Here is a 60,948-nt window from a genome sequence, read left to right as displayed (position 1 = left end):
GACTATGCACACATTTTCTATTACTAATATTCTCTATTAGAAAAATCTAGGCATAGATTTCTATTAGTAAAGCTCTTGGCACAGAGAGAGAGACACCTGGTCCGGGTTGACATTTCCCCCCCAATCTCTTAGCGAGCCCCGCCTTCAACTGGGCGGGGCCTGACTCACTAGCTCCGCCTCCGCTCCATGGTGATTGGCTGGGGGTAGGAAATCAGCTTTCTGATTGGTCTCTTCTTTAAGCCGGGGTGGGGCCGGCTTGCTCCGGGCTCGAGAGCTGCAGCAGGCCGAGCCTGGGGAGAAGGGCCGAGCCCGCGGCGGGCGGCGTCGTGCCCGGAGCCGAAGCGGCTGTGGGTCCCTCCCAGCGGCCAGATCGAGCCAAAGATGAGCCTCTCCGCCGAGCGGCCGCGCCCGGGCCCGGGGCCTCCTCCGCTCTCGCCCTTCCCGCTGCTCTTGCTGGCGATGCTCAGCGGCCCCGCATCCTCCGGCCGCGTCCCCCACTCGGTGCCCAGGATCTCGCTTTCGAGCTCCGGTAAGGCGCGGGCATCCTCGGATGGGGATGCACCTCCCTGCTCCCCGCGCTCAGGCCCACCCACCCACCCACCCACACCCGTGGGCCTTCCCACCCTCCCAGCGATTGCACCCCAGCATCTCTGCTGCTCCCCGCAGGTGCATCCCGAGCCTCTCCTAGCCTCCCACCCCGGCCCCCATTCCAAGCTGCTGCCGGGAGGGGGGCTGCTCCTTTGCACCCCCAGATCCGGCCTCGCTTCCCAGGTGATTCGAAGGCCTCTGATGCTCAGAACCCTGGCAGAGGGGAGCCCCGCCGAAATGCAAGCGAGGCCCAGGGAAGACACGGGGATGATTGACCCAAGTCATTCGTTGCCAAGTTCCCTCTCAGTCCTCTGCTCCCCACGGACACTTGCCAGCTAGCCAAGCTTCAAACCCACAGCACCAAACACCCACCCGCCCACTCTTCTGGTGCCCACTCAGCAATTCCCTCGGACCTCCTCCTCCGACATCTCTGAATGTGCTCTGAAAGGCTTTTGTCCTATTCATATCCATCCTGGGGCAGGGAGGTTTGCTCAGGGATTCCCCCTCATTTTCTTTAATCGCTTTCCAGTCCTCTTACATCTCTGATAAAAATGCACAACCTTCACCCATTTATCATCTGCCATGATCCTCCCAACTTCCTTAGCGTCGTTTCCCTCACTCATTCCCTACAATGAAGGGTAAGAACGTATTCAATGCGATGCTTTAAAATGATGTTGAGATACTCTTTTAAATCTTCAGAAGGAAAAGAGGAAGAGGGCAATATGGTCTTTTCAAAAAAATAGAGAAGAAGCCAGGAAGTTAACAGTGGAGGGGTGGGAGGTGAAGGTTGGAGAGATAGTACTGCCATGAGTAATCCCTAGCAAGGAGTAAAGGCTTGAGCCCAGAGCCAGGAGTAAGCCTTGAGCACTGTTGGTGTGCCCCCTAACCCCCCTAGAAACAAACAACAAAAGTGATCATTGCAATGATTCACACTTTAAAAATTCTCTGTTAAGATGAGGAGGAGCATAGTCATGAACCTGGTTTTCTGCTCACTGGGCACTTTACACAGATAGCATTGCCATTGGGTATGCCCAGAGCTGTAGGGCAAAACCCTGCGACTGGGTGATTGTCATTTTGATTCATCTCAAACCAGTGACAGGAAGGGATGCTCTAACCCAGAAGTCCAAGTTGTGGTCCAGGTCCGAGATTTCATGTTAATCCTTACTTGGAGTTGAGAACGCAGATGGTAAAGATGCCCTGGACTCCAGAGCAGCTGAGCCAGCAGGTGAAATGGAACTGGAGATAGGAGCAGAGGCTGGGTGGTCGGTGCTAAATTTAAGTGTGAGGGGGGCGTGTGCAGATCATCCTGAGTCTGGGTGGAGGCGGCTTCGGTGGGCAGCTCTCCAGATAAACACATTTAGGAACAAGTTTGGAAGAGAGCTGAACAGAACAAAATACTGCCATTCTAAAGAAAATTTCTATTATGTAGTGATTAAAAAGAAATAGAGAGGAAAAATACTTGTCCCTTCTATAGTCATTTTCAAATTAAGTATTATGTGGCTATGAATAGAAATTACACACTTAATATTTATGCTGTTACTTTAATGTAGTGTTCTATTTTTATAGAAAAAGCAGACTTCACTGAATTGTGGGCTGTGTTCTGACCTCATCATTTATCTCTTGGTGAGGGACTTAGAGGTTTGGTCTTTCAAGGTCTGCTTTTGCCCCTGAAGTGTACTAAATGAGCCTTTGGAAAGGGGCTGGAGAGATTGTTCAAAGAGCCAAGCTCATGCTTTGCATGTGGGTTGCCCAGTTTTGATCCCCAGTACTACATAGTTCACTGAGCACAGCCAGAAGTGACCCATGGCACTGATCTGAGAGTAGTTTCTGAGAAATATAGACTGTGTCTCCACCCTTCAAATAGCTGGAAGAAAACAAAAGTGATTCCTTTCTCTAGGACTTTGTGGATCCAACCCTATGAAGCAATTAATGGCTGACATCACTCTCCCTTTCAATTTCTTTTTCTGCCAGAGGCTGATGCCTATCTTACCCGGTTCTCCGTTCCCCAAAGATATAATTACTCTGTTCTCCTTGTGGATCCCGAGTCCAGCACACTTTATGTTGGCGCCCAGGACACCATCTTCGCCTTATCTTTGCCCTTCTCAGGGGAGAGACCCCGCAAGGTGAGAGAGGAGAAGGGTAAGACCCTGGACCCTAGAGCATACATCTGGGTCCATGGTTTTGTGAAATGTGGCTGGGGTGGGTGGCACTGATGTTAATAGAAATGAAGATGCAATGGTGGCAGAACAAGGCAAAATGTTGATGAGGGCAAGAGCACTTTGTTGTCATAGTTGAGGGTGATGGGATGATCAGGGTGACTGCAAAGGCAATAAGAGAGGTTCATAATGATGGAGAGTAGGCCTCAATGAATAAGATTTAATTGGTATGGACATAGGAATCATTAGAATTCCTTATGCTTTGATTGTGCCTAAGAAAAAATTAATGTACATCAGTATGTAAGCATATGTTACTTATACAGCGTATGTACTGATAGGGGTAGAAGGGCTTGCCTTCTCCCTTACCCCTCTGGAATCACATGTAATTCCCCCTGACCATTGTCAGGGATCATTCCAGAGCACCACTGGGTGTGACCCTCAAATTAAAAACCAAACAAGAACAAAAATTCCCCAAAGAAAACAAAATAAAAAACAAGTAGTTGGCTGAGGCCTGGAGAGTTAGTACAGGGGTTAAGGCATTTGCTTTGCATGCAGCTGACCCTGTCTCAATTGCTGGCACTATTTCAAGCACTATCAGGAGTGACCTCTGAATGAAGAGCCAGGAAGAAGCCATGAGTATCACTTGTTGTGGCCCTGAAACCAAAAATAAACAAATACATCACAAACCTCACCAAACCCAAACCTGATGCCCCAAAGAACAAAAACCCAAACATAAAAACAAAGTGTATAATGGAAGAACCCTTTCTCAAAATATTACTTTTATAGATAGTAGATGCTTTGACATTGTATTTCATGGAAATAATGTTGGTTTCTTTACTTATTAATGAACAGGGATTTTCAGTTAGGAAAACAGTACTATTGGGGTGGTGGGTGTCAAAGTTATGAAACTGCTTCAGTACCCTGACTTAGGAGGAGTTGTGGGAATCTGGAGAAAATGGTAACTCCTTCTTTTCTTAGATTGACTGGAAGGTTCCTGAAGCCCACAGACAGAACTGTAGGAAGAAAGGCAAGAAGGAGGTAGGTACTGATGTGAACCCTGGTTTGTGTCCTTGACCTAGACCTGGCTCTGTTCCCCCAGTGCTCTCATTCCAATGGTCCCAGACAAGGATTCCTGTCAACTGTGCTCCCATTACTGCATCTAATTGTCCTGACACTGCTCTCCTCCTTATACCTGCTGCTTCTGATTCTCTCTAACCTTTCTAACCTCCAGGAAGAATGTCACAATTTTATCCAGATTCTCGCCATTGCCAATGCCTCTCACCTCCTCACATGTGGCACCTTCGCCTTTGATCCGAAGTGCGGGGTTATTGTGAGTGATGGGGTGGGAGGAAGGGAGGGGTCTTCTGTGAGTGACCGTGATTGGGGGGGCATGCTTCATGCGGCCCTTGTGCATGGTAAGCTTTGGAGTAGAAGCCTGGCAGGCATAGCTTTCATCTTCTACCGTAGGAGGGTACAAAAGAGAAGGGGAGGGAAGCTGTAGAAGGTAAATCCAAAGGGTAAGCAGAGATGTGGATGGACAGTGAAAGAAGGGAGTGCTGGCTGGGCAGGGGGGAGGAGAAATGTAGGAGAGACCTGATCAATAACTCACAGGTGTCTTATATATGTGTTATATGTGGCCTGGCATTTATGTGTTGTTTAGACAGCTAGGGCCCCTTTTCTTATCAGCAGAGCTCATTCTTGTTTGGTCTTTATAGGATATGTGATATCTCTCACTGCCTTCTCTCAACCTTATTCTGCTCTGCTGCCAACCTTATTCTCCATGGAGTGTTGCCTTCTGCTTTCATGGCTTCTGATGTCACTTATGTAGCTCCATTGGTCCCATTTCTGGATCCTGTTTCGAAGGCAGGACATTCCAGCAACCAAACTTTATTTTACATTCTGTACTAGGCCTAGTTCCTTTCTGCTAGAGCCCTGGACATATCTACTTTCACAGGCTTGGGACATGTTATACCCCAATCACATCCAGCTTCAAAGTCATAGCATCAAAGTCCCTGGGTCAGGAAGCATCTCAGAAATAGTTTTAAGGTTTCTGAACCCTCAACTTTTCCTATCAATTCCTAGAGGTCAGTCAATGGTCTTCTGGGACTTGATATTTGTGATAAGGCCTTGAGAGGAGGTGAAACCTCAACATGTGCTTGGTATTCAGTGACTTCCTGTTCTACTTCATTGCAGTAGGAGGGAGTGCCATGATTCCTGTTTCCATGTTTATCCTTGACTGAGATCTTGACTTGACTTTCTCCATACTGCTAGGTTGTGTGTACCTCCAAATTACTTTTCCTTGAAGATCATCCTCATGTTTCTGGCCTAGAATATTTTCTTGTTTTTTTTTTTTGGGGGGGGCCATACCCGGTGGTGCTCAGGGGTTACTCCTGGCTCTGCATTCCAAATTGCTCCTGGTAGGCTCAGGGGACCATATGGGATGCTAGGGATCAAACCCAGGTCCATCTTGGTCAGCAGCATGCAAGGCAAATACCCTACCACTGTGCTATCTCTCTGGCCCCTCTGGGCTAGAATTTTATACTTATGCCTGATGGCCCCTTTTAGTTTCTCTTGACTAAATGCTCTTGAGGTTCCTTGGACTTATGTTCATAATGTGAACATAAGTTCTTTAAGTGGGTCTGGATCGTTTTCTCATCCTGGGGCAATTTTCTAGTTCAGGATACTGTCAGAAATCTCAGTGTCACGTCAGGTTAGATAGAGTTTAGTTTTCCTGTAGATCTTATAGAGATCAAAAAGTTGTCGAGCAACTGCTATTGCTATATTATTCTTTTCTCTCTTAAGGAGTCCACTGGTATGAGTCCTGGAACTGTAGCTTACAAGACAAGGCCATGACCCCAGGCTAATCTCTCATGTCTTCTGTTCTTTCTTGGCACTCGGAGATGGCACCTAAAGATTGTTAGATACATAGAAAATAAAGTTCTGAAAATACCTATTAGAGTAGGTGTGGCTTGGTCCTCTATCCATTTTTGAGGAGAATTAGCAATATGAGTGAGTGAAGCTGAGAGTCTGTGTACTGCTGTCCAATAACTATTTAGTTCTTCTTAACCCTCCTATAATAATACCTATATGGAGGTATTATTTAGTTCCACTTTATAGGCTCAGAAACAAGTATAGATGTGTTTAAAATTGTATAGCTAGTAGAGTCTAAGCCAAGACTCAAATGCAGTTTTATCTGGCTTGACTCCACTAATCTGTTCTCTATTCCAGACTGTAGCAAAGAAAACTATGTGTCTTCAATTTCTTGTCATTTTTGACCTGCTTCTTGTAATAAGGACTATGAATATATTTTTCCATCACTATCTAGAAAAGGATATTAATACCCTTCCTGGTCAAGACCAGTAGACATAGTCTAATTGTATAGCTCCATGATCCTCTTCCTACCTACATTTAGACACAAGTTATGGGAACTTGTTTCACATTATAACTGATGTTCAGTATCTTTGTTGACCAAATGATGAGACAGTGAAGATTCTCTGCATTTAAGATAAAGTAGTGGAGCAGTCTTGGGACATGTTATACCAATCACATCCAGCTTCAAAGTCACCCTTTGAAATCCTAATTAAATGCCTCTTTGACCGTATAGTGATCGTACCTATCTTGTTGAAAGAAGCTCATTTGCTTAAAGTCTACTATATGATTTGTGTAGATTGGCTGAGACTGTAAGAATGAATGAGATCAATGGAGCATCTATGAAAAAGATTAAGGGTAAATAATTAGCTATAAAAAAAAGAAGAGATACAATCAAAGTGATAGAGAAGAGACAGATCCTTGGATTGGAGAAAGGTAACATTTCATGAAGCAAGAAATAGAATATTTTAAGGAGAGGAGTGAGTCAGAATCAGATGATAAGAGACAGAGAGATAACATGGAGGTAGGGCGTTTGCCTTGAATACAGAAGAATGGTGGTTTGAATCCTGGTATCCTATATGGTTCCTCGAGCTTGCTAGGAGCGATTTCTGCCAGGAGTAACCCCTGAGTGCTGCCAGGTGTAACCCAAAAACCAAAAGAAAAAAAATTTAGATGATGAATAAAGATTAAAGAGGAAGAACAGAACTGGAGAGATAGCTCAAAAGGATCTAGGCTCATGCTTGGCATGCTTGAAGATTCAACTTTGGTGCTGGGTACCACATGACTTTATTACCTTTCGGTCCCTCAGCTCAAGTATTTGCTATGAATAGACTCCCATACCCTTGAAGAAGTCTTCGGGAGGATATGGCTTGGTGGATTTATCCACAGCACTTCTTTTCCTGCCCTCCTCCCAAAAAATTTAAAGAGAATTATAACTGGGAGAAAAGTTTGTTCTTTTAGTTCTTGATGAAATATAAGGGAATAGTTTCATCAGAGAGATGAAAAAGCAACTTTTTCTTGGTAGGATGAACCGGTGATCCAGGGATGGTTAGGAGCAAGAGTTCATTTAGAAATGTGTTAGAAGGGCCGGAGCGGTGGCACAACATCTGCCTTGCACACAATAACCTAGGAAGAAATTGCGGTTGGTTATTCCAGCGTCCCATATGGTCTCCCAAGCCAGGAGTGATTTCTGAGAGCATAGCCAGGAGTAACCCTTGAGCGTCACCGGTGTGGCCCAAAAACAAACAAACAAACAAACAAACAAACAAAAGGAAATGTGTTAGAAAATAATGAGCTATGAATGTAACTCAAGCCAATGATGGTCCATTTTGTGATTCTCACACCAAGATGCTTATACAGTTACTAATTGATAAGTTAGGGATATGAATCCGGGATGAATTTTCAGAGCAAATTGAGGACAAGGCAAGAAGTGTGAAGAAAAGGAAGTGTTACCATAGTTTAGGTGAGAGAGGAGATAAGCCACAGTTTCGAGCCTGAACTCCACCCCAAACTGCCAGAGCTCTTGGTAATTTCTCACTGACCTGTCACCTTTCTCCTCAAGCTACGAGATCCATGACTACACAACATTGGTCCTGGTGCCTGGCCGGGTCCTTTATTCCAAATAACTATTGATTTTGGGAGAAACTCACATCATATCTACTTCTAAATATTTTATGCTTTCTCAATAAAATAAAACCTTGTCAACTATCACAAATATACTAGCTGTTAGAATGTGACAGAGTATGTCTTTGGGGAATATATATCTGTGTGGCAATTCTGACTGTCATCAAAAATTAAGCAATCTTTTCTATTTTCATGCCCACCTGATTCTCAATTATCTACAGTCCATTCCCTGCCAGTTTTCAGTCATCTCTGATCTCCATGTAGAGGATACTCAACTAAGGTAACTTCTGGGTGACTCAGTAATTTTTGTGTTGTTGGCATCCACTGAATCCCCTAGGACAGTCTGTCTGGAGTTCTTGGACGAAGAAGACACTTGCTAACCAAGTCCTCATATTCTGGCCTGAATACTTGGCCATTCTTCACTGCCTTTGCAGTTTCTCTTCCTTTCTCTTCTGTGTTTGACTCTGGTACTGTCTTTTATCCTGGCACTTGGAGCAGGTCTTGAGAGATATGGCCACCTCTCCTCTGGAGACCACCAGATTCAGATGGTCTTACTTATATCAGTGCCTAATTCTCTCTTCCTCCCCAAGGACCCCAGAACTCAGGAGAGCTGTATTCCTTTCTGGTTCTCCTAGGCCTGTGGCAGATAAGCCAGCCAGTCACAAACTCAACACTTCAGCAGCACTTTAGAGGAAATATCTGCCTCTCAGCCTCTTCCTGTCTTCTAGACCTGTCTTTGATGTTCCTCCATCAGGGCATGTAGGTTTTAGCTACTAGGGAATTGTGGGAAGAGGAATAAATGGATAAATAGAAGAGAGGCAGAGATTGGAAATGCAGCATTGAGCAAGAGAACAGAGCTAGCAGATTGGGCATAGGGGAGTAGGGGATGGGAAGTAAATGGGAATTGGGCTTCTCCTTCATCTGACTATCTTTGTAATTCTCACCATAAACCTCTTCATGACCCCTAAACCAATTGCCCCCTTCTGGTCTGTAGGATGTGTCCAGTTTCCAGCAGGTTGAAAGACTTGAGAGTGGCCGGGGGAAATGTCCTTTTGAGCCAGCTCAGCGGTCAGCAGCTGTAATGGCTGGTGAGTGGGGGAGAGACAAGATTTTGTGACTTCTTGCTGTAACTGCTTCCTTCCTCTCCTGCTGTTGGAATTTCTGTGTCCTTTCTTTCCTTTCCTTGGAATGTCTATTATTCCCATGTTTCTTTCTAGCTGTTTCTGTTCTTCCCTGAGTGCCTGTGACCTGCTTTCCCCCTAGAGAATTTATTTACCCCCTGGTTCTCTTTAGAGAAATGTGTCCTCTGCACCTCTAGTGTGAGTGTTTCCTTTGTTAACCTCATTTTCTTTCCCTAGTGTTTACCCCCCTGTTTATAAGAGGAATAAACTAAAAATGCACATGTAAAAAAATTCAAAATAAGTATTAAGAAGAGCATAAAAAGTTTTGTAGAACAGCAGTGTTCCAAAGAACTTGGTGTGATCTTGGAAATGTTCGAGATTTGTCCTCTCAATATGGCAGTCATTAGCTTCATGAGGCTCTTGATCTCTTGAAAATGACTAGTGTGACTAATGGAAAGAATTTAAAATTGGGGCCCGGAGAGATAGCACAGCGGCGTTTGCCTTGCAAGCAGCCAATCCAGGACCAAAGGTGGTTGGTTTGAATCCCGGTGTCCCATATGGTCCCCCGTGCCTGCCAGGAGCTATTTCTGAGCAGACAACCAGGAGTAACTCCTGAGCACTGCCGGGTGTGACCCAAAAACCAAAAACCAAAAAAAAAAAAAAAAAAAAGAATTTAAAATTTTATTTTATTTAATTTCAATGAAAAAATTAAATTAAATGTAAATAGTCATGTGTATTTAGTAATTACCATAATAGCTTTTATGGCAGACCAAAGTTCAATCTCCAGCACTCCATATGGTAGTTTCCATAGCTTAATGTAGTTAGAATACCATTCCAAAACTCCGAAAACCATTCCTAATATTTTAGTACATTTCCTTTTGGCCTCTTAAAGTGTGTATGTACATTGATATACACACATTAAATATACTCATGTATTTTTCTGGCCAGTCCTTTGTTGCTCAGAGAAATCGGTTATAGCTACTAGTAAGTTTCTGCTGTACCTTCCTTCCTTCAAACTATGTGTAGATGCTGAAGTGTGGAATAGTTCTATCACAGGTTATGCCTAAATGTTTCCTAAGGAATGACTGTATTTCCTTTGGTGGTCACAAAGTGAATGGTTGGTATCTTACATCGACTGGAGTTTAGATCAGACTACCAAGCCCACAAATACTTTCCTAATTCAGTGAGAACCCAGTTCTTTCTTCATAAATATTATAAAAACAAACAAAACCAAAATAAAAATGGTGAAACAGGCAGGTTAATAGAAATGCTTTAGCATATGTAGATATTATAAGAAATCATGACGTTTGTATGTAATGTTGAATTTTCATAGAGGTATATCATAGGCATTTCTAGCTAATTATATAGCTATTAAACTGATATTTACATTTTTAAAGATCTTCAGCTATTTACTAATGAGGTAATAATAATTGAATCAAATTCAATAATTTCTATAAATAAATTTTATTTCCAAGTTTATTTAGATTACTTAGAGTTTTTGTTATTATATATAACATTGTAGTGAACACTCTTTAAAGCTTTAAAAAATTAGTTTTTGGGCCACACCTGACTATGCTTCATGCCTTCTCCTTGCTCTGCACTCAGGAATCACTCCTGGTGGGACTTGGAGGACTATATGGAGCTCTGGAGATTAAACTTGGGTCTGCTGTTTGCAAGGCAAGTGCCTTACCCACTGCACTATCTCTCTGGCCTCATAATGAACATTTTTTTGTGTGTGTATATCATTTTTGTCTTTACTTTAGATTTTTTCCTTAAGATTCCTGGACATGGATTAATTACTATATAAAGGGACTTGAACATCTTAGGGCTTATTATTTGTTGCTAGTATACTTTTTAGAAAAGGTGCACTGATTAAATTAGTGATGAATGATGAATGAGTGATGAATGAGAATTTTTTTTTTTTTTGGTTTTTGGGCCACACCCGGTAACGCTCAGGGGTTACTCCTGGCTATGTGCTCAGAAGTTGCTCCTGGCTTGGGGGACCATATGGGACACCGGGGGATCGAACCGTGGTCCGTCCAAGCTAGCAAGGCAGGCAGGCACCTTACCTTTAGCGCCACCGCCCGGCCCCTGAATGAGAATAGTTTTACACTAGAGTATATTATTTAAAAAAAGCTTTTCTAAGGCCAGGGAGGTAGCTCGATGAGCAGAGTGTTTGCTCTACATCCGAGTGGCCTGGGACTGACCTTGGTCCCTTCTTGGTTTCCTAGGCATCATCAGGTATGGTCCCCAACCACACGAACAAACAAACAAAATCTTTACTAATGAAGGTAAAAAATGACACCTTGTTTCTTTAAATTTCTTTTAACATAAATAAAGGAGAATGCTTTTATTAATGCTTTAGTAGTTATTTGGGGGTAGGGAGTTGGGTCACTCCAGCAATATTCAGAGGTTTTTATCTATGGAATTGCTCAGGGGACCAGATGTGGTGCTGGGGATCCAGACTGGGTTGGATATACAACAGGCGAGCATCTTATCTACAGTTTTATTTTGCTGTTCTCATAAAATAATTAAAAAAATTTAGGGATGGCCTGTACTCAGGGCTTACTACTGGTTCTGTGCTCAAAGATTACTCTTGGAATGGTTAGTGGGACTACCTTATGTGGTATTGGGGACTGAAGCCCCCAAGTAAGCCATATGCAAGGTAAGTAAGTGCTTCACTCACTATACTATCTCTCTGGCTCCCATAAAATTAACATTTGCCCTGTAATTAGGGTTAGGCAGGGGTCTCAAACTCAATTTACCTGGGGGCCGCAGGAGGCAAAGGCAGAGTGATCCTTGAGTGCAAAGTCAGTAGTAAGCCTTGAACATTGGGGGTGTGACCCAAACAACTAAAACAAAACAAAACAAAAAAAAGATTCCTCTAGAGCAGTGCTACAAAATGTATGGAGGGCTGCAAACGGCCCTCGGGCTGCGAGTTTGAGACCCCTGCTTTAGGGTAATGTTTTATGAAAACAAAATTTGGATATAAGTTCTAATGATATTATTTTTCTCCTGAGTGACAAGAGGAAAAATATCAGTTTATTTAAAACAAATCACTCTTGGTTTGCTCTTCAAACCTATATTTTTCCTTGAACATGCATTTCACTTGCTCTTCTTTGTCTTTTTGCTTGCTTAATTTCTGCTCTGCAGAGGCTTATATTCTCTCTTGAACACAAGCTTCTCTTTCTCTCCTCTCACATCCTTCTAAATGAATTTCAATAAATACTATGCTACTTCACACACACCATAAAAAAGTCCCACTTTTTGTCATATAATGTCATAAAATTTCTGAAAATAAGAAAATAACAAACTATTTAGGTTGATATATTTTTAAATAATATCTTTATGTAAGCACCATGATTACAAACATGTTTGTAGTTGGGTTTCAGTTATAAAAAAAGAACACCCCCCAGGTCCGGGAGAGATAGCACAGCGGTGTTTGACTTGCAAGCAGCCGATCCAGGACCAAAGGTGGTTGGTTCGAATCCCGGTGTCCTATATGGTCCCTCGTGCCTGCCAGGAGCTATTTCTGAGCAGACAGCCAGGAGTAATCCCTGAGCACCGCCGGGTGTGGCCCAAAAACCAAAACAAACAAACAAACAAACAAACACCACCCGGGGCCGGCGAGGTGGCGCTAGAGGTAAGGTGTCTTGCCTTGCAAGCGCTAGCCAAGGAAAGATCGCAACCGCCGGTTCGATCATCCCCCCGGGGTCCCATATGGTTCCCCCCAAGGCAGGAGCAATTTCTGAGCGCTTAGCCAGGAGTAACCCCTGAGCATCAAAGGGGTGTGGCCCGAAAAACCAAAAAAAAAAAAAAAAAAAAGAAAACCCCTTCACCCTTCCCACCACTAATGCCCCTCATATCCCTCCTCCTCAAGGTTGATTTTTTTTTTGGGGGGGGACACACCTGGTGACGCTCAGGGGTTACTCCTGCTAGGTGCTCAGAGAAATCACTCCTGGCTTGGGGGACCATATGGAATGCCAGGGATAGAACTGAGATCCCTTCTGGGTCATCTGCGTGCAAGGCAAGCGCCCTACTGCTGCGCTACTGCTCTGGTCCCCAGGTTGATTTTTTTTTTATAATTTTTAGATGAAATTGATGCAGTCTTGACTATAGTCAGTTGTACATGTTGAAATAAAACAGTTTAGGCTATGGTTTATTCTTTTGTTTTTGTTTTTGGGACACACCTGGTAGTATTCAGGTGTTACTCTTGGCTCTATACTCAGATATCACTCCTGGCAGGCTTGCAGGACCATGTGGGATGCTGGGAATTGAACCCTGGTCAGCCAGTGCAAATGCCCTGCCCATGGTGCTATCACTCTGGCACCACATGATTTATTCTTTTTAAATTTGATATGGGACTATATCAGTGTTCAGGGCTTACTCCTGGCTCTGTGCTCAAGGATCACTCACTCTTGGTGGGGCTTAGTGGACCCTATGCAGTGAGTGCTCGGGATTGAACCTGGTTGGGTTGACTGTATGCAAGGCCTATACCATATCTGCTGTACTATCTCTTTGGCCCAACTTCTGACTTTTATCAAGCATCTTTGGCAAGACTCAGTGCCAGCCACTGGGATCATTGAGGAAGAGTACTTCGTTCTGGAAGTCATGCATATCTCTTGATTCTCCAACAATGCCTCAGTCACAGTTATATAAGGTCATGAAATAAATAACACAGTTGCTTTGCTTCTTGCAGGTCACTTTATGTGCGTTCAACCTCTGTTCTTCAGTGTGTAATTTGTATTTGAATTGGAAAGTGTATTCACTTTCTTTTTTCTCTTTATTTAAGCACTGTGGTTACAGAAGTGTTTGCAGTTGTGTTTCAGTCCTGCTAAGTTCTGTCAGTACCTTGACTATTTTAGATATTAGGTCCTTTATCCAATGGGCATTTGTTGAATAGTTTCTCCCATCCTGAGTGTAAGCCTTTGTATCCTAGCCAATTGCTTTCTTTGAAGTGAAGAAACTTCTCAGTTTAATGTAGTCCCATTTGTTTACATCTGTTTCCACTTGTTTGGACAGTGGATGTTTCCTCTTCCTGAAGATGCCTTTAGTCTCAATGACATGCCTATGTTTTCTCTCATATACCTTATATTCCCTATAGTTTCAGACCTGATAGCAAGGTCTTTAATCCATCTTGATTTGACCTTTGTGCATGGTGTTAAAGAGAGGTCATGTGGCTAACCAATTTTGCATGTGGCTAACCAATTATCCCAACACCACTTATTGCAGAGGCTTTCCTTGCTCCATTTTGTGTGTGTCTTTCCCTTTTATCAAAGATTAATTGGTTGTATGTCTAGGGGTCATTCTGGTGAATACTGAAGTTTACTTCCTTTGATCTGAGGATCTGTTTTTATTCCAATATCATGTTCTTTTTTATGACTACTGTTTTGTAATACATTTTTAAGTTGGATAAAGTGATGCCTCCCATCTTTTCCCCAAGAATTGCTTTAGCTATGCAGGGGGCATTTATTATTTTAAATAAGTTTCAGGAGTGTTTGATCCACTTTTTTGAAGAATATGCATGGTATTCTTAGAACTGTACAATACTGGTGGGAGGAGGGAAAAAAAAAAGGAGACTGTACAATACTTTGGGGAGTATTGCAAATTGTAATAATGTTAATCCTCCCAGAATCCATGAAACATAGTATATGTCTCAATTGTCCTTGTATCCTTTATTTCTTGAAGCCAGTGTTTTGTAGGTTTTCTTTATATAGGTCCATCACCTCTTGAGTTAAGTTGACTCCAAGGTATTTACATTTCTGTGGTACTATTTGTGAATGGGGCTTTTTTTTTTTTTTTTTTGGTTTTTGGGCCACGACCCGGCGTTGCTCCAGGGGTTACTCCTGGCTGTCTGCTCAGGGGAAATAGAGCTCCTGGCAGGCATGGTGGGACCATATGGGACACCGGGATTCGAACCAACCACCTTTGGTCCTGGATTGGCTGCTTGCAAGGCCAAACACTGTGCTATCTCTCCGGGCCCTGTGAAACGAGATTTTTTTTTTTTGTTTGTTTTTGGGCCACACCCGGTAACGCTCAGGGTTACTCCTGGCTATGTGCTCAGAAGTTGCTCCTGGCTTGGGGGACCATATGGACACCGGGGGATCGAACTGCGGTCCGTCCAAGGCTAGCGCAGGTGCAAGGCAGGCACCTTACCTTTAGCGCCACCAGCCCGGCCCCATGAACGAGATTTTTAAAATGCCTATTTCTTCTCTATCATTTGTATATAAGAAGCCCATCGATTTTGCATTTTAATTTTGTAGGGTGCTATTTTGCTTATACAATTTTTTTTTTTTATTTCTAGAAGCTTTTTCAGTAGGGTCGTTAGGATTTTCTAGATATAATATCATGTCATCTGCAAACAGTGAGAGCTTGACCTTTCTTATCTGGATGCCTTTGATAGCTTTTTATTGCCTAATTGCAATGGCAAATACTTCCAGTACTATGTTGAATAGGAGTGGCAAGAGGGGGGCAGCCTTGTTTTTTGGGTCACACCTGGCGACGCTAAGGGGTTACTTCTGGCTCTATGCTCAGAAGTCACTCCTGGCAGGCTCAGGGGACTATATGGGATGCCGGGATTTGAACCAGTGTTGGCTGCATGCAAGGCAAAAACCTTACTGCTGTGTTCTCGTTCCAGCCCTACACAGGAATATTTTTATCTAAACATGTAGCATAATATTGTGAATTGTCCTGTGTAATCTAGGACTGACCCACAGTGATTCTGTATCCTGAGCACTTTTGTGTTCACAACTGTGACAGCTCTTGGCTTTTTCCCTGCATCTCTCCATGTGCATGTGTGTATCTCCATTTGTGCATGTGTGTACACCCGTGGCAAGTCCCTCCATACTCTTGGAACACTTGGAACTCTCCTCCCTCCTGCTGTAACTAACTTAGTGTCATTGGTCCTCTGCCATTCTCCTTGAGTAAATTTCTCTTCAACTAATCTAGGCTTCAGAGTTGTGGATCGCTCCATGATTCCCTAGAAAGGTTGGTGATCCTTTGCCCTGCCCACTGCTGAGCCCATACATAGATCACTGGTGGATTCCCATCCTCCCAAGTCATGCTCCCCAATTATTTGTATTTATCTTATCCTAGTGTTTCTGTATTCTCAGGATGTTCATGACTTTTGCTTTGGTCATTTGTTTGGAATGCTTTCAGGGACAAATTTCATGCTGACTTAGTTCTGTGCCAACATGACCCATCTCTGGAAATAAAGAGAATTGACTCATTTGTGATGCTCTTTCCTGCCACTGCCCCAAATTGGTTTTCTTCCTTCTGAATTATTCTGGAAGAGAAGCAGATGCTATTTTATTCCCTGTTTTTGCAACACATTTGGCATGTGAGCCCTTGAGTCTTCACAAGGATCTATACTGAACATGTCTGGGTGTCAATCTTGTGTGGGGCTTTGCTCACCACTCTGTGAGGGTGCTTATCTGACCCTGTGCCTCTCTACTCTGTGTCGTTCCAATTTTAGTATATGTGCTGCCTAAATGAGCATGCTGTGCCTCTCTAAAGGGAAGGTGCCATTACCTGGTTTTTCATTTGAGGCTTAGGAAGCTTCAGCTGTCCAAGATAATACTCAGATTTAGGGCTTCCTGATGCCCTGCATGAGGCTGCTATAGAAGACCTCAGAGAACTTAATCCCATCAAGGTTCACCAGCCAGGAAATGGCTAAGCAAGGGAGGAACATGGCTGCTAGGCTTTGCTAGTGACTGTGTGCATCTCCTAACCCATGAACCCCACCACAACATGCAGCAAAAGCTACACTACAAGTGTGTCAGTGGGGAAACAATGCAGGACAACAGCATGCATAGAGAATGAAAATGGCCACTTTGATGACCCAGAAAATACCAACCACATAGTTAGCCTCTCAGACAAGGAGTTTAGAGTAGTAATATGGAAGATGCTCATAGAAGTCAAAGAAATAATAGATCAAGCTGAAGAGAACAGAAAGATAAAAATCAGAAAACTCCAAAGTAAAATAACAGGATTGAAAATCTCAGTAGATAAAATTAAAACTCAATGGAAAGCCTCTCCATCAGAGTAACAGCAGATGACAGAATCAGTGAGCTAGAAGATGAGATGCAGAGCTACTTCATACAGCAGAAGAGCCTGGAAAAGAACCTTAAAGCAAATGATCATACAATGGAAAAATACTCAAAGAATGTGAACAGATGAAAATAGAAGTCCTTGACAACTTCGACAGAAACAATATAAGAATCACTGGAGTCCCAGAGACCCAGGAAGAAAATTTCCAGGTAGAGTCAATAGTCAAGGACATCATTACATAGAAACTCCCAGAGCTAAAGATGGCATGCAACCAAATCCTGCATGCCTGAAGAGTACCAGCTAAAAGAGACCCAAAGAAAAGCACCCCAAGACACATCCTAGTCACAATGACAAATTCCACACATAGGGTTAGAATACCGAAAGCAGCAAGATCAAAAAGGAAAATTACATTCAAATAAGCATTCTTAAGAGTTACAGCAGACCTGTCACAATAAACCCTCAAGGCCAGAAGGCAGTGGTGGGATATAATGACAAAACTCAACAAAATGAATTCTTCATCTAGATAGAATATTGCACCCAGCCAGACTCACTTTCAGGTTTGAAGAAGTATACATAGCTTCATGAATAAACATCAGCTCAGAAATTTTATAGACTCAAAACCAGCCTTAAAAACTGAAAGGTCTTCTTTAAGACAAGATAGACCGAACAGACAAAACAAACTTCTACACAAAGATGACATCAAATCCCATGACAATAATCTCTCTCAATATCAATGGACTAAATGCACTAGTTAAGAGACACAGAGTAAATTGATCAAAATGCTGAAGCCAACATTCTGCTGCCTACAAGAGATACAACTAAATAATCAGAACAAACATAGACTCAAAATAAAAGGCTGGAGGAAAATCATCCAAGTAAGCAACTCCCTTAAAAAACTGGAGTGGCCATATTAATATCAGATGACATAAACTTTAGACTGAGAAAAGTTATAAGGGGGGCCGGAGAGGTAGCATGGAGGTAAGGCATTTGCCTTTCATGTAGAAGGATGGTGGTTCAAATCCCGGCATCCCATATGGTCCCCTGAACCTGCCAGGAGTGATTTCTGAGCATAGAGCCAAGGAGTAACCCCTGAGCACTGCCAGATGTGACCCCCCCCCAAAATAAAAGAAAAGTTATAAGGGACAAAGATGGTCATTTTGTACTAATCAAAGGATATGGATAGCAGGAAGAAATCACTCTTCTAAACATATACACACCCAATGAGGGACCAGCAAAATATTTAATACAATTGTTGACAAATCTGAAAAAAGATATAAGTAGCAATACAGTAATAGTAGGAGACCTCAACACTGTACTGTCACCCTTTATAAATCAACCAGGCTGAAACCCAACAAGAATATACTAGCTCTGAAAAGAGACATGGAAGAAAGTGGACTAGTAGATATACATAGGACACTCTATCCCCAGAAACATGGATACATATTCTTCCATGGGTCATTTTCCAGGATAGACCACATGCTGGCCCATAAAAGATATCTACATAAAATTAAGAGGATAGAAATTGTACAGATTACCTTCTCAGATCACAAGGCACTAAAATTAGAAGTGAATTACAAAGGGTCACAGAAGAAAAACTTTATCACCGGAAAATTAAGGAGCACGCTGCTGAACAACCAGTGGGTCAGGGATCAAAGAGGAAATAAAAACATTTCTGGAAACAAATGACAATGAAGATGCAAACTATCGGAATTTATGGGACACAGAAAAAGCAGTAGTAAAAGGAAAATTTATAGCTTTACAAGCACACTTCGGAAAGGAAGAAGGGGCCTACACAAATAGCTTAATGACACAACTTTTAAAATTAGAAAATGATCAACAAAAGGAGCCAAAAATAGGTAGTCAGAAGGAAATAATAAAGCTTAGAGCAGAAATCAATGAAATGGAAATAAAAAAAATTCGAAAGATGAACGAAAGCAAAAGATGGTTCTTTGAAAAAATAAACAAGATTGATAAGCCACTAGCAAAACTCACAAAGAAGTGGAGAGAGAAACTTAATAAATTTGATTAGAAATGAAAAGGGGGAGATCACTACAGATACTGCAGAGATTCAAAAGGTAATTAGAGACTACTTTGAGAAACATGAGAACTTGGAAGAAATAGATAAATTCTTAGATTCCTACAACCTTCCATGGTTAAACCAGGATGATCTAACATATCTAAATAGACCCATCACTACTGTGGAAATTAAAAGTAATAAAAAGTCATCCCAACAACAAAAGCCCAGGCCCAGATGGATGGATTCACTAACGAATTCTTTCAAACATTTCTAGACAAACTACTACCAACCCTTTTCAGGTTCTTTCTTTTTGAAAAATCAGGAACACTCCCAAATAGTTTTTATGAAGCTAACATCATCCTGATACCAAAACCAGACAGAGATGTTGCAAGAAAAAACTACAGACCAATATCCCTGGTGAACACAGATGTAAAGATCCTCAACAAATTTCTGGCAAATAGGATCCAATGTCCAATGCCTCATCAAGAAGGTCATACACCACGACCAAGTAGGATTCATTCCTGGAATGCAAGGGTGGTTTAACATATGCAAATCAACCAATATAATACACCATGTCAGCAAAAATAAAAATAAAAACTATATGATCATATCAGTAGATGCAGAGAAAGCATTCGATAAGGTTCAACACCCATTAGTGATAAAAACTCTCATCAAGATGGAAATGGAAGGAACTTTTCTCAATATAGTCAAAGCCAATTACCACAAGCCAATGGCAAATATTATTTAAAAAATACTCAGATTTAGCATCCAGAGCCCAATTCCAGGCTTTCCTGGGTCCAAAGAGCTTGTATTCTTTCACTGTCTCAAGTAAAAGATGTCCCCCTCTCTCTTTCTCTCTCATTTTTTACACAAAGTATTATTTGTTTTATACAAATTTGTTGTTTGTTTTACACAAAGTGTTATTAAAATAATGTTGGGGCTTTGGTGATAACTCAGTGAAGTGCATATGCCTCCCATGCATGAGGCCCTGGCTTGGGTCCCAATAGCTCAGACTGAATATTAATCAATTTAAGTCATGTTCATCTTCAGCAATGGAGACATGCAGCTTTTTTTTTTTTAATTTATTTTATTTATTTATTTTTTGGAGACATGCAGCTTTACTTGACCATTTGTGTCTTGGGATCGCTGTTGCTTTCCCAAGGAGGCCCCACGCCTTTGCTTCCTGTAGTGGGTCTAAGCCCCTCTGGTTCTTGTAGGGGTCTCCACACTAACCCTTCTTGTTTCTCCACCTTTTGGATCTGATCTCACTCCCTCTAGCCATATCTGACAGTCAGTGGTGGCTTCATGTGGACTTCCTTCTTACCTTCCAGTTTTCATTTCATGTCATGACTTCGAATTGCTAACTCTTGCATTGGGGCCAGACACTTCTGGATGCCTCCCAGGACCTCTGAGAGATGTTTGAAAGGTTTGAAAGGTGCATTCTCCATGATATATCCCATATCAGAACTCACTTCTTGTCCACGTACCTCCTTCTAGGCCTCTCTGTCACTTCTGAGCTGGGCTCCTAAGAGCAGTTGTCTCAGAAGCTGAAATCTGGCAGGCACTCTGTTACTATGCTCATTCACCTCTCACCTTCAGTTGATTCTCAGATCTTCTCTCCTAAACCATTACTCTTCTTGATTCCTTCTGCTGTCACCACCTGAGTACAGGCTCTCCACTATGGCTTAGACTGTGACACGGGTCTTTTAACTAGAAGTATCCTCTTAAAAAGCAAAACTGATTAAAGCCAGAGAGATAGTACAAGGGTTGAAGCATTGGCTTTACACATGGTCAACCTGATCTATTCCCAGATCATATAGGATCACTGAGGACCTCCAGGAGGAATACATGAGCACAGAGCCAAGAGTAAACCCTGAGCACTGATGGGTATGGCCTCAAACAAACCAAAATAAATAAATAAAGTCCTGATTTTATTGGATTCTTCGGGAGAAGGGAGAACTTTGCTGTCTTCCCTGTAGCATAAAATTCCCCAGTCCCAGGGACTCCACAATCCCCCCCCCCCCTTTCTACTCATGTGTCCAGCAGCCCTTTGCCCTGCGAAGTGCTAGCCCAGGGCAGTACCTCCAGCCCTGACTCCCAAGACCTGATAACTGGCTCATTCTTCTCCAGCTCACACCTCACCCGAAGGGCTTGGTCCCCCAGACAGATGTGGCGGCCTCTGTGCCCCCATGCAGCTCCATGAGCTGGGGCCTGGTCTCATCTGAATTCTTTTGTTTTTGTTTTTGTTTTTGGGCCACACCCGGCGGTGCTCAGGGGTTACTCCTGGCTGTCTGCTCAGAAATCGCTCCTGGCAGGTACAGGGGACCCTATGGGACACCGGGATTCGAACCAACCACCTTTGGTCCTGGATCGGCTGCTTGCAAGGCAAACAAACGCAGCTGTGCTATCTCTCCGGGCCCCTCATCTGAATTCTGATGGCCATCTGGGCAGGGAAGGAGATTCACTCTGCCCTGCTCTCTCCAGAGTCCCCGTGCTTCTCACCTGGGTGACACTGGTGTCCCTGCACGGTCCTCCTGAACTCTTTCCTCTAGTGAGCCTGTCGCCCTCACCTGCAGAGGCCAGACCGCTGCCCTTTAGCCAGCAGCGCCACAGTGGCCAGTGCGCTCTTGCTCGTCCACTCGGGTCCTGCTTCCCTCCACTGTGCTCACCCGCCCCTCTGAGGGAATCTCTGAGCCCTGTTGCTGCCTCTGTTGGGCTGGGAAAAGTCCAGGGAGCCCTTGGGGGAAATCCCTTGGCGGGTATTTTTCACTAGGAGCCCTAGAAGCAATCAGCTGGTGATGTCCGGAGCGTCCAAGGGTTCCTTTGCAAGGCGGTGGGAATTACTGCGCCTGTATTTTGACCAGTCCCCCTGTTCATGCCCCCTACAATTGGGGCTGTTTCGGAGGAGCCCGATGCCTCACAAGGATGCTGTTTGTACCCTCTGACTCTGAAGTAAGATTGAGTTAGAAGGTCGATAAGCAAATCCCTCATCTAGGGAGCCTCGAACTCAGGACCATCTGTAGCTGAGGTCTGGGGGGTTTCCTACAGCAGCAAAAGAAAGCCCCCCCTCTACACACACACACACACACACACACACACACACACACACACACACACACACACACACACACACCACCCCACGATTCGATTCGGAGTCAGGAGCTGCCTGGCACGTGCTTGCTAGTGCCTGGCACCGCGCGCTCTGCTTTGCCCGGTGCTGCTGCTACTGCCTGTGACCCCGCGGACGCCCCCCACCCCGCACGCCCCTGGCTCCTCGTCCCTGAACGCCGGCCCCTCTCTGTCGCCCTGCAGGGGGTGCCCTCTATGCGGCCACCGTGAAGAACTTCCTGGGGACGGACCCCATCATCGTGCGGGCGGCGGGGCGCACCGAGGACTGGATCCGGACCGAGCTCTCTTCCTCCTGGCTGAACGGTGCGCGCGCGGGGTTTGGGTTCAGGGTCCACATAGAACCCCTCAGGGGTGCTGTGGGGTGCGGCGGGAGGCCGCCGGGACGGGTCTGAGCCTTCTGTCTCCCCAGCTCCCGCTTTTGTGGCTGCCGAGGCCTTGAGCCCTTCCGAGTGGGGGGACGACGAGGGCGACGACGAGATCTATTTCTTCTTCACCGAGAGTTCCAGGGACTTTGACTCGGACCAAGCCATCAGGGTGCCCCGCGTGGCACGCGTTTGCGCGGTGAGTGCCAGGACACGCGGTCTGCCCTCTGTCTGTCTGTCAGTCAGTCAGTCAGTCAGTCAGTCAGTCAGTCAGTCAGTCTGTCTGTCTGTCTGTCTGTCTGTCTGTCTGTCTGTCTGTCTGTCTGTCTCCCACCCAGCCTGTCTCCTGCCTCTTCCTCTCTGGGTCTTTGTGGGCGTCTTTCTTCTCTCGCTCTTTTGAGGTTTTGGCCACCCCCATCAGCGCTCAGGTGTTCATTCTGACTTGGTGGGCCTCGGGGAACTCTAGGAGATGCCAGGAATGCCACCTGGGGCTGATGCAGCAAGGCTGGCTGTGCTCCCGTCCTGGACAAGTGCAGAATTAAAGGCCGGAGCTGTTGGTGTGCTTGAGGGTTCGAGTCTCTACTTCCCTGCTGCCCTTGTCAGACACTACACAGAACCTACAGCGCCTTTTGTTTGTTTTGGGGTCACACCTGGCAACGATCAGGGGTTACTCCTGGCTCTGCGCTCAGAAATCGCTCCTGGCAGGCTGGGGTACCTTATGGGATGCTGGGATTCGAACCACTGTTCCTCTGCGTGAAAAGCAAATGCCCTATCGCTATGCTATCTCTCTGGAACCTGCAGCGTCTTTTTCCATGGATGTTGGGTTTGGGGGCCACAGTTTAAGGCCTGACTGCTCTGGGATCACTTCTGGTGATACTCGGGTGGTATTCAGTGCTGGGGATCAACCCGAGGTCTGCTGTGGATGTGTAAGTACTGTAACCTCTGCACCATCTTTCTGATCTTATGTGTAAGTGTGGCTATTCATAATAGCCAGGAGGGTCATTTTCAGGACCTGGTGAACTTAGCCACTATTATTGTTTCTGTCACCCTATCATCCCTCTATCTCACTCTCTCCTCACTGTCTCTCTGTAAAGACATTTCCTTTCTCTGCCTCTGCCTCCCTCTCTGCTATCAGATCTGGAGACATGTGCATTGGTTTCCACATTCCTCCCTAGACATGTATGCCTTTTCATGAGGACTCTCATGCTCTTGTCACCCCAGGGAGACCTCGGGGGACGGAAGACCCTCCAGCAACGGTGGACAACATTCCTGAAGGCGGACCTGCTATGTCTGCAGCCCGAGAGTGGCCTGCTGTCCAGCGTCTTGCAGGACATGGCCATTCTCCGGCCAGTGCCTGGGTCGGGCTCGCCCATATTCTATGGCATCTTTTCCTCCCAGTGGTGAGGAGGTTTGGGCAGTGTTTCTGGGATTGATCATGGGAGGGTACCCTGCGGACAGCCCACCTGAGGTGGATGCCCCTGGGGTCCTGCTTTGCACCTGTTCCCAGGAGCGGGCAGCATGTTCAGAACAGGGTGGGGATGTGGATCGGTTTGGTGTCTTCTAAATATCTTCTATCTGTGTTTCTCCAGGGATGGGGTCACACTCTCTGCCGTCTGTGACTTCCGGCCACAAGACATCCGGATGTCACTCAGTGGGCCTTTCCGAGAGCTGGGACATAACTGTCACCGAAGACTACCTGTCACAGACAATGAAGTCCCCCAACCCCGGCCTGGAGAGGTGAGGGGACCCCAGCTGGTGGGGGGTAGCCCTGCATCTCAGGCCTGAATTCCCCAGTAGAGTTCCCAGAACATCTCCCTCCACCCCCACCTCACTCACCCAGTCACCCATGTGTCTCTTTCAGTGTCTCACTAATAACATGAAGTTGCGACAGTTCTCCTCATCACTGTCCCTGCCCGACCGTGTCCTCACCTTCATCCGGGACCACCCGCTTATGGACCAGCCTGTGTCTCCACCCAGTGGCCGTGCCCTGCTGGTCACCCCTGATACGGCCTATGTGAGAGTCGTGGCCCGCAGGGAGGCCGGGCTGTCGGGGAAAGAGTATGATGTGCTCTACCTGGGCACAGGTATGTCCCAGGAATAGTCAGCTCACCTCCGAAGGGCACACGGCTCCCCCTGACACACAGGGGTCCCCTGACAGGCAGCCGTGTCCTCAGCTGAGGAGGCCCCACACTCCTCTGTCTTGCTCCTTCCCTGCTCCCCAGCGGACGGGCACCTTCACCGGGCAGTGCGGATCCACAGCCAGCTCAGTGTCCTGGAAGACCTGTCCTTATTTCCCGAGCCAAAGCCGGTTGAGAGCATGAAATTCTACCAGGTGAGTTGCAGATTTGGGCAAGTGCAAGTGCATTGGGGTATATGTCGGAGCCCGGAGCCGGTGTGTGGACAGGAAGGTCTGGGCCACATGGCCTGTTCTTCTTTCTTGTGTGTGTTCTTCTTTTTTTTTTTTTTTTTTTTTTTTTTTAGTTTTTATTGTGACCAAAGTGCATTACAAATCTTTCACTGCATCATTTATGGTACATAGTGACAATGAATGAGGGGCATTCCCACCACCAGTGCTGTCCTCCCTCTGCCTGTGTTCCCAGTATGCATCCCATATCTCCCTCCTCTATCCCCCAGAATGCTAGTGCAACTGGTCTCCACTTTACAGCTTGTTGTAGATTGAGCATCCATTCCACCGTCATTGGAGATAAAAAGGATAAGAAAAAGGGGAGAAAAAAATTTGGTGACAACTACCAAAAAAAGAAAGAAGAGAGAGAAAAAAAAAGAAAAGAAAAATGGAAGAATAAAGAAAAAATTGGACCTGGCAAATAAAATAAAAATAAGTCTCTAAATAATAACCACAAGAGTGAAAAAGAAAGAGAAAAGTGGAAGAAAAAAAGAGAAGGAAAATAAAGTAAAAAACTAACAAATCAAAACAAAACAAGAAAAAGTATGGGTGCTGGAGTGGTAGGGTTTGGCGTTCCCCCCACCTTTTTTTTTTGCATAGGCATAGTAAGCATTGGGGAAGAAAGGGAATTTCCATGGCCTAAGAGATTCAGGGTTTCTCCATCCTTGAAGCATACCATCATGGGATCAACCCCTGGCTCCATATATACTCATTACCCCACCCCAAAGGCTTTTTTGTGATGCCAGGAAAGTTTCCTCTCAGTTGTGTGTGAGAAAATCAAGCCACTGTAGCTAGTGATCTTGGTATTTGCACAGGTTATAGGTCAGGGTCTAGGATAGAGTCTCTAGGTTCTAGAGGTTCCTATCCATTGTTGTTGTTGTGTTCAGTCTTCTGTAACACTTGCTCCCTGTTTTAGTTCAGTCCTTAAGCTGAAGCCTAGGATATTTGGATCCAAAGGTTCTGCTCAGTCTCTGTTGTCCAAGTTGGACCTCTGCAATAAGACATCTTGTTGTTGTTGTTGTTGTTGTTGTTGTTTTATGTGTCCTGGGCTACAGCCTAGGGTAGGGTTTTCTTTATTAGTCCCAAGGTAGGTTCTGTTCAGTCATGGTTGTCAAAGTCAGTTTTCTGTTGTTGGTGCTCTTATTTTTCACAGTTCAAAGGACGATACCTCTTTTGATTTTCACTGTAGGATTGGCTCCTTGTTGGTTCCTGGACTGAGGTGACACAGGTGAACACAGCCAACTGTGGCCGTCTGCAGAGCTGCTCAGACTGCATCCTAGCCCGTGACCCACTCTGTGCCTGGAGTTCCCAGCTGCATGCTTGTGTGCCTCATGCTGGGGAGCATGGAGGGTGAGTGTAGCTACACAGATCTCTCTCCTCTCTCTATCTCCTCTCCTCTCTCTCTTCTTTCTCTATCACCTCTCTTTTCTCTCTCCTTTCTATCTCATTTCTCTCTCCTCTTTCCCCACCCTCTCTTTCTCTCACTCTCTCCTCCCTCGGTTTTGGGTCATACCTGGTGGTGCTCAGTGCTTACTCCTGACTCTGCATTCAGCCCTGGTGGGCTTGGGGGACCATATGGATGCTGGAGATCAAAACTAGGTCATCTGTGTACAAGACAAATGCCCTCCCTGCTGTGCTATCTCTTGGTCCCTGCACTAGTCTCTCTCCCATACTGCCTTTTTCCTGTTTCTCATCTGTTTCTGCAACTTGGGGAACAGGAGTGTGGTTTTCTGTGTACTCCTGTGTATGTTGGGTCACCCTCACTTCTCTGTCTATTTGTCTGAAGCTGCCTCATTAAGCCTTGCCACTCTGCTGGACCTTCCTGATTATGGACTTTCTGGACTTTCATGGACTTTTTGCTGCTATTCAAACTTCAGCTCTTTCAAAATTGCTTCCTTTCTCCTTCCTTTCAATCGTTCTTCCACCCTTCTTTTCTTCTTCCTCCTTCCTTATAGCCAGCCTCCCTCCCTTCCTCCCTCCCCCTCTCTCTCCTTCCTTCCTTCCTTCCTTCCTTCCTTCCTTCCTTCCTTCCTTCCTTCCTTCCTTCCTTCCTTCCTTCCTTCCTTCCTTCCTTCCTTCCTTCCTTCCTTCCTTCCTTCCTTCCTTCCTTCCTTCCTTCCTTCCTTCCTTCCTTCCTGCCCTCCCATTGCAAGTCAGCCCCTGAAGAGGTTGACTGATGGAGGGATGGAGGATGAGGTCTTTCCCCTCCAGCTTGGAGCACGTGTCTGCCACCCTGTTCAGCTAGCGGTTCTGAGGAGAAGCGGAGGGTAAACAGCTTGCAGACAGTCAGGCTTGTGGAAATATTAGCTTTATTCGGTGGACAAGACTGAAGTCCAAAGCCTCAGCATCAGTTCCAGCCAAAAGCCCCTCGCCTTCCACAGACCCTTGTTTTTATCACCCAGAATCAGGTACCACCAATGGTGGGATCAGATACCACCCAATGGTGGAAGCAGAATCAGGTACCACCCTAGAGTGGGGGCAGAATGCCAGGTCACATCCTAGGGTAGGGCACAATCACCGATCAGGGTAGGGTCAGTAACATAATAACCCCATAAAATATTTACATACACAACCTTTCCTTCCTTCCTTCCTTCCTTCCTTCCTTCCTTCCTTCCTTCCTTCCTTCCTTCCTTCCTTCCTTCCTTCCTTCCTTCCTTCCTTCCTTCCTTCCTTCCTTCCTTCCTTCCTTCCTTCCTTCCTTCCTTCCTTCCTTCCTTCCTTCCTTCCTTCCTTCCTTCCTTCCTTCCATCATAGTGGTGCTGGTGCTTAGAAGTTCCTCTTGGCTGATGCTCACGGAACCAAGTATTGACCCCCAGGTGCTCATGCGCAAAGATCAAAGCTCACCCTCTACCATGTCACACCCTCTTCTCGGCCCCTGATTTCTTTTTCATCTAGCTACTGAATGTTGATATTTTCCAGCTCTGTGTTATTTTTACTCTTTTACACATTCTACAGCTGATTTCACTCCTATCCTTTTAACACCATCTGAGTGTTGACAATAATCACAAATGCTGCTTTGGTAGAACTTCAGAATTTGTTTACTTGTTATTCCCCTTGGGTTCTATACAACTAACTCAAACTTAGTATGCATTATCCTTTCTTCTTTCTGTCTATCTTTTGTTTTTGGGCTACCCCTGGCAGTGCTCAGTACTCACTCCTGGCTCTCTGCTCAGAGATCACTTTTGGCAGGCTCCAGGGAACATATAGGGTGCCAGGAACCAACTCTGGGTTAGTCTCATGCAAGGGAAGAACCCTGCTTGCTGTAATATCTCTCTGTTCATGTTTCTTTTCCTTTCATAAACTTTGCTTCTGTTTTCCTCCTATCAATAGAGGGACTTCTCAGACCAGAACTTGCCAACATTCTGTTGCACATTGTTTAGCATTAACTCCATCTTTTATGTCCCCAGTTTATTTCCATTTCTCTACTTTATTACTGACTCACTAGTCTTAGCTATGATTGATTTTGTTTGTGGGGTCCTTCCCAAGCAGTTCTCATGGGGCTTGGTGGACCTTCCCAGCAATAATTTGGCCAGCTCTGCCGGCCTCTTAATCCCTGCTCAGGTACAGTGCATTGGAGAGGCTCATTTTACTGTATTGAGCTTCACTGCTACCTCCTGTTGGTTCTCAGGGACTCTGATGCTCCGATTGGAACTCGGGATCTCCACATGCAGAATATGTGCTTCAGTGACCCCCTCGTTTGTCTTCTCGTTTCAAGTTCACTTATTTTATTGTTTTCTCAAGTTGATTTTTGAAATATTTTTGGGTCACACCCAGTGATGCTCAGGGGTTACTCCTGGCTCTGCACTCAATAATTACTCCCAGTGACCTCAGGGGACCATATGGGATGCTGGGGATCAAACCTGGGTCAGCCACATGCAAGGCAAATGCCCTGCCTTCTGTACTGTCACTCTGACTCCAAAACTTATAGTTTTAAGTATTCCCAGCCCCCTCTGGTGAAAACTTACGACTGTGAACTTAATTTCTTAATTTCTTTCTTTTATTTTGAAAAAATATTTTTTTTTGGCCAAACTGAAGGTGCTCAAGGCTGACTCCTGGCTCTGTGCTCAGGGCTCACTCCTGGTGGGCTTGCTGGACCATATGGGATACCAGGAATTGAACCTGAGTCAGCTAGAAGAAAGGCCAACACCCTCCCAGCTGTACTATCGCTTTGATCCCCCAACCATCTTTCTACTTTTATTCAATTTATTTGGGGGAGAGAGGTTTGGACAGTGGTGGGCTGTTCTTGGCTACTCTGGTTCTGTGCTTAGGGTTCAATTCTGGTCTGACTTGAGGACCATGTGTGGTGCTATGGATCAAACTGGGGTGGGATGCATGCAAGCTAAGTGCCTCATCCCCTGTGCTATCTCTCTGACTCTCCTCACCCCTGATGCATTTCTTAGAAGGAAGCATTCTTTTAAAAACACTCCAGCCACACCATCTTTCCCACAGGCTTAATACAAGTACAATTTTCTGAGATCTGAGAAATACCCATGCTGAAGTGGATGTGGCAGATGTGTAAGGGGTATGAGAGGTTTGAAGTTTGTGATAGGGGACTGTGGACAGATAATCCTGGGAGCAATACTCTGTGAGCCATGATGAGTGACGGAAGGTTTGGTGTCTCTGGGACATCCTGGACAGTGAGATTTACCAAGTTGCTCTTTCTTTGCAGACTGATCCAGGACATAGAATCAGCCAACGCTTCTTCTCTGTGTTCCAAAGAGCCTGGAGGTCAGTGAATCTAGGGGACTACGGGTGGAAAGGGGCCAGAAAACAAGGTTTATTTTGGACTCACTTTAAGATTTGTGTCCTGGGCCCGGAGAGATAGCACAGCGGCATTTGCCTTGCAAGCAGCCGATCCAGGACCAAAGGTGGTTGGTTTGAATCCCGGTGTCCCATATGGTCCCCTGTGCCTGCCAGGAGCTATTTCTGAGCAGACAGCCAGAAGAAACCCCTGAGCACCGCCGGGTGTGGCCCCCCCAAAAAAAATTGTGTCCTGAAAATGTTGGTAGCTGGTGACCCAGGGGCACACCCCCCCCCCCCTTTCGAGGAATCCTCTCGTAGTTAGTTTTTACTTGGCCACATCTGGTGGTGTTCAGGGCTTACTCCTGGGTCTGTGCTCAGGGCTCTTACCTGGCGGGACTTTCGGGACCATATGTGATGCTGGGGATTGAAACTTGGGTGCCTGCCCTCCTGGACTGTCTCCCTGACACCTACTAACCGTGCCCACCCTTCTCCCCATCATCCCCCAGCGGAATTCTCACTACCCTACCTGCCTCTTCTGTCTCCCTGCAGAGCCGCCCACAGTATTCGAAGTCCCAGTGGTGGCCCCCACACACGTAGTCTTGCCCTGCTCCCCCAGCTCGGCCTGGGCATCCTGCGTGTGGCACCAGCCCAGTGGTGTGACAGCGAGCAGCGTGGGGCAGGATGGGCTCGCGGTGCTAGTGAGTCCCGGGGCCGTGGGCGCCTACGTGTGCGAGTGTCAGGAGGGCGGGGAGACCCGCGTGGTGGCGGCTTACAGCCTGGTGGGGAGCAGCCGGCTTGGTCCCGCTGCAGGGGCCCACACCGTAGGTGCCGGTCTAGCAGGCTTCTTGCTGGGGGTGCTGGCTGCCTCCCTGGCCCTCCTCCTGATTGGTCGGAGGCAGCAGCGCCGGCGGCAGAGGGAACTTCTGGCCAGGGACAAGGTGGGCTTGGACCTGGGGGCGCCGCCCTCTGGGACCACAAGCTACAGCCAGGACCCTCCATCCCCGTCGCCGGAAGATGAGCGTCTGCCCCTGGCCCTCGCCAAAAGGGCCAACGGGTTCGGGGGCTTCCCTGCACCCTTCCTGTTGGATTCCTGCTCCAGCCCAGCCCATGTGCGGCTCGGGGCTCCCCTGGCCACGTGTGATGAGACGTCCATCTAGGGTTACCGAAACTACAGGGTAGGCTGCAGTGACTGCTGCCATGCTGGGAGGCCCGGCTTGTCAGATTCCCCGCCTCCGGGTCCTCTTGGGCCTGGATTTCTCTGCTGCCCTTTCCTGGCCTGGGTGGGCTCTGGCGGGGCTCCAGTTCCACAACACACACACACACACACACACACACACACACACACACACACACACACACACACACACACACACACACACACACACACATCCACTCACGGGTTTTCTCATCTCTACTCCCCACCCCTCACTGCGCTTTCTGAACTCCTGTGGCACCTTCATCCCTGGTGCCCCACTCCTAAACTGGAGTGGCACAGGACCTGGCTCTGATGTTTCCTGCTGGTTGGTCCCTGGCTGCAGCCAGCAGAAGATGGATGGGAAGCAAAGTGCTCTGGGGTCTCGTGCTGCTCCAGCCAGTTCCAGTTTGCCTCTATCCTCTGGGGAGTGCATGATCCCCAGTTGGCTCTGTGGCATCCCACATACCCCATTCCCCCTAGTGTTTTTTTCTTCTGGGAAAGAGCATGTGTAAGTACCTACATGTTTGGGGGCCTGGCATGGGCTCAGTATGCTGATAGGGCAGGAGTGGGAGAGGATGGAAGGGGACAGCTTTTTCAGCTCCTGTATTCTGGAAAGGGCTGACTCCTGTGAACAAACCCAGCCTGGTCCACACTTCCCTCACCCTCTCCCCATGAGTAGGGAGACTCTCCTCAAGTGGTCATCTGCACGATCCCCATCTTTCTCTTTGTTTTTGCCTCTGGCTGGCCAGTTGGCCATACACCGCCATGCTTTTTCTGGCTGAAGAGTAGGCGAAAGCCCCCTTCCTTGCTTCCTATTAAAAAAGGTTCGATCCCTGGCATCCCATACGGTCCCCCACCGCCACCCAGCATGCCAGGAGTGAGTTCTGAGCACAGAGCCAGAAGAAACTCCTGAGTGTTGCCAGGTGTGGCCCAAGACCAAAAACGAACAAACAAACAAACAAACAAAGGAACTTCATGGCATCATAAATGTTGGGGAATGATAAAGGGGAGCAGGCCCGGGAAATGCAGGCAGCAGGCAGAGAGATTTGTATTAGCGCAGTGATTCACTCAGGGTGCTAGCCCTACCTGAAGAGCTGGAGTTCTCTACCTGGGGCCCATGGAGTCCCTAAAACGTATGCAAAAATGTCTGTGTGTGTGTCTGTATTTTTTTATGGGGGAGGTTTTCCGGCCCTCATCATATTCCCAAGGCCTTAACTATGTTCAAGGACCACCGCCTCAAGGGCACTGCAGGCCAAGCAGAGACAGGGGAGAGGGCCTTCGTGATAGTGTCTCCCGGCCCTGCCACTGCCTCTTGTGGCCAACTCTGGAATTGCAGCCTCTGGACGCCCTCTCCAATCTGTCTGGGACTTCACCAGGCTCAGCAAACTCAAAGACCCATCACCTCCTGCTGCCCAGCTCCTAGATGCTCTAGGCTTCTCCTGCTCAATTCCAGTCCTGGCCTGTGAATGTGCCTCGTTCATCCCTGGTGAGGGCCTCTCTGGGCTGCAACAAATGATCTAACCATTCTCAAGTGAATGAAGTTTTTTCAGCTGTATTTCTATTTGGCAGCAGCCTGTGTAACCACTCAAAAAAGTCCCCCTGAGTTTGGAATGATCAGTGGCTATGCTGTATGCATGTCTGAGGTCTTCAGCAAGTCACCTCATCAGTCTACTCATCCGGAAAGTGGGGAGAGTAGTGCCTACCTCGGGGTTGCTGCGGAACTCAGTGAAAAACCATGTAACAATAAAGCACGGTCTATACCACAAGGTGTCATTATTGGGCTATTTGGGTCTTGGGCCATTATGTCATAGTCACGGTGAGTTGACCCTATGGCAATTGTGGCACTTGCAAACATGAAAAGACATTCAGTGGGAGGACCATAGCCTAAAGCAATAGAGAGGAGAAGAAAGAACCTAGCCTTTCTTTCTTTCTTTCTTTCTTTCTTTCTTTCTTTCTTTCTTTCTTTCTTTCTTTCTTTCTTTCTTTCTTTCTTTCTTTCTTTCTTTCTTTCTTTCTTTCTTTCTTTCTTTCTTTCTTTCTTTCTTTCTTTCTTTCTTTCTTTCTTTCTTTCTTTCTTTCTTTCTTTCTTCCTTCCTTCCTTCCTTCCTTCCTTCCTTCCTTCCTTCCTTCCTTCCTTCCTTCCTTCCTTCCTTCCTTCCTTCCTTCCTTCCTTCCTTCCTTCCTTCCTTCCTTCCTTCCTTCCTTCCTTCTTTCTTTCTTTCTTTCTTTTCTTTTCTTTTCTTTCATCACACCCGGCAGTGCTCAGGATTTACTCCTGGCTGTACACTCAGAAATCACTCCTGGCAGGCTCAGGGGATCATATGGGATGCCGGGATTCGAACCACTGACCTTCTGCATGAAAGGCAAATGCCTTACCTCCATGCTATCTCCCCGGCCCCAGAACATAGCCTTTTAATGCTTGTCCAATGTTTGGGGCAGGACAGTGCATGCAGGAGATAGAGAGATAGAGAGAGAGAGAGAGACAGAGAGAGAGAGACAGAGAGACAGAGAGAGAGACAGAGAGAGAGACAGAGACAGAGACAGAGAGACAGAAAGACAGAGAGACAGAGACAGAGAGACAGAGACAGAGACACGAGCAGCAACAGACCTGCTGGCTCTTGCCCATCTCCTGGACCCTCTCTTCCTTATGGGGGATTTCTCATAGCTATAGGGGGGCATTTTATAATAGCACCCCTTAAAGATATAGTAACATTTATACTTTTTTTTTTTAATTTTTGGGCCACACCCGGTGACGCTCAGGGGTTACTCCTAACTATGCGTTCAGAAATCACTCCTGACTTGGGGGACCATATGGGATGCTGGGGAATCGAATCACAGTCCTTTCTAGGTCAGCTGTAAGGTTTGCAAGGGAAACACCCTACTGCTGTGCCATCACTCTGGCCCCAATATCCCCTATTTTTGTATGATAAAAATAACTAAATAATATATAAAAATAACAGTATTGTCTAAATAGTGTTCTTCAAGGTTAACTCAGCGGTCAGTGGAGAGCAGTCAGGGATGTGATGTTCTTCTGCAAGTCCTTGAACCAGGGTGGTTGCAAAAGGCATTTACCTTCTCTTGCAGTGCAAATCTGAAAGCTCCAGATCTAGGGAAGTGTAGAGAAAAAAGAAACAAAGTTTATGTAGGGATAACATAAATGGTAATTTCTTACCCTAGTGCATTTTGTACAGTGCCAAATTCTTAACTAGTTTCTCTTTCATCATTTTCTTCTTTTAAGATGTATATATACCTGTTGTATCTTGTAAGCAAAAATTAATCTCTCATTTTTTTCTCTTTTTCAACATTATACCATTTAAAACTCTTTCTCATTTTCTCTTTTTTCTTTTTCTTTTTTTTTTTTTTGGGAGGGGGTTTGGGTCACACCCAGCAGTATTCAGGGGCCACTCCTGGCTCCATACTCAGAAATCGCTTCTGGCAGGCTCGGGGGACCATATGGGATGCCGGGATTTGAACAAATGACCTTCTGCATAAAAGGCAAACGCCTTGCCTCCATGCTATCTTTCTGGCCCCTCATTTTTCTCTTTTTTCAACATACCATTTAAAACTTTTTCTCTATTTCTCTTTTTTCAACATTAAATCATTTAAAAATTGATTTTGTTTTTTCTCCCTCATAGTCATGTTTCTTTCATTTTCTCCCTTTTCTTCTCTCATTTTTCTCCTTGATTTTTTTCTCATTTCTCTTTTACTTTTCTCTCTTTCATTTTTCTTTCCTTTCTTTTTTTTTTTTTTTTGGTTTTACGGGTCACACCCGTTTGATGTTCAGGGGTTACTCCTGGCTAAGCACTCAGAAATTGCCCCTGGCTTGGGGGGACCATATGGGACGTGGGGGGGGGGAATTGAACTGCAGTCCTTGGCTAGCACTTGCAAGGCAGACACCTTACCTCTAGCGCCACCTCGCTGGCCCCTTTTCTTTCCTTTCTATTTCTCTCTCAAAGTTGTCTATATGCCATCTCGACCAACAAATTCAAGAACATTTTTGCTTTTTGGTATTTATTACTGCACCAGACAGAATAAACTTTGTTATGACACAATAATAAACAACCTTTTTAAAGGGGTTATAGTATACTCGACTGACCTAGGTTCAAATCCAGCTCTGTCAGGAGTGACTCCTGACCACAGAGTCAGGAGTAAGCCTGGAATACTGATTTGTGTGGCTCCAAACCAAACCAACAAACAACAAACATACACACATATACACACATGCAAGCAAAATAAGTTAAAAACAAGAGAGGAGCACTGTGATGTGATGGCAAAACATGATCAAAACAGAAACACTATAGCAGCGTGTCTCTGCAGAGAGAGCAGGAGCAGTGTCCAAATGGCAAAACTGACCAACCAGCCATAGGTTTTGGCTCATCTAATAGCTGCGGCTTTTTTCATGAGAAATTCTCACTAATTTCAGTCATACAATTATTCCTTCTTTTAGGTAAGTTGACTGAGATGATCAATCAATCTTGACTTCCTTGGGACATCAATCCAGAGCAAAGACCTACTTCCTTTTTTCTTTCTTCAAACCATCCAGCACAAGCCATGTCCAAATTCCATCTAAGAATTTCTCTAATACCCTCTTACAGAAACATGCCCACAGCATCCCATGGTGTGCCTGCTTCTTCTCTGCAGTGAGACTCAACTCCTCCTGAGTGCCCAGTCGTCTTTGGAAAGCACTAACAACAGTACAGCGGTTATGTTTTGTTACAGAAAACTGCTTCCATTGCCACCAATGTGTGTGGAGTGAAGGTAACAAAGGCAGCGCAGGAAATAAGTTTCTTGTCTGGCAGCAGTCAACTCCAGTTTAATGCTCAGACCAACCCTCACAAGTGCAGAATTTTATCCATATAGATGTTAATGATGTTGGGTTGGTGCTGAACAGAGGCCTAGTGCCTGCTTTGCATATGTGAGATCCTGGGTTCCATTAATCAGAAGAACCATTAATGAGTGTGTTGGGACCTGAATTCTGAATATGGAGGGACACCATTTTGTAAAGGCCACACGACAGGCTTCTTCTTAGGTTCTGAGCAGGGAGAAACACCATTTTGTAAGGACCACATGGTGTGGTCTACATGCTGGGGCTTCAGAAGCCTATTTCCATAGACCCTGCCTCAGTATAGCCAGGTAGTCTATCAGGGAAGGACAAGGGAGCAGTAGGAAGATACCCCTAGACAAGAGCCAATCATTTTAAGGATCATCAGAAAACTGGAACCTCCCTATATCCCTTGCCTATATAATCTTCCTCATGACCTTGGGTGGAGCTCATCTCCTCAGGGGATGATGGCCTGGCTGGCCAGGCTGGGGAATCTTGTTGGCAGACATTGTGTGGTCTTGTCCTTCTACTTTAGAACCCTACAAGTGATTTGAGTTTGGTTTGGGGCCACACTTGGAAGTGCTCAGGGCTTATTCTACCTCTGCACTAAGGGATCACTCCTGATAGTGATTGGAGAGCCATATGTAATGCTAGGGATCAAACTTGGGTCTGCTATGTACAGAAACACTACCTTCCCAGCCTATCTCTCTAGTCCTCAATAGGTTACTGTAGAATAAAAAATATAAAGTCCACATGTTGGGTGAGGCTGCCCCAGGCACATTGTTTCTAACCCCTCAGGTGGACAGATCTGATGAAGCAGGGTAATGGTGGAGAAATAATTCACAATCAGTCAGTTAAAGTTTCATCAGAATCAGCTCACTTTATTCCATGGCCTTTATCTGTCATATGCTTTTCTTCACATGTGCTTCCTGCTAAGCTTTCTGCTGCCCACCCTCTTTCTCTGCTTTTTGTTGCTGATTCTTTCACCTCTCCATAGACAGACTCTTTTATTCTTTATTTAAAACAGCCTGCCCCATCCGAAGTGTGGGCAGGTTTGATCATCCAGGTTGAATTAACATCTCAAAAGAAGAGGTTAGGGAAACAGAAAGTTAGGGGAAGAGTTACCTTACAGGTTACTTAATTATTTTCCCAATAGGTCACATGTAAATGGAAGAATATTGTGATTTTTTTTTGTTTTGGAGTCACTTCCAGTGGTGTTCAGGGTTACTCCTGGCTCTGTGTTTAGAAATTATTCCTAGCAGGTTCAAGGGATCATAGGAGATGCATGCAAGGCAAATGACTGTGCTATCACTTTGGCCCCTAATATTGTAAGTTTTCTAAGAAAATATGCATTAGAACAACATTCAAAAAAATTTTTTTTGCAGTGTTATGTTGTGTTTGACTGCACACAGGTTGCTCTTAAAATTTCCAGTTTGCTGGGCTTCCAGGTTAGTTGTAGTAATGTTAGGGTACAATAGGTGGGGCTGTTTCACAAAAATGACATTTGCTCATGCAGGCAGGAAGTTGCTTCTCTGAGCAGTGCCTCATTCTAAATAAATTATTGGCCTATGCGATACATGTGATCTCTAATCTTGGAGTACTATGTGTTTGTAATTTTCCTTCCTCTTGTAATTTAAATCCGTGAGTCAGCTAGATAAAAGGAATTACCACAGTAGAACACACTGCTTCTTTCTTTTAAGATAGCACTTTCAAATAGCCCTCCTATCTTCCTCGGAATCTTTTGAAGCATTTTGGGCAGGTATTATATACTCCATTTTATAGGTAAGAAAAGTTATGAACAGTTAATTGGTCATTTTATTTCCCTTTCACTGATTTGTTCTAGAAATTAGCATATGAAGAACAAAACAATACTGTTGAACATATATACATGCATAAGTCCAGGTTTGTATTCAACTTAAATATACAGAATATACATATATTTTAAATTAATTCACAGTAGAATACTGCTTTGTAGTCTATTCTACTGTTTGATACTTTACAATACTGTTTGATACCTCAGACATTATCTCACAATAATAAATAAACTTTTGCTACCACAACATGTTTGATAGCTACATGGGACTGCATGAGTTGGTATGTTTGTATTTTAACTAGTCCTCTATTGATTGACATTATTATCATCTCAAAACAATAAGATATTTATTTCTTCCTCTTTTTCTCCTTATCTTGTTACACCTGGGAATTAAGAACTTCCACAACAAGCCAGATAGACTCATTTTTGACTTGTACCTGACTTAAACAGCAATGTCTTTAGGATTGTTTTGGTTTTTGGGCCACACCCGGTGATGCTCAGGGGTTACTCCTGGCTATGCGCTCAGAAGTCACTCCTGGCTTGGGGGGACCATATGGGACACCGGGGGATTGAACCGTGGTCTGTCCTAGGCTAACGCTGGCAAGGCAGATACCTTACCTCTAGCGCCACTGCCCGGCCCCGTCTTTAGGATTTTAACATTGTTTTTCATACTGTCTGTTGGTTTCTAACAAGTTTAGAATAGTAGAGGAGTTCCCTCCTATACCTTAAACAATAAAAGAGTTTATATTTTTATTTTATGAGAATCATGATGGATGTGAAATAGCCTTATAACACTCATTCTACTCCAGGGATCCCCAAACTCTGATGAAAAAACATTAGTATCTGTATGTTCATGGTACCACTATTCAAAATAGCCAAAATCTGGAAACAAATGACTGAATAAAAAAACAAAACAAAACAAAAAAAAAAAACAATGGTAGAGATTCACAAAATGGAATGCCACTTGGCCCTAACCATCCATCATTATGTGGATAGAAGTGGAGAGTAGCATGCTGAGTGCAGTGAACCAGAGGGAGAGAGGTAGAGACAGAATTATCTCTTACCTATAGGATATCAAGAAACATACTGAAAGAATAACAAATGGCCCTAAGCAACAGAACCTGAGAACTGATCTACAGACTTGAGCTTACCATGGCAGTGAGAGGTGTGGGTGGAGATTGCAGAAATATTATTTGAGGGGTGACCCTGAAACAGTGGTAGAAGGAAATGGACATTCTGGTAGGGGTGTGATGTTAAAATGTTGTGTAGCTGAAACCTTTACATTGACAGTATTTTAGATCATGTAGTCTAAAGTCTATACATATATAGGTTATATTTTTTTTCTTTAAGAAGAGAGTATAGGGGCCGGGCGGTGGCGCTAAAGGTAAGGTGTCTGCCTTGCCTGCGCTAGCCTTGGACGGACCGCGGTTCGATCCCCCGGTGTCCCATATGGTCCCCCAAGCCAGGAGCAACTTCTGAGCACATAGCCAGGAGTAACCCCTGAGCGTTACTGGGTGTGGCCCAAAAACCAAAAAAAAAAAAAAAAAAAAAAAAAAAAGAGAGTATAATATTTCTCCTTCAGTCCACTAATGGTCTCTTGCTAAGTCTGCCTGTGCTTCTGGGGGAGTGTTTGTGAATGATTCTTCAATCTGAGAAGCGAAAGTTGCTCCTTTTGGAAATCTTGGGGCTAAAGGCCTTTGAGTATGTTATTATTGTTATTTATTATTATTATTATTATTATTACTATTATTGGTTTTTAGGCCACACCCGGCAGTGGTGCTCAGATGTTACTCTTTTTTGTTTGTTTGTTTGGGCCACACCCAGCAGTGCTCAGAGATTTCTCCTGGCTCTACACTCAGAAATCACTCCTGGCAGGCTCAGGGGATTCGAACTACCCACCTTCTGCATTACAAGGCAAACGTGCTACCTCCATGCTATCTCTCTGGCCCCTCAGATGTTACTCTTGGCTCTGTGCTCAGACATTGCTTTTGGCAGGCTCTGAGGGCCATATAGAATGCTTGGGATCGAACCCAGGTCAGTCCTGTGTCAGCTGCATGCAAGGCCCTACTACTGTGATATATGTCTGACCCCTGAGCATATTATTTCTAAGCTTTGTTACAACACAAACAGCTTGCCTCATGTCCAGTGCTAATCTTCTCTAGAAAACAAAACCCCTAGCAAATTGTGCCTTTTAATCTTGCTGGACAATTTCTTTATTTCTCTTCCTAGCTACTGGCACTGCACTGTCTGTCTGTGCCACAGTTTATGCAACTAATTCTTTTGGAATATTTCCAGCTTTTACTGGAGTGAATAACCTCAAAAATAAATTATTTCATAGATGTTTGAGGTACTTTAAACAAAGCAAGGAGAAATGGGCTGGACATTGCTTTTCTGCCCTTTAGAGATTGGCAATAAATAGGCAAACCTTGAACCAGATGAACAGAAGGAAGATAAACTGACAGAGATTTATTTCTGCTTGAGAAAACATCTCCAGTGAATAGAGTTGGGTAGGATGCTTGTGAGTGTATACAAGGAGAGGGTGGGTTGTTGGCTACCTTTTGTGTTTCATTCTACATACTCATAGTTCCCCACACCTCGCATGGATTTTTGTCCATTTTAAATGGACATTTCTAGAATAGTGTAGAAGGGAGGAAAATTGTTATCAAAGACATTGTTATCACACAATGCTTCCCAGAGTCTAGCATGGAGCTGAATTCTTTTTTTTTTTTTTTTTTTTTTGGGGGGGGGCACACCCGACGGTGCTCAGGGGTTACTCCTAGCTGTCTGCTCAGAAATAGCTCCTGGCAGGCATAGGGGACCATATGGGACACCGGGATTTGAACCAACCACCTTAGGTCCTGGATCGGCTGCTTGCAAGGCAAACACCGCTGTGCTATATCTCCAGGCCCGGAGCTGAATTCTTTATTTTATTTTATTTTATTTTATTTTATTTTATTTAAACACCTTGATTACATACATGATTGTGTTTGGGTTTCACTCATGTAAAGAACACCACCAGTGCAACATTCCCATCACCAATGTCCCAAGTCTCCTTCCTCCCCACCCGACCTCCACCTGTACTCTAAACAGGCTCTCCATTTCCCTCATACGTTCTCATTATTAGGAGCTGAATTCTTAAGTGTATTATTTCTCTCTCTATTTCCCTCCCTCTCTTGTATGTATTTCCTTCCCCCCAAATATCTAGCAGTGCTCAGGGGTTACTCCTGACTCTATGCTTAGGGATTACTCCTGGCCATACTTGAGGTTGGCCACATCCAAGACATTTGCCTCAACCCCTGAACTATACCTCTCTGTTCCTCTGTATTGTTTTTAAATGTAGGTTCAACTGTACCAGGAACTCATGTTCTTTTACACAGATGAGGAAGTCTCAGCTCACTTTGCTCAAGGCTCCCAGCTAGAAAGGGGTAGAAAAGTCTGTAGCCAAGTGTGTCTGCTCTACTGCCCTATTTCTGGCCCAGCTTTGCCTTCTCTCCATTCTGCTACAAACAATGATGTGGAAAAGGACCCTGTGCGGAGAGGTCTTGAGGCCTAAAAACAATCCCTTCCACTTCTGAATTCTTCTCTTCCCTCAGAATGGCTTCTAGAGGTGTAGAATATTGAAGAAAGGTAAAGTTGGCTTTCATTTGTTTGCTTATGTTTGGGGGTAGGTTTTGGGTCCGCATGGGCTAAGTGCTCAAAGTCACTGGCTCTGCTAAGAGTCAAGTCTCTGACTGTGCACGGGGACCAGTGGTGGTGTTAGAGATCAAACTAGTGTTGACTACATTGCAAAGATGAAAGCCATAACTCCTTTGTACTATCTTTCTATAGTCTGGAGCATTTTTTAAGTAGGTTTTCTGCTGCTAGCTCCATTTTTATGTTAAATCAGGTCAAATGAACTAATTATTATGCAATGTCTGCCATATAGAGGGCACAGGATTTGCTACAGTAAAGAATGTAGACGTGTAGGTCAAATTCTTACCTAGAAGGATTAAAGTCTGTCTAACAAAGCCATGTGTAAACTCACTGGTCAACTTTTTATGTTGCTTTGTTTGTTTTTGGCCCATGCCTGGCTGTGCTCAGAACTTAATTCTGGCTTTTGGGGACAATATGTAATGCTGGGGATTAAATTGTTGTTGACTGAAAGCAAGGCAAAAGCCTGAACCTATTTCATTAGGTCCTGACTAGTCAACTCTAAAGTAACTGTTATCAGCAGGAGATGTTGCCAGCCAGCCTTCCTGTGGGCCTGGATGGAGTCTGTTGAAGAAGAAACACAATCAGAACTGGATTCTTCCTTTCCTATTTAGATGCTCTTGATATCATTTTCTTGCCTAATTATTATGACAAGTAATTCCAGCACTATGTTGAATAGGAGTAGTGAGAGAGGGCCTCACCACTGGTACAAGCCTTGCCTTGTACCAGATTTTAGAGGAAAGGCTTTTAGTTTATCTCCATTGAGAATAATATTTGCTACTGACTTGTGGTGGATAGCCTTGACTATATTGAGAAAAGTTCCTTCCATTCCCATCTTGATGAGAGTTTTTTTTTAAATCAAGAATAGGTGTTGGGGCTGGAGAGATAGCATGAAGGCAGGGCATTTGCCTTGCATGCATAGGGACAGTGATTTGAATCCTGGCATCCCATATGGTCCCCTGAGTCTGCCAGGAGTGATTTCTGAGCATAGAGCCAGGAGTAACCCTTGAGCGCTGCTGGGTGTGACCCAAAAACCAAAGAAAAAAATGGGTCTTGGACCAAATTGAATGCTTTCTCTGCATCTATTGATACTATCATATGGTTTTTATTTTTTTGTGGTTGTTGATATGGTGTATTATGTTGACTGACTTACATATGTTAAACCATCTTTGCATTCCAGGAATGAAAACTACTTGGTTGTGGTGTATGACCATCTTGATGAGGTGTTCGATCCTATTTGCCAGGATTTTGTTGAGGATCTTTGAATCTGTGTTCATCAGGGATATTGGTCTTTTTTTGCAGCATCTCTGTCTGGTTTTGATATCAGGGTGATGTTAGCTTCATAAAAACTATTTGTGAGTGTTCCTGATTCTTCAATTTCATGATAGAACCTGAAAAGGATTGGTAGTGGTTCCTCTAGAAAGGTTTGAAAGAATTTGTCAATGAATCCATTTGGGCCTGGGCTTTTGTTTTTGGGAAGACTTTTGAATACCATTTTAATTTCCTCAGCAGTGATGGGTCTGTTTAGATATGCTAGATTATCCTGGTTTAACTATGGAAGATTATAACAGTCCAAAAATTTATCCATTTTTTCCAGGTTCTCATGTTTCATGACAGATATACTCAAAGCAGTCTCTGATTAGCCTTTGAATCTCTGCAGTATCTGCAGTAATCTCCTCTTTTCATTTCTTTTTTTTTTTTTTTTTTTGTGGTTTTTTTGGGTCACACCCGGCAGTGCTCAGGGGTTTTTCCTGGCTCCGTGCTCAGAAATTGCTCCTGGCATGCACGGGGGACCATATGGGACGCCGGGATTCGAACTGATGACCTTCTGCATGAAAGGTAAATGCCTTACCTCCATGCTATCTCTTCGGCCCCTCCTCTTTTCATTTCTAATCAGGTTTATTAACTTTCTCTCCTTTGTAAGTTTTGCTAGTTGTTTATCAATCTTGTTTATTTTTTCAAAGAACCAACTTTTGCTTCCCTTGATCTTTCAGACTGTTAAGCTCCACTGTTTGCAGATGACATGATACTATATTTAGAAAACCCTAAAGACTTTACCAAAAAAGCTTCTAGAAACAATAGGTTCATATAGCAAAGTGGTAGGCTACAAAATTAACATGCAGAAATCAATGATCTTCTTATATACCAATAATGAATGAGAAGAAATGGACATTAAAAAAACAATCCCATTCACATTAGTGTCACACATACTCAAATATCTTGGAGTCAACTTAACTAAAGAGGTGAAGGACCTATACAAATAAAACTACAAAACCCTGCTTCAAGAAATAAAAGAGGACACAAGAAAATGGAGACACGTACCCTGCTCATGGATTGGGAGGATTAACATAATTAAAATGGCAATATTCCACAAAGCATTATACAGATTTAGTGCAACCCCTTTAAGGATACCCATGATATTCTTCAAAGAAGTGGATCAAACACTCCTGAAAAAAAAAAACACTCCTGAAATTTATTTGGAACAATAAAAACCTGCTAGTATCCAGAGCAACCCCTGGGAAAAGGAATATGAGGAGCATCACTTCCCCCAACTTTAAAGTGTATTACAAAGCTATAGTCATCAAAACAGCATGGTATTATAATAAAGACATTTCCTCAGACCAATGAAATAGACTTGAGTATTCAGAAAATGTTCCCCAGACATACAATCAATCAATCTTTGATAAAGGGGCAAGAAATGAAAAATGGAGCAAGGAAAGCCTCTTCAATAAGTGATGTTGGGACAATTGGTCAGCCACTTGCAAAAAGCAACTCAGGCCTCCATCTAACACCAGGCACAAAGGTCAAATACAAATGGATTAAAGACCTTGATATCAGACCCAAAACCATGAGGTACATAGAACAACAGGTAGGTAAAACACTCCATGACATTGAGACGAAAGGCATCTTCAAAGAAAAAACAGCACTCTCCAAACAAGTGGAACCAGAGATAAACAGATGGAACTATATTAAGCTGAGAATCTTCTGCACTTCAAAGAAAATAGTGATTAGGATAAAAAATCCACCCACAGAATGGGAGAAACTATTCACCCAATACCCATCAGATAAGGGGCTCCTATCGAAGATATACAAGGAACTGACAGAACTTAGCAAGAAAAAATCATCTAACTCCATCAAAAATGGGGAGAAGAAATGAACAGACACTTTATTAGAGAAGAAATACAAGTGGCCAAAAGACACATCACTAATATGCAAATAAAAACAATGAGGTACCATCTCATGCCACAGAGACTAGCACACATCACAAAGAACAAGAACAATCAGTGCTGGCAGGGATCTGAGAAGAAAAACTCTCATTCACTGCTGGTGGAAATGCTGTCAAGTCCAACCTTTATGAAGATTTCTCAAAAACTGGAAATTGAGCTCCCATATGATCCAGCTATACCATTCCTAGGGATATACTCTAGGAACACAAAAACACAATACAAAAACTGTGGTACATATACACAATGGAATACTATGCAGCTGTCAGGAGAGATGAAGTCATAAAATTTTCTTATATATGGATGGACATGGAAACTATTATGCTAAGTGAAATAAGTCAGAGGGAGAGATAGACACAGAATAGTCTAACTCATCTGTGGGTTTTAAGAAAAATAAAAGACATTATTATAATAATACACAGAGACAATAGAGATGAGGGCTGGAAGGACTGGCACATGATATGAAGCTTACCACAAAGAGTGGTGAATTCAATTAGAGAAATAACTACAATTATTATGACAATGGTAGTGAATGAGAGAAGTATTATTATAATAATGTCTTTTATTTTTCTTAAAACTCATAGTATTCCATTGTGTATATGTACCACAGTTTTTAGCCATTCATTTGTTGAAGGGCATCTTGGTTGTTTCCAGAGTCTGGCTATTATAAATAGCACTGCAATGAATATAGGTGTGAAGCAGGCATTTTTGTATTGTGTTTTTGTGTTCCCAGTGTATATGGTTTTTTTTGTATATGCTTTGTTTCTGGATCATATGGGAGCTTAATTTCCAGTTTTTTGAGGAATCTCCATATTGTTTTCCATAAAGGCTGGACTAGACAGCATTCCCATCAGCAATGAATGAGAGTTTCTTTCTCTCCACATCCCCACCAGCACTGATTGTTCTTGTTCTTTGTGATGTGTGTTAGTCTCTGTGGCATGAGATGGTACCTCATTGTTCTTTTGATTTGTATCTCCCTGGTGATTAGTGATGTGGAGCATTTTTTCACGTGCCTTTTGGCCGTTTGTATTTCTTCTTTGAGAAAGTGTCTGTTCTCTCCATTTTTTGATGGGGTTAGATTTTTTTTTTTGTTAAGTTCTGTCAGTACCTTGTATATCTTTGATATGAGCCCCTTATCTGATGGGTATTGGGTGAATAGTTTCTCCCATTCTGTGAGTGGTAAGGTACAATTTGTAATTCAGTGAATATCCAGCCATTAAAAAGATCATTATGAAGACTGAGGTCACAGGCTTACACTGTAATATTAAATGAGAAGGGTAGAAATCGACCTACACAGCATGCTGCTTTGGATGAGTATAATTTAGATAGTTTCCTATTTTTTCAATTAAAAAATTCAAGTTTAGGGGCTGGAGTACAGTGAGTAGGGCATTTGTCTTGCACATGACTGACATGAGTTAGAGTCCCAGCATCTTGGCCCCCCCCAAAAAACAGTTTCTTTTGGGGGCATCTGGTGATGCTCAGGAATTACTCTTGACTATGCACTCAGAAATCACTCCTGGCTTGGGGCACCACTTGGGATGCCAGGGGATCGAACTGCGGTCCGTCCTAGGCTAGCGCATGCAAGGCAGACGCCTTACCACTTGCACTGCGCCACCACTCCACTCCTCCCCAGTTTTTAAAGGAAGAAAGAAACTCTTAGTGATGAGCTGTCTGTGCACTTCAGATAGCTAACATCATTGACCCTAGTTCCAGGCACTAGGGCTACAATGACAGCTTTGATACCTGCTCTGTAGCTGGGCCCATATGGGTCTTTGTTTCTGGAACATTGCTCTCCTCCTGCTTCTGAGCCCCTATGCTATGATGCATGTGGCACTGGGAAACCCAGGCCAGCCACTGACCTACCCAATGACTCTGAATCTCAACCTTGCCCTTCTCATCTTGGTCTCCACATCCCTTTGGATTTCTAAGAACCTATTCTCACTCCTGAGATCATTCACAGATATGCTTTCAACAAATGAGTAAATTAGAAGGAACTGCTCTTGTAATAAGAAGACAAATTATCCAAGGAACACAATGCTATTTTAAATAAAACCTTACATAGTAAACCTTTCAGATGTCCACACTGATTTCAAAAAGGGTTACTGTAAAATGCAAATTAAAAAAATATTTTTTAGGTTGAATCTAACAAGTGACTTAATGTAGACTTTCAGGTTTGGGGAATTCTCTGGACACTGCTACAGAAACACACAGTCACTTTGCAATGGTATAGCACGAGCAAAAGGGCACAGAAAGTTGCAGTAATATAAAACAGGGTCCCGCGCTGGAGAGAATCTTATTTATAGAAGAGTGAGCTGGGTAGAACTAAGACCAACAGCTTGTCTTTCAGTTGTGATAAATCCCAGAGACAAGTAACTCGGCCAGGACCAAAGCTGATCTTTCAACTCCCTGTTTAGCTGTTGCAGCCTTCTGGAATGCCTTCTTGAGGTGACTTTCTCTTTTTGAATTTATTTATTTCTTGGTGAAGTTAAAATAGTCACAATATAGTAATAAAAAAGATCAAAACCACATACATGGAAAAATTTTCTTCCCTCTTCTATGGTTATTTTCTTACTCATTCTTTTATTGGCTGAAAATATAGAATGTCTAAAAAGATTAAAACATGTGGGCCTGAGAGCACAGAGGGGAGGGCATTTACCTTGCAAGTGGCCAACCAGGATTCAGTCCCCAGCATCCCGTATGATTCCCTGAGCACTTGCCAGGAGTCATTTGTGAGTGCAGAACCAGGAGTAACCCCTAAGTTACATACCTTCTGGGTATGTCCCTCTGCCCCATAAAAGATTGAAATGTGTTCTGAGGTTCCACTTTAGCATAAAGGAAGCCTTTCTATTTCCACACAAATGCTTCCTTCTTCTGTTTCAAGATGTTGGGTGGTATAGTTGTATCATACTAACGTTCCAGTTTATGTATCCTGAGGTTCATTCCAATCTTCTGCTTGTAGAACTTGCATTGTTATCTTTGATTAATGTAGGTGTGTCTGTGGCATAAATTCCCAGAGGTGGGTTTTCCAAGTTAAAGGACATCAAGTGGGTAGTTTGAAGAAGTATTGCTGGTACAAGCCTCCATGGATCTATATAATCATGCATTCCTATCATCCAAGTAGAATTGTGGCCATGTTAAGACTTGGCCCTTGTTCAATATCTCCCATCCCAGAATATACCCTGAACTAAAGTGAAATTCATCTCTTGTTTTGAGTAAATACAAGTTGGTATCTAAAGAGGGGGCTGTAAAACGGAAACAGACAGGAGCAGGAGGAATCAATTTAGACTTAAAACTTTGGCTCAGCTAGTGCCAAATATGCAGTTGAGAGTATCAGTATCTCTCGCCCCAACGAGCTCTTCTTCCTCGTGTCTCCCTGAGAGGCCATAGCCTCTCAGAGCATCTAAGAATAGCTTTAGAAGTTGCGCAATCAGGGGGCTAATTCTAATTTTGACCTCAAAGTGAACATGTGACATGAGAGGTAGCTATTGTGCTTTTCACTTGACAGATGAAGAAATTGAGGGGTGACAGCACCCACTTCTCTGGGACTAGGTTCAGATTTAACATCGACATTTCAATGAGCCAGAGAATGTGATGAGATGGGAATGCAAATGGAAACAGCTTGTCTCCTGGGAGAAATTTCGAGTGGACAGAGAGGAGCACATTGAATATTGATTCTAGGTTTTAGCTGAGATAAAGAGGCAAAAGAAAAACAATCTTGAGTTCAAGTCTTATTGTGGCTTGACTCTCTTACTGATGTTTCTTGGGGCCAGGAATTGGACCACTTACACCTTTATCCTTGGCATAGGTCTTGGGGCCCAGATGAGAGTAAAAATGGAAGATGCCAGTTTCCAGCCCACCCTTTTCTCTTCCTTGCCATTCTGCATTTCAAGGGGTCCAGGGCACTAGAAATACATAGGCAGTGAATTCCATCTTAGGGACCAAGGAGAGGTCTCCCCAGACTCAGAAATAAACTTACTTGCTGTTTAGACAGAGAATTGCAGGGTCCCAAGGTACTAGGAGGATGGTCTAGATTCAAGGAAAGTTAGGGCTCAGCTTGGTACCACCTTTTAGGCTCAGGGAATTCCTTGCAGAAAAGAATGTCCTAAAACTCAGGAACAAGCCAGGGCAATGGCTCAAAGGAATGGAACAATACCTTAATGTTGGATTCCCTGTGCTTGGTCTTCAGTACTACATTGCTCCAACTCCAGCACTGCAGAGTATTCAGAGATTATGGTGAGGCCATTATTATGGAAAATAATTCAAATGATCAAAGGATCAGTTAGAGCTGAGAAAAGAGAGTGAAAGATTGAAAGAGACAGGTAAATGAAGGAAATTGCAGAATGATGAGAGGGTTTCAGTAAGCAAAAGGAAGGCGGAGGTATAAGAGTCCAGCAAGGGGTGGGGCAAAAAATAAATAAAGAGTCTAGCAAGACAGAACATCAAAGTATGAGATGCTCTAAGATGAGGTGACACAGGGAAGGATGTTTCTGTGGTGGGACTGGAATATTTTGTCACATGAAGATTCTTCTAGCTGGCTATGTGGAGAACTTACATTTTTCAGAAACTATTTAGAGATATTGTAGACTCAGGGATAAAAATCATTCTCGGTCTGGTCATCAGGTCATTCAGTTTTAGCTAAATTTAGGGGTCCTTGCCTCAAACAATGGCTAGTTAGGGCTGTTGAATCAAAATTTTTAACTCAAAATATGAATAAAACAAAATCCAACCAATGGAAGCTCTAACCAAATACCTCCAAGAAAGTCAGCAGACAGTTTTCTTTGGTGATCATCTCTGCCACATGGAGTAAGTTGAAACTTACTCCGTTTCATCTGTGACCTCAATATTCTAAAATAGCTCTTTCCTTATTTGCATTTCAGTCAAGTGAGACTCCAGCCAACACACCAAAGCCCTTGCCAGTACCAGCACCTGTTTTTACTTTATCGCATGTGGGCAAACCTTCAAATGGAAGCTATTTGGCTTGCTAAAAGAATCACAGGTTCTTGAAGTTAATAGGAACTCTGATTATAGTGCTTCACTGATCTCAGGAACTAAGAGTCTTCTTTTATTATTATTATTATTATTATTATTTTTATTATTATTATTATTATTATTATTATTATTATTTTCTTATGGTCCAGCAATGCTCAGGAGTGATTCCTGGCTCTGCACCCAGGACTTACTCCTGGTGGTTCTCAGGGGACATAGAGGATGCTGGGGATAGAACCCAGGTTGGCTGTGTGCAAGACAAGTGCTCTACCTATTATATTATCACTCCAGCTCCAAGAGGACAAGGACAAGTCCTTCTCAAAAGGACAAATACAACTTTGAGTCATTCTGATTTTCAAAGGGTTTCCTTATGCTCAGTTTATATCTATCTATATTTTCCAGGGACTGGAGAGATAGGACAATGGATAAAGGCACTTACAATAGCTGACCTGGGTTCCATGCCTGGCACCTTATATGGTTTCTTGAGCCTGCCAAGAGTGAACCCTAAGTGCAGAATCCTGCATACAGCCAGGCTTAGACCAAGACAAACAAAAAATCTTTCTCTTTCAGAGAGAAGGTATGTAGCTCAGTGGTTGAACACCCTCTTTGCACATGTGAAGACCTGGGTTAAATTTCTGTTACAAACTAACAAACAAAATTCTTCCAACTATCCAACCATTGATTTTCATTTGACCTCTTGACATCCATAGAGAAATTTTCAATTCCTTTATCAGTTTTCCAATATACAGTTACCTACATACAGTATTGGAGACATCTCTGGGGAGGAAACATTATAGTGCCTTAACCAGTTATCCAGACAAAAACCAGATAATGTGTCTTTAGGGATTTCCCTTAAGTTGCACTTGCTGAATTGGTACATCTCTGAGGGAACTTCTGAGGAAGTGTCCAGTAGCTGCATAGACTGCTTGCAAGATAATCAGACAGTGGGAGAATTTAGTTAATACTTGTAAATTTGAACTGGTGACTGTTTCAGCTGCATTCTCACCAGTGATCCTTCCCTAAGCAACTGCCAGTTTATTTGCAAGCCTGCAGCTGCCTTATAATTTCTTTCCTCTGTTCAAGTTCAGCTAGAGAAACTTCCTCATTTAAGTAAACAGGTGCTAAACTAATCTATGCTTTTCAACCTCTGCTGAGCTCTAAGTGTTGAAAATCTGTTCTATCAGTAAGTCCTTTTTAGATATTCTCTGTGTTGTTCACTCTGAATTCTGGCCACACCCCTTAGATAGCCTTTCAGGAACAGCCGTATCTCTGTGATTTTTCCTCTTTCAACCTTGGTTTGGCATATGCTGACTGAATAGAGACTGAAAGTGATATATGTTGAACTCTGATTACAAAAAGAAAGGAAACTGGAGACTCTCCTAATCACAGTCTGCAACCGGAGATAGACAAGGTCATTGGCAAGAGACTAACTGGATCCTAATCTTGGGTAACAGGGAATTTTTGTTGTTGTTATTGTTTTGGGACCGTACCTGACAGTACTCCCGGGTTACTTCTGGCTCTGCACTAAGCCATTATTCCTGGCAGGATAGGGACACCATCAGGAATACCAGGGATCAAACCTGGGTCAGATGCATACAAGGCAAGTGCCCTACATGCTGTAATATCACTCCAGCCCTTGAATAACAGGATAACAGTTTTTTTGTTTGTTTGTTTGTTTTTGGTTTTTGGGCCACACCCAGCAGCGCTCAGGGTTTACCCCTGGCTATCTGCTCAGAAATAGCTCCTGGCAGGCACAGGGGGACCATATGGGACACCGGGATTCGAACCAACCACCTTAGGTCCTGGATCTTCTGCTTGCAAGGCAAACACTGCTGTGCTATCTCTCCGGCCCCCACAGGATAACAGTTTTAACACATTTTATAAACATGTTTTTGTGCCTAGAGACAGAGTGCAATGGTCTGAGTATGTACTTTGCTTACAAGGTTGTGGGTTTGATCCCTGGCACCTCCCTTGGAACCTTGAGCACTGCCAGAATGACTCCTGAATCTGGAATAGTTCTTAAGCATCTCTGGGTTTGCTCTCCACCTGGCAAATCCAAATCAAACCAACAAAAAGCACAATCCCCAGCTATCAAAAGCTTGTCATCCATTTACAAATCCTGGATGCCCAGAAATAGGAATTCTGAGATGTATTGCCAGAGTTAGCCACTCCACTGGAGCAATTGTAGTTGGTCATTAACTCACTGAATCCCAGAGGACCCTAGTGAGTAGGGGAGTCTGGAAGACTTTGTAGTGCAGCAATGTGGGAGTAGTGAGACAACTGCAGGGACTTCATCACCTTTCAGAAGATTGGACATAACTCTTAGGGCTTCTACAGCCCGTGTGTATTAACGGTAGCAAGGTTTCATGATTTTTCCAAAATTTATATATTAAGTTTTAGATTTGCATATCTGTTTATGCAACATTTGCTCTTGATCACTAAACATATTTCAGGGGCTGGAGCAATAGCACAGTGGGTAGGATGTTTGCCTTGCACACGGCAGACCTGGGTTCAATTCCTGGCATTCCATCTGATCCTCCAAGCACTGCTAGGAGTAATTCCCGAGCACAGAGCCAGGAGTAATTCCTGAGCAGTTCTGGGTGTGGTCCAAATTCCTCTAAAAGAAACAAACCAGATGAAGTTTACCACAAAGAGTGGTGAGTTCAGTTAGAGATATAACTATATAGACAACTATCATGACAATAGTAGTGAGTGAGAGAAGTAGACAAGGGGTGGGGGAGGACAGAGATGGGGGCGTTGGTGGTGGAAGGTTGCACTGGTGAAGGGGGTGCTCTTTTTCGAATTTAAACCCAACTACAAACACGTTTGTAATCATGGTGCTTACATAAAGATATTAATTTAAAGAAAGATGACAGATGACAGAAATGTAATTGCTTTCTCTCACTTTCTCTCTCTCACAGTCTGCTTTACCTTCAGGATTCTCTTTTCAGTGATTCTAATTAGCATTAGTAAACAGAGACTGCTCCCTTCATTGCCTTTGCTACTACAAACTTATTCAATGCTAGTTCTTTTGATCAGAGTAAATAAAGTTTCCTGCACATTCTGAGGAACTGGTCTCTCATCCCTGGGAAAGTTGTGCTAGGATGGTCAGGCCCTGAGAAGGGGGCGGAAATAATGAAATCCTGGATTTCATGTAGGCAAAAAAGCTAGTGGTGATTGACCACAATGACCTGGGCTCAAGCCCTGGTTTCACCCATTTAGAGTTGTGTGATCAGGCAAGATTTAGATCCCCATTGGTAAAATAATAGATGTAGTAGGATGGACTTGAGAAAAGAAGTATTGATTAATGAGAATATATCGACAATCTACCCAAGATAATGTAAGCGTGTGGTGAGTGGCTTCCAAGATCTCCTCAAATATCAACATCCATGGGTCCCTTGGTACATTAGTGGAGGCATGGTGCTGGAATTGTGTGCATGAGAAATCAGTATTAACCATGTTGTTGATTACACCATTTCAAACAATAAAAAAATGTGGTAATGTGTTGCCCCATTTGTTGGGTCCCGTTTACTCCTTTGTTGATTGTTTGAGTATCCGCAAAGAGCTCCCCGAATGAGAAATTGCATTTAGCAATTTGTCACCTTTCGGGGGGAGATCTTGGTAATATTAATCCACAGCAAATAATCCACACAGACAGGAGGGTTAAAGGGTAAAAGGTTGGGCGAAGAGAGTCCTTTGTCAGCCTGCTGCACGCTCCAAAAAAAACCTGGAGCCAGCCCGCCAACTCTGGCAAAAGACCTCCAACACCTCATTCCCAAACTATTTATTCGACTCTCAACAGCGCCCCACTTGGAAGGTCAGGGTGGGGCAATAGGCAAAGAATAATCTTATGGAAATATTTTCATATACAACAGTAATGGTAGTGGGAAGGACAGTGTAAAGGTTAAGGTACTTGAAAGTAGCTGAGTCTGGTTTGATCCCTAGCAGCCACGGTCCTCTGAGTGTTACTGGGAGGGGATTTGGACCTACCAGTAAATAGTTCTAGTATATCTACAAGGAAAATGTTGTTGGTATAAAAGAAAATGCTATACTATTGGCATATAGCCTATATCCATGCATCCAGTTAAAAAATTTCTAGATTATTTATAACTTCTAATGTGATAAAAGTACTATATTAACAATTTTTAGTAAATAATGACAAAAATAGCTCTATTGTGTAGTATAAAAGCAGCCATTATAGACCTAATGGTGCCATCTAGATTTCCAGTCTAGAATTGGTTTAATCCATAGATAGAAGGGAACTACTATTTAGCTATTGGTGCATGGTCAAAGCTTAGGTGACGACTGGTGGTTTCTCTTTGTCTTAGATTTTCTGAATTAGAAATAATTTTTCTTTCCTCAGTAGAAAAATCATTGAAAAAAAGAGTTCCTCAACAAAACAGACAAAAATCCCATCTTTCACATGCTAATTTTCTAAAGAGGGCGTATATTATACAAAACAAACATGTTTTATTCCATTGAATAAAGATCCACTCAGTTTTTGAATAGGTGCACTATCACTTTCTTCCCATGACCTTCTACACTTGGTCTATCCCAGGTTTGAGGGGAAGAACTAATTCATCTTGGCAGGTTTGAATAGGGCCATCAGGAAGGCACATAATACTCTGTTCTGACCTGGGGGAAGATAAAAAAATATCTTGAAATCATCATTTCAGCCCTGCAGAAATGCAGTCTTGTGGAGACAAGGACCCATTCACAGGTCAATTGGTGATGGAACAAACAAAACATTATGTGAAGGACTGATGGAGAAAAACAAAGTTCTAGAAGGTCAGAGAAACTGGACAGCAGGATACAGCCCAAGGACGTATTACAAGTGGTTTGAAAATGTCTCTGGTGGGAGTGGAATTTAGTTGGAAAACAGTGAAGCAAGTCTAGACCCCCTGACCTCCCACTCACCCCCTGGACTTCTCTGTATTGCCACAGTTGAAGTGAGCTCATGGCTCAGCCCTTCCTATGAAGGAGTTGTGCTGAGAAGAACCAGGAACTGAAAGAAGCTTAAGACTCTTACAGTGCCTTTTGTGGGGCCCTCAAGGTCAGTTAAAATGGGCTGAGGCAGTGGTCGATGACCTTTTTTTTTTTTTTTTTTTGGTTTTTGGGCCACACCCTGTAACGCTCAGGGGTTACTCCTGGCTATGCGCTCAGAAGTTGCTCCTGGCTTCTTGGGGGACCATATGGGACGCCGGGGGATCGAACCGCGGTCCGTCCTAGGCTAGCGCAGGCAAGGCAGGCACCTTACCTCCAGCGCCACCGCCCGGCCCCCCCCCCTTTTTTTTTTTCAACTGAGCCAAATCTCGCCAAAACCATGATTGAAATTTATTTTGAGAGCCACATAGGGCGCACACTGACAGAGGCTAGGAGCAGAGTCCTGACTCCTGGAGCAGCTGCCCAGCACACAGAAGAGCCAAATTAGAGCCAAGTTAAAAGTGTAAAGAGCCACATATGGCTCGTGAGCCACAGGTTGCTGACCACTGGAGAGGGAATACAACCCTCAGGTCAAGGCTAGGTTTGGAAGGCATCAAACTCCTTCAGACTCAGAACTGCCTCTGTCTTCTCCAAGTGATTCCTAATCCTTGGGTCAGAAAAATGTAGCAGGAAGTCTGCTGCTGGGTCTCCTCTCTCTCTCTCTCTCTCTCTCTCTCTCTCTCTCTCTCTCTCTCTCTCTCTCTCTCCCCCCCCCCTCCCATTTTGTACCTGTTCTCTACATGTGACTGCATCCAACTATGTTTGGGTCAGTCTGAATGGAGACATCAGGCAGGTTCCAAATCTAACAAGTGTTTTATTTTTTTCTTAATTTTGGGTCACACCCGGTGATGCTCAGAGGTTACCCCTGGCTCTGCACTGAGAAATCGCTCCATGACTCACAGTCCTGTCATGCTTACAGTGTCCTAATACCACACCATCTGCCCATAGCTGTCTCAGGGCACCTCCCTCTCACCCTGTTTCCTGCCTATGATACGTTAATTCTATAGAACAGTTCTCAGGTTCTGGTATATATATATATATATATATATATATATATATATGTATATATATATATATATATGTATATATACATATACACATATATATGTATATATACATACATACACACACATATATATATCAGATATACCATATCTATATATACCATATATATCATCATATATATATATGGGGGGATCATACAGGCAATGCTAAGGGATTACTCCTGGCTCTGTGCTCAGAAATTGCTCATGGCAGGCTCAGGGGACCATATGGGATATCGGGATATGAACCACCATCCATCCTGTGTCATCTGCATGCAAGGCAAACACCCTACTGCTGTGCTAGCTCTCCGGCCTATGTTTTGTTATATTTGATCATTTTTTGGAGTCACGTACTTTCAGTTCACTCCTCTACTTGGTAAGGCAGAAATTGCTTTAACTAGGGGAAAAACAAAAATCAAACTCTTGGATAGAGAACCCACTGAGTGGACTGATTATGAATGGAAGGAGAGTTATTTGGGGAGGTGTTTTAAATTTTATGTATTCATCTTTTAAATAAACATCACACATCTACCATTGGTTTACACTATCATAATATTTGGGAAGACAATGTCACATCATACCACACCATATCACACTTCACCATACCTACCATAAAAGTTCTAGTATCATCATACTACCAAAATGACCCTCACTGCACCCCAAATTTTCCTGGAGAAGGAGCAAAGTTACAGTCTCACTGTCTATGTGGAATTGCTATTGGATCCTAAACTAGCATTGGGTCATCTCTGGGAGAGAGAGACAGACCTGTATCAGAAAAAGGACAATTAGGGAAATAACTAGATTGCAGATTCTGCAGGATGTATGTGAACTCACATGCATGTAAAATGCTTTGTATACTCCCTGATCATGGCTGGCATTTGAGAAATGTTAGCTGGCTGTTACCATCATTATAATAATTATTAATCTGAAAAAGAGGATCTTCAATGGAATATTGGGCCTAAAATGATCAAGATTTACTCTAATCTCTTTCCCTAGAAGCTAGGATGGATTAAAAAGAATTCAACAATTTGGGACTGGAGTGATAGCACCAGCGGTAGAGCGTTTACCTTGCACACTGTCAACCTGGGATGGACCTGGGTTTCATCCCTGGCATTCAGTATGGTCCCCCAAGTCTGCCAGGAGTGATTTCTGAGCACAGAGCCAGTAATCCATAAGCACCTCCCGGTGTGGCTTCAAAACTAAAATAAATAAATAAATAAAACAAACAATTTAAAGAAATGTCACCTTTTCACAAAAAAATGCTTCTCTTTTGCATATTTTCTTGGGGGGGGGCTCTCAGGAGTTTTTGGGCCCCCATTTATACTTCTAGGCAGGGTTGACCTATAGTTCACTGCAAGGGCCCAAGATGTGATGATGACTGGGCCTTGCATTGCTAGGGTTGCTCAGGCTGACCTGCTGGTGCTGAGGGCTTGTGCTTTTAATCATCCCTTTCTTGAATTGCTCTAAAATTATTTTCAGTAGAATAATTTATGGGTTGGGGATGTGGTTTAATGGACCCATGGCCCTGGGTTCAGTTCCTGGTACTGCCAGCAAGAGAGCAAAAACATGGTAGGGTCCTGGAGCTAGCTCAGTGGCATAGAATTTGTGTTGCAAGCCCAGCAGTGAGGGCATCCCCAGTGCTGCCACATGTGCAGGTACCATCCTGCTTTTTGGAATCCTGCTGTCTGGGATCCAGCTGTGTGGACCCAATGTCTGGGATCCCACTGTCTGGGATCCTGCTGCTGCAATTTCCAGCAACTTTGCTGTCAGAAGTGGGTGAGAGCCACAATTGAAGGGACCTTACCCCAGCAAGCATCGCCATAACTGTGTGAACCCCACGGCTAAGCTTAGCAATCTCTGATGAGCATCCAATGGGTCCCCAGCAAGCACCACAATTAAAGAGTATAACTACTCCTCCCTCCTCCACCCCCCCCCCCCATAGGCACAGGGGCTAGTTGTGTGTGTCTCATACAGCTGATGTGAGATCTTGGTGAGCAGCACAGTTAAATAGGTGAGCACCACAGCTGAATAGAGAGAACCATAATTGCATTGGTGAGCACCACAGCCGGACATTGGTATGATCTGCGCCCTCTTGAAACTGCAAATCCAGCCCAACCACAATGAAGGAAAGGGATTGACCTTCATTCAATCCCTGTGAGCATGTCAGGCGATGACCACTCATGATGTCTCGTTGAGCAATACAGGCAGGATGGGCCCTGCCAGAAATCAATGGCCTTATGGAAGAGGCAAGTAAAAGGAAACACACCAACCCTGACCAACAAGAGCTTTGAAGATGACCATGGCCCTGGACTGACTTCATTTGTGGAAATCTATCTCAGCAAGCCCCATCTGGATCCACAAAATAAGAAAAGAAAAAAGAAAAAGAAAAAGAAAAACCCAACAAAGCTAAGGGAAACCTGCAGAGGTGTGGAGATCAGATAAAATCTTTTGTTAGTTGGTAGGCTCTTGGTGATGAATGTAGCCAGTCAGAAATCTCAGAAATCAGAGAACAAAAGCGCTTGGATCTTCCTGCCAGTCCTCCAGATTCACTGTTTTCCTCTTCATCTGCAGGGGGCAGTACTAGCGTCACTTGCAATCCCGGGACTGAGTCCTCAGGAGGTAGGATAAGATGCAGGACAGGTACGATGCAGAAATAAGAACCCAGAAAAGAGATCCAGTACAGTTGGTTTGATTCTTGTCAGGAGTGATCCCTGAGCGCAGAGCCAGGAGAAATTCTTGAGCACAGCTGGTGTGACCCACAAACAAACAATCAAACAAGCCTCCAGAGCTGACTTGCACCACACCATGCCTTTCCTTTAGATTCCTCCATCTGACTCAGCTCCATAATGGTGAACAGACCAAGTAGGACCCACCTTTGCACGTCAGTATGTATGTGGAGGCTAGCAGCATGGTCAGGGCCTGTGCAATCCTATTATCAGCTAAATTATCAACTCCTTATTGTCCAGCGGGCAGCAGGCAGTGGGCAGTGTGTTTCACAAGATCTAACATTATGGCAACTTCTGCCACCGATCCACGGTTGGTTGGCTGGGGTGTGTGGAAGCTTGCATCACTGCATTTCCTAATGGGGTGCATGGTAGGTAGGTAGTTGGAGTTCCTGTGATCAGTCCCAGCAGAATCGGAAGAGTGACCTGGCTTCCCTACCTGGTGTAGGGATCAGAGATTTTCCTCTTAGCTAGACAACATGGAGTCATTTTGTCCCCCATCTTTCCTGCCTAGGAAATGCTTTCTCTATGCCTTTTCACCCTCCCATAAAAATGATAATTCCATTTAAACAAAAAAGATTGGGGACTAAATGCACCCTTTCTGACATTTATGCTGTGGGGGATTACATTAATAGTAATGAGTATGAAGAAAACTGGATACATGGGTAGGAAGTAAGGTGCTTGCCTTGCCTGCAGGGAACCCCCCAATATAAACTCCTACTACCATGTATAGTCACCCCAATATCATTACAACCCACTCAGCTTTCTCATGAGGGCCAACTCTCCCTCCCCAATATAAATAAATAGAGATGTGGTTTCCTATTTTTTTTTTAATAAAAAAACATAGCATCAGACATGTGGGTCATATTACATCACAGCAAGCTCTAGAGGGAGAATTTGGGGCAATCTATTTTTTAGAGGCCAACTCAGGACCCATAATTGACTTGTGTCTTCAGGCCCAGGGGACTGAATGGGAAGTGTGACTTCTTAGGAAATCTTCTCTAGGGTGGAGCCTGGGTATGCAACCTTCTGAATTTGAAGAACTCTGGAGTTCTTCATAATAGAAAAAGAATCAAAATGCAAAACCCTATTGCCTCCAAACTGATTCTTTTGGCATAGCATTTGCTTCTATTTGCTACACATTTGAGTGACACCTGTTACACAGAATCCTGACAGGTAAATGATAATCCCTGATGTTGGCAATGGTGGCAATTGCTGCATGACCAATGTCATTGGTGTCTCTTGTCATTGACTGGGACTTGAATACAAAGAAGCATCCATGAGTAGATGGCACACCCCTATTAAATTACTTCCATTCACACCCATGAATGCAGGCTTTATTCTGTCCCAAAAGCCCTCCTCCCTCTCCTTTTCCTACTTAAATCACCTGTTTTTCAGGGAGCTCCACTTTCCAGGGAAGACATCTGCCTCTGCCCTCTTTAACTTCTCACCTTCTCACTCCTCCCTAGCTTGACCACCCAAGCTATTGCCTGGATTATACATTATGGAATGTGATTATAGTTGATTAGACACATAGTTAAATATTGCCTGGACTTGTTCTCAGTTTTCTTTTTGCAAGTCTAATATTCTCAACTGGGCTGGTAGCTTCCAGAGGACACATACTCAGATATGAATCCTTGGCTTCAAAAGTTGTGTCAATAAGCATCCACTGCTGGTGAGAATGTTGTCTGGCCCAACCCCTATGGAAAGCAGTATGGAGACTTCTAAGTCAAGTGAGACTTGACCCAGAAATTCCAATTTTGGGTACCTACCCCCTAGATAGAATGCTACAAAAACATGCATTCATTCAAACACTATCACTCATTGTGGTATTGAGTCAATAGCTAACATATGAAATCAACCCACTGGGTTATGAAGCTGTAGTAGTACATACACAATGGAATAGTATGTAGCTACAAGAACGATATCTTGCCACTTAATGCAACTTGGATGGAACTGGAAGCTATATGATAAAGGAAGTAAGAAAGACAAGCACAAGATGATTTTTATCTGCAGTATATAGAACAACTGGATGAGGGAATGTAAAGTTTTAGATAGGGGCACAACTACATCACTTAACCACAGGATATAGGAAGGAGAAGGACAGAGAAGGAAAGAAAGAGAGGGCAGGTAGCAAGAAGCAGATGGGAAGTAACAGAGGCAGGGATCCCAGGCCTTGTGTACATTTGTTGTGAAAAGGGGTCTGTACTCTACATTCAAACCACAAAGACAACCATGCTGAGAGCAGGAGATGAAACCATAGCAACCAGACTTGAAAATGTGACTGTCTGGGGCCGGGCGGTGGCGCTAGAGGTAAGGTGCCTGCCTTGCCTGCGCTAGCCTTGGATGGACCGCGGTTCGATCCCCCGTTGTCCCATATGGTCCCCCAAGCCAGGAGCGACTTCTGAGCGCATAGCCAGGAGTAACCCCTGAGCATCACAGGGTGTGGCCCAAAAACCAAAAAAAAAAAAAATGTGACTGTCAAGAAGGCAGACTGGGGGAGGTGAGCGGGAACCCAAGGACACTGGTGGAGGGATTGGTGCTGAAACAATGTATGTCTAAACTTAGCTAGGAATAGTATTGTAAATCATGATGTCTTGATAAAAATTGAAGTCTAATAAAAGACATTTAATCTATGTATTAAATTATGAAGAAAAGCTTAATATATACTTATTTAACACACAGTTATCAAGATGAAGTGGTTTTTGTTTTTGTTTGGAGGCCACACCTGGTGGTGCTCAAGACTTACTCCTGGCCCTGCATTCATCAATTACTCCTGGAAGGCTGGGGGACCATATGGGCTCCTGGGGATTGAACCTGGGTAAATCAAGTTTAAGGCAAACTCTCTCCCCACTGTGCTATCATTCTAGCTCCAAGATAAAGTTTTATTATTGAGAATCAAGGACAT

General features: G+C 44.0%; 1 protein-coding gene across 1 annotated transcript; it reads left to right on the top strand.

The window, feature by feature from the left end:
* The first annotated feature begins 283 nt into the window (after positions 1 to 283).
* Positions 284 to 32,130, top strand: SEMA4F (ssemaphorin 4F). The gene is made up of 14 exons (XM_049785167.1): positions 284 to 529; positions 2,560 to 2,711; positions 3,723 to 3,782; positions 3,976 to 4,074; positions 8,731 to 8,824; positions 22,236 to 22,355; positions 22,462 to 22,613; positions 23,636 to 23,814; positions 24,004 to 24,151; positions 24,276 to 24,498; positions 24,637 to 24,746; positions 26,008 to 26,168; positions 29,488 to 29,546; positions 30,111 to 32,130. The coding sequence occupies exons 1-14, from the start codon at positions 382 to 384 to the stop codon at positions 30,716 to 30,718; spliced, it is 2,313 nt and encodes a 770-aa protein (XP_049641124.1). The 5' UTR covers positions 284 to 381; the 3' UTR covers positions 30,719 to 32,130.
* The last annotated feature ends 28,818 nt before the right edge of the window (positions 32,131 to 60,948 follow it).

The sequence above is a fragment of the Suncus etruscus genome, chromosome 12 (assembly GCF_024139225.1).
Source record: "Suncus etruscus isolate mSunEtr1 chromosome 12, mSunEtr1.pri.cur, whole genome shotgun sequence".
Classification (NCBI taxonomy): domain Eukaryota; kingdom Metazoa; phylum Chordata; class Mammalia; order Eulipotyphla; family Soricidae; genus Suncus; species Suncus etruscus.
Note: the sequence above shows the minus strand (reverse complement) of the source record. Positions and strands in the feature narration are given on the sequence as shown.

Coding starts and splice junctions, on each gene's coding strand:
- SEMA4F (XM_049785167.1), top strand. CDS start 382: ATGAGCCTCTCCGCCGAGCGGCCGCGCCCGGGCCCGGGGCCTCCTCCG. Junction 22,614..23,635: donor GCGTGGCACGCGTTTGCGCG/GTGAGTGCCAGG, acceptor TTGTCACCCCAG/GGAGACCTCGGGGGACGGAA. Junction 29,547..30,110: donor GTGTTCCAAAGAGCCTGGAG/GTCAGTGAATCT, acceptor GTCTCCCTGCAG/AGCCGCCCACAGTATTCGAA.